The following is a 72,089-nucleotide window of genomic DNA, read 5'->3' as shown; positions in this document are numbered from 1 at the left end:
GCCTCCCTGGTTCCTCCTCCTGTTCTTTCCCCAATGCCTCTGTCTCCAGTCTCTCCTCAAGGCTCTCCCAGCAAGTCTGCACTCAGCTCCGCAGCTCACAGGCATAGAAGCTGTGTGTGGAGCACAAAAAAGGCATGTTAATTGATTCCCTTATGCCTGAGCGAGATGGTAGCTGCAGAATGGGAGGTGCGTTATCACCCGGCCTCCACCGGCCTCCGTGTCAGTTCTCTTCACAAAGTTTTCCTCACCAGTCTTTTCCCAGGCACCAGCCCACCCTGCTACCACCTCTACCCAGAGGTCACGGAGGGTGGCTGCCACTGCAACTTTTGTGTTGGCCCTTTAAATGTCTCTTTGCATCCCCAGCCACCTGTCTCTGGCAGAGATTGCCTCTAAGCTTTTTAGGGTTGCGTTTTGTCTGTATTTTCTTGGCTTTAGCTGCTGTAGTTTAGGGGTTCCTTTTTATGATTCAGACCCCGTTCTTCTCGGGGGGTGCTAACTGGCCATTTCAATGTCCCTCTGGTTCCAGTGCCCGTGGGCACCCAGCCCACCCTCTTGAGCCTCCACCGCACTTCTCACCCGTTGGGATATGTGAGAGTCGAATCCACTGTCCTCAGCACCAAGGCTCCTCTCCCACTATCGCTCCACTGCTTTCGTGGTGATTACTCCATTATTTAGTTGTAATTCCAGTTTGGTTTTGGGAGGAGGTCAGCATGACTCCCATTCACTCCTCCGCCATCTTCTCTCTCCTATTTTTTTATTGTATTATACTTGGCTCCATTTACTCACCACCACTGCCCCCTGCCCTACCCACCCCCACCTCCTCCTATCAATACCTCACCACCTTGGCTTTGTCTATGCGTCTTTCACACCTGGTCCTTGATCTTACTCTTCCCCTTCCCCTCCATGCTACCCCCTCCCTCCCTTCCTCCTTCCCTCCCTCCCTCCCTCCCTTCTGCATTGGTTTCTTCTTTCTTTTAATGTTGCTGGTCACACTTTTCTTGCCTGCTTGCTTTGCTGATTAGGTTCCACTTATAGGTGAGATCATATGATATTTGTCTGTCACTGCCTGGCTTATTTCATTTAGCATAATGCTCCCCACTTCCACCCATGCTGTAGGGAAGGGTACTAACTGTTTCTTTCATTCTTACTGCTGCATAGTATTCCATGGTGTAAATGTACCATAGTTTTTTGATCCACTCATTTACTGATAGGCACTAGGTTGCTTCCAGCAATTGGCTTTTGTAAATTGTGCTGTTGTATACATTGGGGTGTATAGGTTCTTTGAATTGGTGTTTTGGGATTCTTAGGGTATAATCCCAGAATTGGAACCCCTGGGTCAAAATGCAGTTCCATTTTTAGCTTTCTGAGGAAATTCCAAAATGTTTTCCACAGTGCCTGCACCAGCCTGCAATCTCACCAACAGTGTACTAGGGTTCCATTTCTCCACCACTTCACCAGAACCTGTTGTATGTTGATTTATTTATGATGGCCATTCTGACTGGTGTGAAGTGGTATCTCATTGTGGTTATAATTTGCATCTCTCTGATGGCTCGTGTTGATGAGCATTCTTTCATAGGACTCTGGACCCTGTGTATGTCCTTCTTAGAGAAGTGTCTGTTCATGTCTTTTGCCTATTTTTTCATTGGGTTATTTGTCTTCCTAGAGGGGAATCATATGAGTTCTCTATATATTTTGGAGATCAAACCCATGGCTGAGGTATCATTGACAAATACATTTTCCCATGCAGTTGGCTCCCTTTTCATTTTGTTGATGTTTCTTTTAGCTATGCAGAAACTTCTTATTTTGATCAAATCCCATTTGTTTATTTTTTACTTTAAGTCCCTTGCTCTAGTGGACATATTGGTGAAAATATTGCTGTGTGGGATATCCAAGAGTTTCCTGCCTATGTTCTTCTCTACGACTGTTATGGTGTTGCAAATTATATTTAAGTCTTATCCATCTTAAGTTTGTTTTCACGTATGGTGTAAGTTGGTGGTTGAATTTCAATTGTAGCTGTCTAGCTCTCTCAACACCATTTGTGGAAGAAACTATTGTTGCTCCATTTTATGCTTCTGCCTCCTTTGTTGAATATTAATTGACCCTAGAGACATTGGTTTATTTCTGGGCCCTTTATTCTGTTCCATTGATCTATGTGTCTGTTCTTATGCTAATACCAGACTATTTTTATTACAGTGGCCTTGTAATATAATTTGATGTCAAGTATTGTGATCCCTCCTACATTGTTCTTCTTTCTCAAAATTGCTGTGGCTATTCCAGGTCTTTTATGGTTTCCATATAAATTTTGAAATGTTTGTTTAATGTCTGTGAAATAGGTCATTGGCATTTTAATAAGGATTGTGTTGAATTGATAAATTGCTTTGGGTTGTATGGGCATTTTGATGATGTTAATTCTTCCAGTCTATGAACAGAGTATATACTTCCATTTATTTGTGTATTCCTTAATTTCTTTCTTCAGTGTTGTATAGTTTTATGCATACAGGTCTTTGATCTCCTTGGTTCAGTTTATTCCTAGGCACTTTTTTTTTTGTTGTTGTTGTTGTTGTTGTTGTTGCTAGAGCAAAGAGGATTTTTTCCTGATTGCTTCTTCGGCTATTTCATTGTTAGTGTACAAAAATGTCTTCATTTCTGAATAGTGAGTTTGTATCCTGCTGTTTTGCCACATTCACTTATTAGGTTGAGTAGTTCTTTAGTAGAGTCTACAAGGTTTTCTATGTACACTATCATGTCATCTGCAAAAAATGATAGTTTTACTTCCTCCTTTTGAATTTGGCTGTCTTTTAAATGTTTTTTCTTGTCTGATCACTGTGGCTAGGACTTCCAATACGATGGTGAATAGAAGTCGCAAAAGCGGACACCTTTGTCTTGTTCCTCATCTTAGTGGGAAAGCTTTTAGGTATTGGCCATTGAGGATGAGGTTGGGTGTAAGTTTTTATATATCGCCTTTATTATTTTGAGGTATGCCCCCTTTATTTCCACTCTGCTGACTGTTTTTATCATAAATACCTACTGTACTTTATCAAAAGTTTTTTCTGCATCTATTGATATTATCATGCGGTTTTTGTCTTTCCTTTTGTTTATGTGATGTATCATGTTTATTGATTTGTGAATATTGAGATATCCTTTAATCCCTGGGGTGAATTCCACTTGATCCTGGTGGATGATATGTTTATTGTATTGCTGGATGTGGTTTGCCAATATTTTTCTGAGGATTTTAGCATCTATGGTCAACAGCAATATTGGCCTGTAGTTTTGTTTCTTGGTTGTGTCTTTATCTGGTTTTGGGATTAGCATGATTCTGGTGTTTGGACTAGTCTGAGAAGGAGAGGCATTAGCTCTTCCTTAAATGTTTTGTAAAATTCTCCTGTGAAACGATCCTGTACAGGGCTTTCTTGTGCCAGGAGTTTTTTTATTACTGCTTCTCACCAGCTGCTATCAGTCTGTTCAGGCTTTCTGCTGCTTCTTCATTTAGTGTTGGAAGGTTTTATTTCCTCAAAATTTGTCCATTTCATTGAAGTTTTCAAATTTCTTGGCATATAATTGTTTCTAGTAATTTCTTATAATCCTTTGTATTTCTTTGGCATCAGTTGTAATTTCTCCACTTTCATATCTGATATTATTAATTTGGGTCCTCTCCCTTTTTTTCTTGATGAGTTTGCTTAAAGGCTTGTTGATTTTGTTTATCTTTTCAAAGAACCAACACCTGGGTTGCTTGAACCTTTGAATTGTTCTTTTAGTCTCTATCTCATTCAATTCTGCTCTGATCTTGATTATTACCCTTTCTTCTACTTGCTCTGGGCTTTGTTTGTTGTAGTTCCTCCGCATCTCGAAGCTGGAAGTTTAGGTTGTTTACTTGAAATGTTTCTATATTTTTGAGATAGGCCTGCATTGCTATGAATTTCCCTCTCAGGACAACCTTCGCTGTGTCTCATAGGTTTTGGACTGTTGCGTGTTCATTTTCTATTGTTTCCAAAAACTATTTGATTTCTTCTTTGATCTCATTTTTGACCCATTCATTGTTTTATAGTGTACTATTCAGTCTCCATGAGTTTGAATGTTTTTGACTTATTTTCCTTGAGGTTGGTTTCTAGTTTCAAGTCCTTGAGGTCTGAGAAAATGCTTGTTATGATTTCAATTTTCCTGAATTTGTTGAGACTTGTTTTGTGGCCTATCTTTGAAAATCTTCCATGTCTATTTGAAAAGAATGTGTATTTTTCTTCTTTGGGATGAAATATTCTATATATGTCAGTTAAGACCATTTGATCTAATATGTCATTCAGTTCCACAATATCCTGGTTGATGTTTTGTTTGAAACATCTATCCATTGTTGACAGTGGGGTGTTAAAATCCCCTACTATTAGTGTGTTGCTGTTGGTATCATTCTTGAAGACCTCCAAGATTTTTCTGATATATTTGAGTGCTCCAATATTGAGTGCATGTTTACAATGTTTATGTCTTCTAGATGGATTCTTCCTTTGGGTATTATAAAGGGTCCTTCTGGTCTCTTTTTATGGCCTTTGTTTTGAAATTGATTTTGTCTGATATAAATATTATTATCCCTGCTTATTTTCTCTAACCATTTTCTTGGAATATTTTTTCCATCCTTTTCCTTTCATTTTGTTTAGGTCTTTTTTTTTTTTTTTTTGAGGTGGGTCTCTTGTAGGCAGCATATGTGTGGGTCATGTTTTCTTATCCATTCAGCTATCTTATGTCTGTGGTTGGGGCATTTAATCCATTTACATTTAAAGTTATTATTGATAGGTACTTATTCATTTTTTCATTTTGTATTTTTGTTTCTCTCTTTCTAACCCTTTTCCTTCATCTTCTTAAACCAGTCTCTTTAGCATATCTTGTATTGTTGGGCTGGTAGAGGTGCATTCTTTGAGCCTTTTTTTGTCCCAGAAACTCCTTATTTCACCTTCCATTTTCATTGAGAGCCTTGCTGAGCTGAGCGGTCTTGGTTGCATGCCTTTGCTTATCATGACTTGGCATATTTCTTGCCATTACATTCTGGCTTGTATTGTTTCTGTTGAGAATTCAGTGCTAGTTGTATTGGGGCTCCCTTGTATGTTACTTCCTCTTTCTCCCTTGCTGTCTTTATCATTCTCTCATTGTCTTTGATATTTGCCAATTTAATTATGATGTGTCTTTGAGTGGCCCTCATTGGGTTCATCTTGAATGGGACCCTCTGTTCTTCCAGGACTTGCATCACTTTTTCTCTCCTCAAATTGGAGAAATTTTCCATCACTGTTTTTTCAAACAGGTTTTTTATCCCTTGTTCCTCTTCTCCTTCGGGTATCCCTATTATATGGATATTATTATGTTTTAGGTTGTCTTGCATTTCCTGAATGCCTTTTCATCTTTTTTGAGTCTTTTTTTCATTTTCTTGTTCTTTCTGGGAGCTTTTGTCTACCTTGTCCTACAGCTCACTGAATCGATCCTCTCATAATCGAGCCTGCTTTTGATTCCTTCTACTGTCTTCTTCAATTAAGAAATTGTATTTTTCATTTCCTCTTGCCTCTTACTGATATTTTTCTATGACATTTTTATGCTGATATAGTTTGCAATAAGTTCCTCATAGTTTCCCTCTAGTTTTTGATAATTCTCATTCTAGTTTTTGGTAATTCTCTTTGAGCACACTAAGCTCATTGATATTCCTTAGTACCGTTGTTTTGTACTCAGTATGTGATGGTTTACTTACCTCTATTTCATTCAGTTCTCTTTGTGGAGATTCCTCCTTTCCCTTAGATTGGGGTGTGTTTCTTTTTTTCCCCATTATTTGTGAGACTCTTCTTTTTTGCTTCTGCCTCTTAAACTGATCTGTCTTGACTTCTTGACTGTGTGGTGTTAACTTTTACAGTAAGAGAACAATTTTTTGTTTTCTTTTTATCTGGATCTCTCTCTGATCATGTCAGCTGTTGACCCCATCTGACCTTAGGCAGTCTTTAAGAGACTTCAAGGAATCTAGTGTCTGTATCTGTCTCCTCCAGTTGTTAATGTAGTCACTTTTCCCTCAGCAGTCAGGGCCGGACAGAGTCCCTCGTGTGCATGGAGCTATTAGCCCCTTCATGCTGTTGTCACTAAGAGGAGTGGTCTGCCTACGTAATATGGCTGCTGCTTTGTTGGGGAGGAGTGAGGACCAGGGTCCCCTGGGTACTCCCTCAGTTCTCTCTCCTACACCTCAATCTCCAGACTTTCCAAGCCTCTCTAATCCACTCTGCATCTCCTTTAGCCAGGGATCCACTATCTGTGACTTCTGCTATGTACTCAGCACCCAGGCATGTGCAACATCTGGCCAGGGCAGAGCCTCCTAGGGGTATGGCTATTGTGACCTTTCATGCTGCTGCCACGCAGGGGAGTGGTCTGCCTGAGCAAAATGTCAGCTACAGAATGCGGGGTGGTGAGTTAGCACTGGGACCTTCCCAGCTACTCTCTCTGTCCTCTCCCCAAAACCTCCCTCCCCAGTCTCTCCTCAGGCGGCTCCAGCCATTCTGCTCCCGCCTCCACCAGAGCCCAGGGTAAGTGGCTGTCAGTACAAATTTTTGCTTTGGCTCTTTAAAAGGCTCCTTGCATCTTCAGCCACCTGTCTCTGGCAGAGTGCACCCCTACACTTTTCACAGCTGGCTGTTTGTGTGCTTTTTGGGCTCTGGTGCTGTAGGCTGAAGATCCTGCCTATGATTTAGACCCTGCTCTTCTCAGGGGGGTCCAAGAGGTCATTTCAATATCCCTCTGGTGCTGCCAGCCATGGGCACCTAGCCCAGCTTCTCTAACCTCTACTGTACTCCTTACCAGTTAGGTTGTGCTAAAGCTAATTCTTCTGTCTGACCAAGGTTAAGACTCTTCTCTCACTATTGTTCAGTTGTTTTCCAGGTGATTTCTCCACAATTTAGTTGCAATTCCCAATTGGTCCTGGGAGGAGGTATGTGTGACTTCCACTCACTCCTTCACCATCTTGAATTTCCCCCGTGATGTTTCTAAAAGTATGGGCAACAAGTGTTCTTGAATAAATAAATAAATAAATAAATAAATAAATAAATAAAAGTATGAGTGACAAAATATGGTTGAGTAATCAGCTTACTTTTAAAGGCTCTCCTTTCCCACCCTCATCACTCTCTCCTAAGTCTGCTTTATTTTTAATAACATATTACAACATGTGAACTTACAGTAATAATTTGATTATTGGTTTATTTTTGTCTCCCATTCAAATGTCAATTTGTTGAGGGCAGGGACTTTGTCTGCTTTGTTTACTGTTGTATCCCTAGTACCTAGAACAATGTCTGGGCAGCATAAGAATCCAATAGATATTGAATTAATGTGTGTGTGTGTGTGTGTGTGTGTGTGTGTGTGTGTATATATATATATATATATATATATATATAAAATGTGTGTGTGTGTGTGTATCTCCTAGGTAGCCAAAGATATAAAAAAAATCTAAGTATTCCTCTTGTCATTTGGACTGCCATCCTTTATTTTAAGTGATCATCATTTGATTTTGTGATTTTGTCAGTAACTTCCTTATTGATTCCCTTGTTTCTTTCTTTGCCCCATTCAGTTTAAATGGTTCAGTTAAATTGTAAGTCAAATCATGTTACTCTTCTATTCCAAAATGTCAGTAGCTTCCAATTTTAACCTGATTAAACACTAATCACCTTGAAATGACCTATTAGGTCTTATATAGTTTGTGCTCTCATAAATCCAATTCCTCCCACCCTTTTCTATGCTCATTTTGCTCCAGTTAGTTACACTGGCTTTTTTACTTTTTATTAAATACTCATAGCTCCTCTCTTTTTCAGAGCTTTTCATCTTTTTGATCTTGCTGTTCCATATTTATGAAACCCAGATCCTTGCATGACTTACCTTCTCACTTACCTCAGGTCCTTACTCACAAGGCATCTTTTCAGTGAGTCTTACTTTGGCCACCCTGCCTAAAAGTTCATACTTAGTTTCTGACACTGTGTAACCTCCTTTCACACATTATTTTTCTCTTTATAATTATTGCTTCTAGCACATCGTATATTTTTATCTCTTAATTATGTTTACTGATTATTTCTCTCAACTAAAATATACCCTCAATGAAGTCAGGGAGTTTTGTCTCTTTGACTCACTGATGTATGTCTAAAACCTAAAATAGTGCCTGGGACATGAAAGGCACTTAAGAATTATTTGTGGAATAAATATGTGAATGGAGCCCTAGTGTTCCATAGTAAATGGAGCCCTAGTATTCCATAGTGAAGAACAACCTGTCTTTTTCCCACATGCCTCTTCCCCTTGACATTACTGTTTATATGTCCCACACCCCTTAATGTAGAGTTGCTCCTTCATGAGACTAACTTTCTTTTCTTTTTCTAATCACTTCCTTAAAGCTTCTTCTACTCACTGGCTATGTCTCTGGATAAGTTTCTTTCCCTCACTGGCCTAAATTTACATTTGATATTTGGTTAAACTAAGTGATCTCTATGATCCCCCTTAGCTATAACATGGCAGGAGCCTTATTTCTCTTAACAACAAAAACCAAATAAGCAACAACAACACAACCTAAACAAACCTTAACACTCTTCAGAGTATGAGGAATCTATTACATTTTCCTCCACTGTTGGAAAAGGTACAGAAGGGGTTTGCCAAGGGATGAAGTTTCTTTAACCATCTCTGATATGAGACTCACTTGTCCTTAAAAGTTTTTAGCAAAGAAGATTCTATAACACACCCACTTCCCTATACAAGTAACCTATTCCTGTATCTCCTTCCTTACTTTGTTCAGCATCTCAGGCTAAGTACATAAGAATGGTAAATCCATAGATGTGAAAGCATATGCTGCTTATAAAGTGACAAACACATATAAGAGATGAAGAGGATGGTCACCTGCCTTCATAGGAGTGTCATCAGAACTTGACAGACCTAATGCTAGTTCTACCTTCATTTATTCTGAGGTTCTGAGAAAGAGGGTTTCCTTGGATTACCTCCACCTTGTAAAAATTGAGGTAATTTTCTCCACAGAGAGAAAATGCAAGAAGATGAGAGACACATGGTTATATGAAGCAATGCCTTGCATATAGGTTATAACAAAACCTATATAACAAGTTTGTTATATTTTAAGTTAGTACATTGATACCTTACATTTCTTTAAATTGTCTATATATAATTCCCAATTATTTATACATGGGTCATTCACAATTAACATCTAGAAAGATGACAGGCAGGCTGCAGCCAGGAGAATAAGCTGGTTTTGCATAGTAATCAGATAATTATTATGCCATTTAAAGGTCTCTGTTGTTCCTAGAACTCTATAAAACAAACTGATTTTACTATTAAATATTAAACATCGATAAACAGACATTTTCCTCTTTATATTAATCTATTATTTCTAATGAGCTGAAGGATGTGTTTTCTTTCTCTAATATTGAGGGAATATTAATAATAAAAATATAGTCTATTCTTCAGTCTCTCATGAGCCCAGTAGAATAAATTGATGAACAATTTGAATAAAAATTGATCACTCTATGGCTGTGGGAACACTTATTTTTAAATAGTGTTAAGATTATTGATAGAGATTGATATCACACTCATGACCTTGCCTCCATTAGTACTGTGTTTGGACCTATGGAACTAAAATTGATGACAATTTTCCTCTCACACTTAAAGCCTACTCAGAATCTAAATTAAGTTGTCTGTTTTTCATTTAGTCTGGGCCCTGACCTCAAATGGCGGTGCTGACTGTCACATCCTAGAACAATCATTAAAAGATTCTTGGCAAAGTGAGTCTAGCATGTTTCCCTTCTTAGTCTTGTCAGCTACAATAATTTATACAGCCTAACTTTGCTTTTAATTAATGACTGTCCCTTACCTTCCTGGAGGTTTACCATGTCTGAATAATGGTTAGAAGTAAAATAGAAAGGGGGCAGGAGGAAAGCAGTTGGAGACTTTTTTTGTTACCTATCCACCATTGCAAGTCCCTCTCCAGTACTGGTAGATGGAGCAAAATGAGAATACACAAAAGAGCAACTTTCCAATAGTTGTCAGGTTTGAAATAGTGATGATATCCTTGCAAACTCTTCCGGCTAGATTTCAAATATCTTCCTAGCATCTCAAAATAAAAAAAAAAAAAAACAAGATTCTTTTGGATTAGATCAAATCACATTTGCCAAACCTTTTGATGGGCAGCCTTTGGTGATGGTATCTAATTCAATTATTTAATTTCTTAGACAGCTATTTCATTCACTGACATTTGACCCACATATATCCTTGTTCACTCTGTCCTAGAAAACTTATAAGAAGGATTGAGGAGATTTGAGAGCTTTGCATCAAGACCCTTAGATTATTTCAATTTTCAACCTACTAGATTAGACATATTTTGCCTCTTGGCAATATTTATCTATCTATTATTTTATCTTGATGCAGTTGAACACAATTCAACCAAATTTTCACTTTCTTTAAAAATAAGAAAATGATAACAAAACAAGCTACACCAAGGGCTTTAAAAAACTAAATTGGATGACTTCTGGGAGATGTCCTGGATTCTGTACATAACCTACCCAGTTTCTTGCTTTTTTTCCACCACCTATTTTCAGTGCCAGAGAGTAAAAAAATATATCTTAAAGACTCCAAGGCCTTGTGCATCCCTCTGTCAACAAAAAGATTTAATAAAAGTTACTCTACCCATTAAGACTGGAAAACTGACCCAGGCACTTAAACAGCATATATTGGAGTTGAGGCCCAAAAATCTTTAGGTTACCCCTCACTTACCTAGAAAATATAATGAACAAAACCTGCCTTTCATCGAGCATTTTGGTCTATAGAAATTGTGCCATTTCTCCTTATCTCTCCATCTAAGTTCAAAATCTATCGATCTGTATGTTTATCTGAAAGCTGTCACCAGAGCTGTATCTCTGGCAGTATACTTTGCTCTGAATAAATCTATAAATCCTATATCCTTAGCCTACTCATGATGTCTGGGGTCCAATTCCCTTCCAGATTCAATTCCAAGTGCAGGGAATAAGTTGGTGAGCTGCTTGGTAACTTCACTAAGATGAAGTTCCAAAGTGTCACCAAACCATTTATCTCATGAATAAAGCTCCATGTTTCTGATCTTCACCAGAAAGAAATAATTAACTTTTGAGAGCTTCAGGCACCTCACCCCAAACATGCAATTAAACTTCCAAACCAGAGCTATTGGGGAAAAAAAGAAAAAAAAGTAGAATTTTGTGTAGGGAAAACAAATAAATAATAGAGAAAGAAGACTTTTCAGATCATGGGACATTTGTATAACACTGTTGGGCTTTCTAGAGAACTAAGACATAATTCATTTTTAAAATTTTGTTCCATACTCTCTTCACATTCTTTTTGATTAAGATGGTATCATGAAAGAGTCTGCAGCTGGTAGAGAAATGTCTACAAGGGGACAGCTGAGAGAGAGAGCATGCACAACAGAGAGTACATATGTTGTTGATCTCCACATTGAAATAGCCCTTATGTTTGCATTTCCATTCCCACTTCCACCACCCCAGCTTACACAAACAGCCTCGACGGGCTCTTTTTTCAACTGTATCAAGGCTGTATTTCTTCATCTGACATGTAAGGTCATCTACAGCAGTCTCTCATCTATCATTTACACATTATACATTTATTCAACAAATGTTTAATGAGCACCCACCATGTGTCAATGTGCTTGGCATTGAGGATACAAGGGCACAAACATACACACTTTCACACGCGTGCACATGCACACACAAACACACACACAAACACAAATCCAGAAACAGTTCCCACTTTCATAGAGCTTACTATCTAGTCGGGGAAAACTGACTTTAACCAAACAATCAAGAATGTAAATACGCACTTGTGGTAAGTGTTATGCAGGCAAAATACACAGTGATATATGTTATCTATTCCCATATCCACCTCTGTCTCCCATGACTCCTCAGTAGGTTTACTCCACTTGATTCAGGTTAGTTTTTTCATTATTTCATGAATGCCTCATGCTTACTCACTCCCATGCCTGCACACATGGTCTTTATATACCTAAACAGTTATAATACCCTTGATTCTAGATAATCCATTCCTATCCAAAGCATTATTTTTTATAGTGACTCAAAAATATCTTTCTTTTATATATAAGACAAATAAAGAATTTATCTGAAGGCCTATTTGTGAATTCTGTAGCTTAGCATAGGGATGTATCTTAACAGTCAAATGAAGGCCTTATAACACTAAATAGAAAAAGTTACTTGAGCAAGTGGAAAAAGGCAGAGATTAGAGACTAATCTAGTAATAATATATTCCTCTGCTTTAGAAAGATTGTGACTAATAGAATACCTCTTCAGTAACTATGCTTCTGGTGCATTCTTGAAAAATTCATAATCAGAAGATAAGCAAAAGAGAATGTGTAGTGTATTCCAAAGAGCTAATTGTAGTATAGGCAATTCCTAGTCACAGTTTTTGGGTGCCTGTCTGGATTTATGCATAAATCCATAGTGCTAATTTACAAGTGATAACTTTACCTTCTCTCTTCTTCTAATATTATGAAGCAGACCATTGCCATGAATCAGGAACCACAGATTAGCATAAAAAAAGGGGAGATGGTGTTCTTGAGAGGACTGACCAGCCAAACATCTCATAATAGTCTTTAAGTATTAGATTTCTAAGGAAATTTCTCTCAACATTGAAAAATTATGTGCCCATCTTAAATTCTAAAAATGTTATTTTCACCTGTGATGCTTTGGATTAAACCCAGACAAATAGAACACTTCCAATAACTTGAATGTCAAGTTCTAGGGGCATTATTAGCCTCAAGGCACTGCTCAAAGTTGAATTATTAAAAATCATTTCTTACAAACCCCCCAAAATGCCATACTGTGCATTGTTAAGCTGACAGATGTGGCAGTTAACTTCACCCAAAACTCAGCCTCATAATAACATACTAATTGTGCACAATGAGGAAAATGTAGAACACTTACACAAGATACGAATGAAGAAACTTTGAACACTTCAAGACAATGAAAAATAAAGTTCTGTGTAAACAGAAGGAAAGTAGTAGGATTTAATTTCAAAAAGTTTTTATGAGTTTGCCATGAGAGTTGTAACAAATGCACTCATCTAAATGAGATCTAATTTAGAAAATGAGACTTTATCATAAATTACCCCTGTATAAAATACAAGTAATCTATGGGGAGGCCTGGGTTTTAGTTTTGGCTCTGTCACAATCTTGTCCTATTATGTAGTAAGTCTATTAACCTCTTCCCATTTGTGAAATGTTGGAAAACAACCTTTACCATAGGTACTTCTTATTGGTGTTATGAGGACCAAATTAAATGCTTAGTTAAAAAGACAGTTGAAGATAAGTAATTATGCATGTTCATGGAATTATTTTTAACCATGGGTTTGAATGGAATCAAAGCAGGCTTACTGATCTCAGGATTAGATATAAACTTCAAGTAGAACACTGTGCTTTGTTTGTTTTTTGGGGAGAGGAGAAGGAAGATACATATCCATAGATATATAGATTAGATTACTTGATCTCACAATAGACCTACAAAATACATAATAGCACCTATTTTTATAGATTAAAAATCAGGTTCAAAGAAATGAAATAACTTATATGGAAAACAGTAAGCAATGTGCCTAGAACATAACCACTCAGTAAATGAAAATTGGTATTATAGACATTATTTATCATGCAGTCATTTGATGTATTCAGGTTGGAAACATTATAGTCTCCTGATGATGAACATGAAAATGAAACTCCACGGACTCAACATAGCTGGTAGATGGGTAGGGCAATAAACTCTATACAGAAGTCATGTTTCCAGAGAATTCAGAGTACTTGATCTATTGATTGATTATTTGATTGACTCAGTCATGAAAGTTTAAATTACTTGATCTAATGATTGATTGATTCATCCATTCATTCATGCAGAAAATATTAAAGGTGTTTTGGCAAGAATAAAACCTGTAATGGGAAGAAGAGGGGCTGGTCAATTCTACTGAGAATGAAGGTTGTCAGGAAAGGTTAATTAACAAGCCAAAGCTTGAGTTGAATCTTTAAGATAAGTAGCTACTACTCAGGAGTCATGTTGGAAGGCATAAAGGAAAACAATATAAAAGAAGAAGCTTGTGCCAAGGCCCAGGGATGTGAAATCTCCTTCCTAGTTTGGAAAAAAAAGCAGTTTGGCATGGCTGGAATAGACCTTGTAAGATAAAATGGGGCAAGTAATTAGATTGCAGAGTTGGGTCAGGTAATGAATAGTATTTTTCACCATGCTAAGAACTTGGACATTGTTCAAAAAGTAATGGAAAGCCACTGAAGAGTTCAAAAAGTATGTTTGGTTTTGGCTTTAGAAAAATCACTCTGGGGGGACTAAGATGGCGGAGGAGTGAATGGGAGTCATGCTGACCTCCTCCTCCCAAGATCAAACTGGAAATGTGACTAAATAGTGGAGTAATCACCTAGAAAACAATGGAACGATAGTGGGAGAGGAGCCTTAGAATGGTGGACAGACAGTGGATTCGACTCTCACACATCCCAATGGGTGAGAAGTGCGGTTGAGGCTCAAGAGGGTGGGATGGGAGCCCATGGGCACTAGCACCAGACGGACATTGAAACGGACAGTTAGATCCCCCTGAGAAGAATGGGGTCTGAATCATAAACAGAGACATCTAAACTACAGCAGCTAAAACCAAGAAAATACAGACAAAACGCAACCCTGAAAAGGATAGTGGCGCTCTCTGCCAGAGACAGGTGGCTGGGGATGCAAAGAGACATTTAAAGGGCAAACAAAAAAGTTGCAGTGGCAGTCACCCTCCTTGATCTCTGGGTAGAGGTGGCAGCAGGGTGGGCTGGTGCCTGGGAAAAGATTGGTGAGGAAAATTTTGTGAAGAGTACTGACACGGTGACCGGTGGAGCCTGGGTGATAACGCACCTCTCACTCTGCAGCTCCCATCTGACTCAGGCATAAGGGAATCAATTAAGCTGCCTTTTGTGCGCTCTGCACACAGCTTCTGCACATGTGAGCTTGGGGGCTGAGGGCAGACTGGCTTGGGGGAGCCTTGAGGAGAGACTGGAGATGGAAGCATTAGGGAAAGAATGGGAGGAGGAACTGGGGAGGCCTGACTCCCTCCCCGTTCTGTAGTCTCCATTGTGGACTGGAAAGGCGCGCCCCCAAAGAGACAGAAGAGGGGCACGCACGAACCAGTCTGCCCGAGATTGAAACGCAGTCCGCACAGGAGGTGGATCCTTGGCCGAAGGGGTCACAAGACTGCCCAGAGACCCCTGAGGAGAGAATAGAAACGGAGGCGTTGGGGAAAGAATGGGAGGAGGAACCGGGGAGTCCTGACTCCTTCTCCTTTGTCTAGTCTCCATTGTGTGGAAAGAGGACACACACCTAAAGAGCCAAAAGCCGAAAAGCACACATAGACACTCCAAAACCACCCAGTACAGGCATGCACACTTGTGCCGAGAGCCTGGAGAGGGTTGGCGAGCGTGTGTGTGGACCCACACGGGCTGTTGAGGGCTCACATGAGCTGGCAAGACCTCCCACAGATTGGCACCGATATGGCCTGCAAGGGAGTGCACAGAGCAGCAAGGGCAGGTGTAAATTGACCCACGTGGCCCACAGAATTAGTAGATCCCGGGCCTAACGGGTCACAGAGCTGCCCAGAGTCCCTGGAGGAGAGACCGGAGACAGGATTAACCAGAGTGTCCTGGAGCTGACTTCCTCCCATTTCTGTAGTCTCCATTTGGTGAGGGCAAGCAATGCACCCAAAGAGCCAAAAGCAGGAAAAACACACAATAGAACCCTAAACTTACCTGTGCCATGGTGCCCGCCAGCCAGGGGGACCAGACAAGTATGCGAGGTTGCGAATGAGCCCCCTGGTCTGGAGCAAGCATGCGAGAGCCCAGGCGGGCAGAGGATCCAGCCGGGCTGGGGAACGCGCTAAAGGAGCCAGCGTGAGAGTGCAGAGCAATCCAAAGAAATAGTCCATCCCTGATAGAAAGGGTCAAAGAACTGCCCCAAGAAGGAGTCAGACACAGACAGTAGACTCCTGAAAGGCTAAAAGAAATGACCCAAGGTAATATAGGGTCAACAACTGATATCTTCAGAGGCAAGCCCAGAAAGAAAAGTAAAGTAAAAATTAATTAAATAAATAAATTAATTAAAAGAACAACCTACTGCCATAAAAGTTTCATCCACAAAGTCAGGAAATCAAGACAGTCCAACTGAAGCAGAAGCAAAAATAAATAAATAAATAAGTAAATTCCCTTAACAGACTCTCACGAAAATGGGAAGGAAAAGAAGTTTCCCCCAAATGAGTGGAAAAGGGGATTCCGCACAAAGAGAGCTAAATGAATAGAGTCAAGGGAACCATCGGATACTGAATTCAAAACAATGCTTCTAAGGAAGCTCAATGAGCTCAGCCAGCTAAAAGATAAGTATGAGAAACAGCAGAGAAACAATCAGTATCTTACAACAAACTATATCAGCCTGGAAAAGGACATAGAAATTATCAAGAAGACACAGGAGGATATGAAGAATACCATTTCTGAATTGAAGAACACAGTAGAAGAAATCCAAAGCAGGCTGGATGAAGCCGAGGACCGAATCAGTAAGATGGAGGATAAGGCAGAAAAAAGCTCCCAGAAAGAACAAAAAATGGAAAGAGACTCAATAAGAATGAAGAGGCATTTAGGGAAATGCAGGACAACATGAAACGTAATAATATCTGTATAATAGGGATACAGAAGGAGAAGAAGAGGAGCAACGGATAGAGAACCGTCTTGAAAAAGTAATGATGGAAAGTTTTCCTAATTTTAGGGGAGAAAGGCTCTCATGGATCCAGGAGGAACAGAGGACCCCACACAAGAGGGCCTCAAGGTGGTCTACTCCAAGACACATCATCATAAAATGACAACTATCAAAGACAAAGAGAGAATCCTCAAGGCAGCAAGGTAGAAGGAGAAAGTAACATACAACGTGGCCCAGATATGGCTAGGAGCTGAATTCTCAACAGAACCACTACAAGCCAGAAGGGAATGGCAACAAATATTCCAAGTCATGAAAAGCAAGGGCCTATAGCCAAGGGTGCTAGAACCAGCAAGGCTCTCAACTAAATAGAAGGGGAAATACAGAGTTTCCCAGACAAGAGAAGGCTAAAAGAATACATCTCTACTAAACAAGCACTCCAAGGTATGCTAAGGGGACTGGTTTAAGATAAAGGAAAAGAATGAGAGAGAGAGGAACACAGGTACAAACAGAAAAGATAAGTAAGTTTCTATCAGTAATATCTCTCAACGTGAATGGATTAAATGTCCCAATCAGAAGACACAGCATAGCTATATGGATAAGAAAACAAGACCCACACATATGCTGCCTACAAGACCCACCTCAGAGCAAGAGACCTACACAGATTGAAAGTAAAGGGATGGAAAAAAATATTCCAAGCAAATGGGCAAGAGAAAAAGGCTGGGGTTGCCATAATTGTATCAGAAAAAGTAGATTTTAAAACAAAGGCCATAAAGAGAGACCCAGAGGGGCACTTAATAATACTTAAAGGAAGAATCTATCAAGAAGACATCAACATTGTAAATTTATATGCTCCCAATATAGGAGCCCCAAGTATATAAGGAAATTGTTGGATGACTTCAAAAAAGATAAAGACAGCAACACACTGATGCTAGGGGACTTCAACAACCCACTGTCAAAAATGGACAGATCTTCCAAACAAAACATTAATAAATATATTGTGGTGCTGAATGACACACTGAATAAAAGAGACTTAACCGACATATATAGAAACTTACATCCCAAAGAAGAAAAATACACAATCTTTTCAAATACTCAAGTCAGTTTTTCAAATATAGACCACTTGATAGGACACAAAGCAAACCTCAGCAAATTCTGGAATATGCATATAATACCAAAACTTTTCTCAGACCACAAGTGCTTGAAACTGGAAATCAACCTCAACAGAAAATTCAAATACTTGCAAACTCATGGAGACCGAACTGTACACTATTAAAAATTGAATGGGTCAATAATGAGATAAGAGAAGAAATAAAAAAAAAATTCTGGAAACCAATGAAAATGAACCGACAGCAGTCCAAAACCTATGGGACACAGCAAAGGCTTTCCTGAGAGGGAAGTTCATAGCAATACAGGCTTACCTAAAAAAGATAGAAACATTTCAAATGAAAGTTCTAACACTACAACTTCAAGAATTGGAGAAAAAACAACAAATAAATCCCAGAGCAGGTAGAAAGAAGGAAATAGTCAAGATGAGAGCAGAACTGAATGACATAGAGACAAAAAGAAGAATGCAAAGGATCAATCAATCCAGAAGCTGATTCTTTGAAAAGATAAATAAAATGGACAAGCCTTTAAGCAGACTCATCAAGAAAAAAAGGGAAAGGACCCAAATAAATAATACCAGAAATGAAAGAGGAGAAATAACAACTGATACCACAGAAATACAAAGGATTATCAGAAACTACTATGAACTATTATATGCCAAGAAATTTGAAAACCTGGATGAAAAGGACAAATTTCTATAAAAATATAATCTTCCAACACTGAAGGAGGAAGAAACAGAAAGCTTGAACAGACCGATAACCATTGGGGAAATTGAAGCAGTAATCAAGAAACTCCCGGAACACAAAAGCACAGGGCCGGGCAGTTTCACAGGAGGATGTTCCAAAACTTTTAAGGAAGAGCTAACCCCTGTCCTTCTCAGACTATTCCAAAAAATTCAAGAGGAGGGAAGACTCCCAAACTCTTTCTATTAAGCCAGCATCACACTAATCCTCAAACCAGATAAAGACCCTACAAAGAAAGAAAACTACAGGCCAATTTCGTTGATGAACATAGATGCTGAAATCCTCATCAAAATATTGGCAAAGCGAATACATCCAGCAATACATTCAAAAGATTATGCACCATGATCAACTGGGATTGATCCCACGGATGCAGGGATTGTTCAATATACGCAAGTCAATAGAGGTGATAGATCACATAAATAAAGGACAAAAACCTCATGATCATCACGGTAGACTCAGAAAAAGCATTCGATAAGGTACAGCACCCATTTATGATCAAAACACTCAGCAAAATGGGAATAAATGGGGCATTCCTCAACTTAATAAAATCCATATATGAAAAACCTACAGTCAACATCATACTCAATGGGCAAAAACTGAAAGCTTTCCCACTAAGAGAGGAAACACGACAAGGATGACTGCTTTCACCGCTTCTTTTCACATTATGTTGGAAGTCCTAGCCTCAGCGGTCAGACAGGAAAAGGAAATAAAAGGCATCCAAATACAAAAGTAGGAAGTAAGGCTACCATTGTTTGCAGATGACATGATAGTGTACATAGAGAACCCTGCACACTCTACCAAAAAAACTGCTCAACCTTATAAGTGAATTTGGCAACACAGCAGGATACAAAGTCAACATTCAGAAATCAAAGTCATTTTTGTACACTAGCAATGAAATGGAAGAAGAAATCAGAAAAGAAGTACCATTTGATATAGCAAGAAGAAAAATATAGTACCTAGGAATAAATTTAACCAAAGAGGTAAAAGACCTGTATGCAGAAATCTATATAACATTGAAGAAAGAAATTAAGGTAGACAGGAATAAATGGAAGCATATACCACGCTCATGGATTGGAAGAATTAATATTATCAAAACGTCCATACTACCCAAAGCAATTTATAGATTCAACGCAATCCCTAGTAAGATACCAATCACATATTTCACAGAAATAGAACAGACATTTCAAAAATTTATATAGAACCGTAAATGACCCTGAATAGCTGCAGCAATTTTGAGAAAGAAAAACAAAGTAGGAGGGATCACAATAACGGACATCAAACTCTACTACAAAGCCACTATACTCAATACAATCTGGTACTGGCATAAGAACAGACCCATAGACCAGTGGAACAGAATAGAAAGCCTAGAAATAAGCCCAGGTCTCTATTGGCATCTAATATTTGACAAAGCTGGCAGAAGCATAAAATGGAGCAATAATAGCTTCTTCAACAAATTGTGTTTGGGAGAGCTGGAAGGCTAACTGTAAAAAATTGAAATTGGATCATCAGCTGACACCATACACAAAAATAAACTCAAGATTGATAAAAGACTTAAATAGAGGTTGCAACACCATCAAAGTCCTAGAGGAGAACATTGGCAGGAAACTCTCAGATATCACATGCAGCAATTTTTTGACTGATATGTCTCCTAAAACAAGGGAGAAAAAGGAAAAAATAAACAAGTGGGACCTCATCAAAATAAGAAGCTTCTGCACGGCAAAAGAAAACATCATCAAAATGAAAAGGGAGCCAACCGTATTGGAAAATATTTTCGCTAATGATACATCAGATAGACGTTTGATCTCCAAGATATATAAAGAACTCACCAACTCCACTCCAAGATGACAAATGATCCAATCAAAAAATGAGCAAAGGTCCTGGGCTGACACTTTTCCAAGGAAGAGATACAGAGGGCCTAGAGGCATTTGAAAGGATGCTCAGCATCTCTAGCCATCAGAGAAATGCAGGTCAAAACCACCATGAGGTACCACCTCACACCGGTCAGAATGGCCATCATAAACAGATCAACAAACAACTGGTGCTGGCGAGGCTGTGGAGAAAAGGGAACCCTAGTCCACTCTTGGTGCGAATGCAGACTGGTGCAGCCATTGTGGAGAGCAGTGTGGAATTTCCTCAAAAAGCTGAAAATGGAACTGCTTTTTGATCCAGGGATTCCCCTGCTGGGACTATACCCTAAAAATACCAAAATGCCAATACAAAAGGACCTATGCACCCCAATGTTCATAGCAGCACAATTGAGAATAGCCAGGTGTTGTAAGCAACTTAAATGCCCATCTGTAGATGAGTGGATTAAAAAGCAATGGTACATATACACAATGGAATACTATGCAGCAGAAAGAAAAAAATAACTACTAAACTTCGCGACAGCATGGTTGGTACTGGAGAGCATTATGCTAAGCGAAATAAGCCAGGGAGCAAAAGCAAATACCATATGATCTCACCTATAAGTGGAACCTAGCCAACAATACAAAGATGCAAGGAAAATAATACCAGCAACACTGAAAAGAAAAGAAATCAACAGAGACAAGAGGGAAGGGGGAGTGGGGGAAAGGAAGGGAAGGGGAAAGTCAAGGAACATATAGCAAGGACTCATGGACAAAACGAAAGGGAAATAGCTGAGAGAGGGATGGAGGGATGGCCCCAGGGAAAGTGGTGGGGGTTAGGCAGAGTCAAATGTATTTGAAAAAAAAATAAAGAAAGAAAGAAAGAAAGAAAGGAAGAAGAAAGAAAGAAAGAGAGAAAGAAGTAAAACATTAAAAAAAATAAAAAAGAAAAATCACTCTGGCAGTATTGTGGAAGATGTAATAGGAAGGCAAATAAAAAGGCAGTAAAATTCATTGGGAGTTTCCTACCATACTCCAGGTGAAGCTTGAATCAAGGCTTCAGCTGTATCTTCATGTTTGAAATGGGAATAGTAATAATTCATAGAGTTTGGTGAAGATTAAAGGAGTTAACGTTTTCTCTTACAATAGTGCCTGACACTTAGGAAGCAGTATATAAGTTTTTGATAAACAAAAAATGAGTATAATAAATGAATAAATGTTAATTTGTTACTTCTCTTTAACTTTTATTTTACTCCAAAGAAAGGGCAATTATTGAAGAGTTTGGTATAATTTTTCCCTTTCATTAAAGTTTTAAGACAGAATTTTCTTTTTTTATTTTCTAAATATCTTTATTGAGATACAATTCACTGTTATACAGTTCACCCATTTAAAATGTACAATTCAATGTTTTTAGTATATTCATAAATGTGTTAAACCAGCACCAGATTCAATTTTAGAATTTTGCATCACCTCAAAAAGAAACCCCACTCTGTTCACCTATTCCTTCACCTACTCCCTAGCTTTGCTGTATGCAGCCACTAATCTACTTACTGTCTATACATTTACTCATTTTGGATTTTCATATGTATGTATTCATATACTTTGTAAACTTTTTTGACTGTGTTCTTTTACAAAGCACAAGGTTTTGGAGCTTTATCCAAGTTTCAGCACATACCAGTACTTGACTCTTTTATGGCCAAAAATATATACACTCAACACACTTTGTTTATCTATTTGTTCACTGGTGGACACTTGGGTTGTTTCCACCTTTCGATTTTTATAAATAATTTATAAAAAAATTGTGTACAGGGTTTTGTGTGATGAATATTTTGATTTCTCTTGAATACATACCTAGAAGCAGAATTTCTGGGTCACATGTTAACTATATATAATTGTTTGAGGTACTACCAGATGTTTTCCAAAGTGGCTGCATTATTTTATATTCCCACCAGTAGTGTATGAGGGCTCTGATTTCTCCACATCCTCATTGACAGTTGTTATTTTCTGACTTTTTTTATTGTTGTTCAAGTACAATTGTCTCCATATTCCCTTCACCACTCTCCCCCACCACACTCACCCCTACCCCCATCCTCAATCCCACCCACTTTTGGCTTTGTCCATGGGCCCTTCATACATGTTCCTTAATGACCCTTCCTCTTTCCTTTCAATATCCCCCTCTCCCTCCCCTCTGGTTACTGTCAGTTTGTCCTTCATTTCAATAGCTCTGGTTATATTTTGCTCACGTGTTTGTTTTGTTGATTAGGTTCGCCTTATAGGTGAGATCATATGGCATTTGTCTTTCACCGCCCGATTTATATCACTTAGCATAATGCTCTCCAGATCCATCCATGCTGTCGTGAAGGGTAGGAGCTCCTTTTTTCTTTCTGTGGCTTAGTATTGCATTATGTAAATATACCATAGTTTTTTGATCCACTCATTTACTGATGGGCACTTAGGTTGTGACTTTTTGATTCCAGCTATCCTAGTGAGCATGAAGCAGTGGTATCTCATTGTTATTTTGATTTGTATTTTCCTGAGGAATAATGATGTAGAGAATCTTTTTATGTGCTTTTTTTAGCTGTTTGTATATCTTAGAGAAATGTCTATTCACATCCTTTCCCCATTTTTAAATTGGCAAATTTGTTCTTTTATTATTTAATTGTATGAGTTTTTATATTCTAGAGAATCAAGATGGCAGAGGAGTGAGTGGAAGTCACACTGACCTCCTCCCAGGACCAATTACAACTAAATTGTGGAGAAATCACCTGGAACAAATGACTGAACAATGGCGAGGGAGGAGCCTTGTAACCTTGGAGACAGAAGAATGGGCTTTAACTCAATCTAAGTGGTAAGGAGTGCAGTACAGACCTGAGAAGGTGGGCGGGGTGCTCACCGGTGGTAGCACCAGAAGGATGTTGAAACAGCCAGTTGGATACCCCCTGAGAAGAGCAGGGTCTAAACCAAAAGTGGGGATCTCTAGCCCACAGCACCAGAGCCCAAAAGGTACAGAGAAAACAGCAGGCTGCAAAAAGCAGCAGGGTTGCTCTCTGCCAGAGACAGGTGGCTCGAGGTGCAAAGAACTGTTTAAAGGGCCAACACATAAATTTTTATTTGCAGCCACTTACCCTGGTCTCCGGCAAAGGTGGAGGAGAGTGGGCTAGAGATGCCTGAGGAAAGACTGGGGAAGGAGGCTTTGAGAAGATAACTGAGAGAGTAGATGGTGGGATCCCAGTGCTGACTCCTCCCCCATGCAGCAGTGGCCATCTTGCTCAGATGGAGACCATTCCCACTGAGCAGCATAAGCATCAAATGACCCAATAGCCCCACCCCCAGGTGGGATTCCACCCTGCCCTGTGCTGTCTAAGCTGCCTGCTGAGTGCAGAGTGGCAGCCACAGACAGTAGATCCCTGGCTAAAGGCACAGAGATGCCTGGCAACACTTGAGCACAGAGACTTCGGGGAGAGAACAGAAAGAGTAACTGGCGGGATCCTAGTGCAGACTCCTCCCCCACATGGCAACAGAGTGAGTGGACCCAATAACCCCACCCCCAGGAGGGACTCTGCCCCACCCTGAGCTGTCTAAGGCAGCCTGCTGAGTGCAGAGTGAATAGATTAACAGCTGAAGGAGACAGTCACAAACAGTAGAATACTGGAAATCTCGAACAGACTGCCTAAGGTCAGAGAGTGTCAACATCTGACATCATCAGAGGCAGATCCAGAAAATAAAAACAGTGGTCTCCAACCATAGAAATTCACACAAGAAAGTCAGGAGATCAAGACAGATCAACTTAAGGATCAGAAGCAAAAGAGAATTCTCACAAATAATGGGAAGACAAAGAAATATGCCCCACTCAAAGGGAAAGGAGCAATCCCCACAAAGAGAATGAAATGAAATAGAAGCAAGTAAACTATCAGATATTGAATTCCAAACAATAGTTCTAAGGAAGTTCAATGAGCTCAGTTAACTCAGAGAGAATTACAAAAAACTACAAGGAAACTATGAGGAACTAACTGCAAACTATATCAACATGGAAAAGAACATAGAAACTATCAATAAGAGACAAGAGTTTTTATATTCTAGATACAAAGCCTTTACCAGATATGTGATTTTCAAGTATTTTCTCCCATTCCATGGGTGTGTTTGCACTTCCTTGGTAGTCTTTGCTTTGAAGTAAAAAAGTTTTAAATTTTGATAAAGTACAATTTATCTATTTTGTTGTTGTTGTTCATGCTTTTGGTATTATATCGAAGAATTCTGTGCCAAATCCTAGATCATGAAAGTGTACTCATATGTTTCCTTCTGAGAGTATATAATTTTAGAATGGCTTTAATCCATTCAGGCTACTTTAACAAAATACCAGAGTGGGTAGTTTATAAACAACAAATTTATTTCTCAGCGTTTTAGATGTTGGAACACCCAGGATCAAGGTGTCAGCATAGTTGAGTGAAAGTATTCTTCCTGGTTCTTAGCTTGTGTTTTCTCTCTGTCTCCTCACATAGTGAAAGCAGCTGAAGACCTCTCTGGGGTCTATTTTACAACAGCACTAATACCACACATGAAGTCTCCACCCTCATGCCCTAAGCACCTCTCAAGTCTTCACCTCCTAACACTTTAGGGAATAGGATTTCAACATATGACTTTTTAGGGAACACATTCATAACATAGAAAGTCCTTACATTTAAATCTTTAATACATTTTGAGTTACTTTTTGTGTACAGTATGGGGTGAGGACTCAACTACGTTCTTTTTTATTAAATTTATTGAGGTGACATTGGTTAGTAAGGTTATATAGGTTTCAAGTGTACATTTCTATGATACATGATCTGTATGTTGAATTTTTTTGGCCACCACCTGAAGTCTAACCATCTTCCATCACCACATATTGGGCCCTCCTTTCCCTTTACTACACCTCCAAACCCCCTTTCCTCTGGTAACTACCATACTGTTGTCTGTGTCTATGAGTTTTTATTTGCTTGTCTGCCTTGTTTGTTCATTGTCAAAATTTTGTTTATTTGTTTTCTCTTTAGCTACTAGGATCAGCTTTTATTACCTCTTAGACAAGTTCTATTTTCTCTTAATAGAAATATCCTTCAAATTATGGCAAAAACCAATGGGAGTCATTCATTGCAGACATTTATTTCACATATACATTTTCAAGAAGGCATATAAGTCAACATCAATACAAAAACAATGAGTAGAGGGACACTTATACTTGGAATACATTCAGGCAGAGGTAAAAGCTTGTAACTACACCAGTCGCTCAGGCATTACTTACACTGGGGCTTCCCCAGCTCCCTCACAGTTGAACCTTGTCTATCCCTGAGGTTACTTTCAATTTTATATCTTACATGTGAGTGAAATCCATCCCCTCTGCGCTCAGATGCATTCTTTTCATAAGGGTATCTAGGTTTTCCAGCACTGTTAGTTGAAGAGACTATCCTTTCCCCATTCAGTAGTCTTGGTATCCTTGTTAAAAATCAGTTAACCATAGTTGCATAGGGTTATTTTTGTGCTCTCAGTTCTTTTCATTATATATAATGTTTATCTTTATGTCAGTAAAGATAATTACTGTCTTAATTACCACAGCTTTGTAGTAAATCTTAATTACCACAGCTTTGTAGTAAGTCTTGAAATAAAGAAGTGTGAGTCTTACTATTTTGTTCTTCTTTTTAGAATTGTTTTGGCTATTCTGTGTCCCTTGATATTCTATGTGAATTTTAGGATCAACTTGTAAATTTTTACAAAGAAGTAAGCTGGGATTCTGATAAGAATTGTATTGAATCTGTAGATAATTTTGGCGAATATCACCATCTTAACAATTTTAAGTCTTCTGATCTATGAACAATGGGTGTCTTTTTTGCTTATTTAAATGTTCTTTAATTTATTTTAACAATGTTTTCTAGTTTTCAGAGTATAAGGTTTGTGCATTTTGTTGTTGTATATTCCTAAGTGTCTTATACTTTTTGATGCTATTGTTAATAGAGTTGTTTTCTTAATTTCATGTACAGATTGCTTACTGCAAGTTCATTTTATTTATTTTTTTTCTTTTATTAATTCCAGAGAGAGGGGGAGAGAGGGAGAAAGCAAGGGAAACACCAGTGTGAGAGAGAAATGTTGATATGTTGCCTCCTGCATGTGCCCCAGCTGGTGACTGAACCTGCAACCCAGACATGTGCTCTTACTGGGAATCGAACTCATGACCTTTTGGTGTGCAGGACAATACCCAGCCATCTGAGCCACACCAGCCAAAGCTGCAAGTTAATTTTCTATATTGATCTTGTAACCTTCAGTTTTGCTGAATTTGTTTATTTATAGTGTTTTTTTCTTAGTAGATTTCTTAGGATTTTCTATATATAAGATCCAAGAATACAGATAAATTTACTTATTTTTTCCAGTATATATGCCTTTTATTTATTTTAATTGCCTGATTGCCTTGTCTAGAATCTCCAGTAAAATGTTATAGAAGTGGCTCCTGATTTAGGGGGAAAGAATCCACTCTTTTCCCATTAATTATGATTCTATCTTTGAATTTTTCATAGATTCCTTTTATGAGACAGAGAAAGCTCCTATCCCTAGTTTGTTGGATATTTTTTTGAAATCATGGAATTAAATGTTAAGCTTTCAATGAAGAAATATTACGGGCTTTTATTCATATTCCTGTCATTGTTGTTTGCACATAAACTGGATAAGTACATTTTAAGATTTTTTTCTTTGTGTGGGATATTAGATAGCATGATTATTTAGTCATAATAATGAACTTTAAGGGACTATGCCAAGTCAAAGTTTTGTTAAGAATATTGTGTCAGGCATTACTAAAATAATTTGGCTTCCAGTTGGACACTGACAAACACTTTGATGTGTAAAACATTTGACTACACTATTTTCTCCAGGGATTTGGGTCATGCTACATGCCAAAAAAAATCTACTATACCATGGTTAAACATATGTGTGAATGTTCTCACTAATTCCTATCCTCCATGTCTACTGGAGGGAATGGAATCCCTCCATTCCAGGAATGTGAGAGACATTTTCTTATACTGTCCTTCTTGACAGGATTACTGGAAAGAAATCAGGGGTCAATATTATTATTCCTAAGTTGCAAACAGAGATGGGTCAAAGAACTTTGCCATCCTGTTCAACATTTCAGTACTGAGTTCTTATCACTTCAGTTGTAAAGAAAGGAAGCACTTAAGATAAAGCTTCCAAAAAATTGTTTAAACTGTGTCTTAGTTTAGCTTTCCATAACACATACCACAGAGTGGGTAGTTTAAACAACAGATACATATTTTTTTATAGTTCCAGATGCAGGGAAATCCACGGTTAAGGTGCTAACTGACTGTGTTCATGGTGATAAACATCTTTCATGTTTGTATACAGAAGCCTTATTGCTGCTATCTTCACATGGTGGAGAGATGTCTTTTATAAGGGTAGTAAACTCATTCATGAGGGCTTCACTCTGATGACCTAATTACTTTTGAAAGCCTCTGCTTCCACATACTATAGTTATTAGGGCTTCAACCTATGAATTTTGGAAAAACACAAACAAGCTAAAAGTTTAAAAGGAAAGAGATCTGTAATTAATAAATTATTTCCCTCAAAGATGTATGTTATGGCTAAGAGTTAAGTGTTGAGGCAAAGAGATTTTAATTCTCCTTCAAATGACTTTAATTATACTCTTGACATCTGAGCATAAGAACACTAACAATGAGGACAACTAATATTTGCATAACTTTGTGCAATTTACAGAGCATGTTTTATAGTTACCCAAGTGACCTCCATGTCAAAGCCATGAAGCATCCATTTCATAATGCAGTTGGAGGGGCATCATGAGGTTTGCTTACAGAAAACCATGGGAGTTCCCTATATGAGGGATTGAGATGAAAGATTTTGATGTTTTCTCACAGCATCCTTAAATTTCCATAATAGTCCATAAGGATCTTATAGTCAGTGTACTTATGTATATTTAATGTCCAAACACGTTATTTTTGTTATTTTAATATCTATATAAAGTTTTTACTAATTCACAGAAAAATAATCAAATTATGTCACTTAAGGAAGCCGTAGATTTGCCTTATGTCTGAGGATAAAGATCTTGACTTCTTCCAGACATCTCAGTAAAAGGTGAAAGAACTAGTTTACCTTTCTATTTAGGTCTCCATCAAGTCCACCTGGGGTTTATGCCTTTTAATGGGAAGAGACAAAATCGAATGCAGCTAAAACTTCCTTAAATGACTGCAATACTGAATAAAAGCCAACAGGTCTTGGGCTTCACATTTGAACCAAATGAATTCAAGGGCTCAGGCAGAAGGCATAAACAAGCTACTAGTTTGTACTTTTTCAGACAATAACTTTAAGGTTTTGTCTGGAAAAACTATTTTTATGAACACAAGTCCACTAGATTAGACAATACATTATGTAGTCTCTGAAGACACAAATTAGTATTTTCAAATTGAGATGAAATAGTTCTTTCATGAAAGGTAACTTTCTGGTTATAGATTTAGACTCTAAGGTTTGTAGTCTTTTTTTTCACCCTCTTGCATATTCATTTATTTCACTTATCCATTTATAAAGGCATTTATCAAGGACCTGCTGTTTTCTCAGTTTGCCTCCAATTATTTGTTTGAAAGGTGACCCATTTGGAAGACTCCTAAAAATACTGGTGAGTTGATTCACATTCCTAAGTACAGAGTGAGTGTGTAAAATCTGAAGGCTATTGGAAAGGGCTTTGGAAATAGACTCATCGCCTGCCATTTTTTCTGTTAAGAATTCACAGGGAGCATCCTAAAAATCAGGAACCTTGAGAAATGACACCTGTGATGTTCTGCACTACTTATCACAAATTCACAATATATGCCTGGGATGGTGTTCACACTTTCCAAGCTTACTTATCCGCATGGACCCTCTTCTTGCCCTTTGGTTTTAGATTTTGTGACACATGATCCTTGGCAGTTAACATTGCTGCTTCCCAGGTGACCCAGTATGGGAGGTTTTACACCTACAAAAGTCAGCATGGAATTTCAGAGACCAATGAAGGAGACATTTCCACAGCAGATATTTTGGCTGTTCTGATGTTCTTTCTTTTGGATATCAGAGATGACAACTTTTTGTCTAAGAGAAAATCCCTGATTTCTGTAAGAAGTTGTGCACATTCAAGCATTCATGTTATATGACTACCTTCTCTGCCCATTAAGTAGGATCTATCTCCATCTCTGCATATAAATCAAGATAACCACATTTTAAAAGAAAATATTTAAAGCAATTGGAAAATGTTTTAATTAAGTGTGGACAATTGTATCCCTGATGTTACTTCACCATATATTCCAAATACCATAAAAATATCAGAATAACTGTAAAGGTGAGAATATACCTGCAGTAGCAATGGGGAATAGAGAATAAAATCATTTAAGTGAAAACTATTAGAGGACCAAATGAATTGATGATAATTTCAGAAAATAAAAAGTACATGGGTGTTTATGATGAAGGTAGATAAAAGCAGGGATCTTGCAGCCTAACTTAGAGAAAGAACATTGATCCCTATTAAAAGATGAGTAAGAATCAAAAAAGAATCAGCAATATATGTATGCTAAGATATTTTAATGGAGAAGAGGAAAAAACATAAAAAGAGAGGTAGCTGAATCATACATAACAAAAAATATGCCACAAAACAAGAAAATTTGAACAAACACTTCTCTCTAAAACCAAATAAATTAAAGAAAATATGGAGTTTCTGAAACAAGACCTCAAAGATATACAAATTTAAAAAAATAATAACTGGACAACAGGAAATGCCAAGTGGACTGGCAGAGCTCTGGAAAGATATGTAAGATGAAAGAATAAAATAATTAGAGTACTGAAAAACACAATAGCAGTTAACAGATAATTTATGCTGAACATAAAATCAGAACCATTGTATACACTTCCACATCAGTGGCTTGAAACAGGTCAAGTTGAAATGGAAAAGTAAATGTAACTGAGAATATCTGGGTTGAAAATTATAGGTATGAAAAATAGTAGAGATTTCACATGCATAATTATTATTTCTTGAAAAGAGAACAGAAAAATAAACAAAACAAAAAAGTAGTAATAAAATAAGATCATAACTTGCATACTTAAAATGAGTAGGCTGTCTCCCAAGAATTTGCAAGGAGGTTCCTGAAAACTAAGGGCCATGGGAAATGCCACCTGGAAGCTATGCATTTTCTCTCACAAATTTGCAGTGTGTATCTGGGATGGGTTTCACACTGCTCATGTTTGCTTTCCCACATAGAACCTCTTATTTCTTTTCAGATTTAACTTTTGTGTCATATATTAAAATATCAAAACCGAGGCATAGTCTGTGAAACTTACAATGCTTCAAGTGTAAAGAAATGATACCATGGGTACCTGAGCTACTCTCTACACCCAATCAAATTAACTATAAGGGCAAAAAGAATCAGGTTGGCATCAGACTTCTATGCAAAAGTTATCAATGCTAGAGGACCAAAAATTTCATACATAGCCAAACTGTCACTCAAATATCATGGTCATAGATTTTTTTAAACATGCAAGAATGTAAATGTGATAGTTTCCTAATGCAGCTGTAATAAATTACCACAAATTTCAAGGCTTAAACATTATAAATGTATTAACTTTTACATTCTGTTTTTCATAAGGCTATGTGCAGTGTACCTCAGCTGGTTTATATGCTTAGAGTCTCACACATTCATGTAATTATATTGGGCTCACCATGGTAATTTAGGATCACCTCTCTGTCTTATTGTCAGCTGATTAATAATCTTAATTCCATCAGCAATGTCTCTCTTGTAATTTAACATAATGTTTGCTCAGAATTGCAGAATTATAGCACAGAAAACTTGAGGAGGAAAATAATTATTCCAAAGTAGGTAATATAATCCCCATAAATATTTCTTTAAGGAAGACTAAATCAATTAAGATACATGTGAGGAAATTTTATAAAAAGAATTGGTGATGAACATGCAATACATTAAAAATATAATGTGAGATACATGGTTACAGACCAGAATATAAAAACAATTGTATTGTTTAGGAAAAGGTTTGGTAGTTATTATAAGCATTATCAAAATATTAGAGCTTTAACTCACTAAAGGGTTATTGCTTGTTCATATCACTGTCTGTTGTAGGTTAAGTGACTCTTTTAAGTGGCACTTCACCACATAGTGACTCATAAATTCAAAATGTTTCTCAATGTGTAGATCTGTTGTCTTGGAGTCACTCACTTTCAAGTGAATGCATGGAGGAGGTGTACATGTGATGAGGAGGGGGGGAGGGGGAGAGGCAGAGAGAGGGAGGGAGAAGGAGAGATTAGGAAATGACATTTTAGAAGCCAGACTAGGAAGTAGTAGAAATCATTTCTGCTCACATTCCTCTGATATAATCTGTCACATGGTCCAACCTAACCATAAGGGAGGCTAAGAAATGTAGATGATCTGTGTTTCTAGAAGGAAGAAATGAGATCAGTATATATTCACTTTCTGCCATAATAACACTTAATGATATAGAAATAATAATGTTAATATTTATTCTGATCTAAATCAGCAAGTATAAACTGGAAGAGGAGTTGGGAGAATATTTAGTATATCTATCCCTTTACCTTTCATAGTGGCTGCACAAAAATCTTATGAAATAAAATTATTTTTAATATATCATCTGTATATATAAACATAACCACTGAAGAACTAAAAATATGAACATAAAAAACTGAAATCAGGAGGTAGAGGTGGATTTGGAGTGGGAAGAAGTTTTATGTAAGTATTTTCTCATGTGCAATAACGTGTAGTCAATAGTGTATTGGCTACAGTTGATAATTAAATTATTATTCAGGTTTACTATATAAAACTGTAGTTATTAAAGTAACATTTGGAACTAAAAACTGCATAAACTTCAGAAGGTGCAACTGAATTAAAACAAAAAAAAAGTAAATAATGTAAGAAAGGACAAAACATAAAAGAAGGATTCTAAACAAGTCATAACATAAGCAGAAATAAAGCAAAAAACTAGTATACTGATAAGTAGAAATTAGAATTTGCCCAAAGAAATAAATTTAGCTGAATATGAATATATACCTCATATATTAATATATTAATACATACTAATATGATATAGTATCAACCTCATATATTAATATATTAATACATACTAATATTACATAGTCTCACTATATAATATTTGTTAATAAAGAAACATATATTAATAAACATCTTAATAAATTGTTAATGCATTGATATATTAATAAAGTAGTAATATTTAATAAGAATATATTAATTAACAGATTGATATATTTATATGTAGTCTGTTCAGAAGTTATGTTATATGAGAAACAAAGACATTTAATGAAGAAGATACAATTTAATGGTGAAGTGGCATATAATGAAGAAGATATACAAGAAACATTGTACATAGGACAATGATGTCTCAGTCCCCTTCAAAGTAGACACCTTGGGGCCTCACACAGTTCTCCCAGTTGCCATCAGCTGCCCCATTGTATTTTCCTGAATCTCATTGACAGTCTGAAATGTCTTCTCTTTCAAAGGTGATTTTAGTTTTGGGAAAATTCAGAAGTCACAGGACCAAATCTGGTCTGTAAGGGGACTCAGCCACCTGGGTGATTTGATGTTTCACCAAAAAACTCTGTATGAGACATGATGCATGAGCAGAGGAGCTGTCATGATGAACCTGCCAATCACCAGTTGTCCGTAGCTGTGGCCTTCTGAATCATATGAATAGTTTCCGCAGAGGAATGTTCAAACTTAACGCAAAATCTGATGCAGACTGGATGCTCTATTCACTCAGTCATTTTGAATGTAACAGCCACACAGTACACATGCTCACTCAATGGCATCTACTGTCCCTACGGACTAGTACAATGAAGTTGTCCTTGTTCACACCTGTGCATTCCAGCCCACTGTCATTGGCTTCCTGGTTACATTGATGTCATGGAAACCGTTCTCATTATATTAACAATGGCTGGACTTTTTCCAGACTGACTATATATAATCACCAGAGATATACTCAAGATAGAGTACCAAAGATGGGATATCTACTCGTCCATCTATCTATCTAAGATAGTGGACCTTAGAAAACAAGGATAGTCTGAAAGATCAGAAACAGATGGGTTAAATTCTATGACTGCCCAGCTTACTTACTTGAGGGGGAAACTCAAGCAGAACATTGTGACATCTGGGCATCCAGTAAGACAAAAACAAGTAGAGCTATCAGGAGAGAATATCGGGGAAGAGAGTTGCACAGAGAGGACTCTAGAGGACTGCAGAGGTCCTTTTCAGTATTCAGGAAAGAACTCATCAGCACATGCATATAAAGAAACTAGCCAAGGCTGGATGGAAGACCCATCTGGAAAAATCAGAGGGATAATCATCTCTGAAGTTCACACAGAGTTAAGAATAGATCTTGTCCCCATCAGCCAAACTGGAAAATCTCACAATTAATGGGACATTGGGCATAGTACTCAGAATGCACTTGTCTTATTCTTGGGGCAAAAAATATCTCCAGAATAAATACTACCCTAGTCTTGCCTAAAAGCTTATAAGCAAGACCAAAAAAGATTAAACTTCTCCAAGTAATTTAACTGTGTCCCAGAACAAAGGTTAAGAATTTTTTAATTAATAAAAAAGTATTTGGCACACAAACAATGTAAAATCCACAGCTGGTGGGACTGTAAAGTGGTATAACAATGTTGGAAAACAGTTTGGGAGTCTTTTTTAAAAGGTAACCATATGATCCATCCATTACACACTAGATATTCACCTAAAAGAGATAATAATATGTCCATATGGTATTAGAAATGATGACTTCAAGATGGCAGAGGAATGAGTAGAAGTCACACTGAGCTCCTCCCAGGATCAACCTGGAATTACAACTAAATTGTTGAGAAATTACATGGAAAACAACTGAATAATAGTGAGAGAGGAGCCTTAAAACCTTGGAAAGACAGCAAAACAGGCTTTGGCACAACCTAACTGGTAAGGAGTGTGGTAGAGGCTTTAAAAGGTGGAATAGTCACCCACGGGCAGCAGCACCAGAGGGATATTGAAATGGCCAGTCGAATCCCCCTGAGAAGAGCAGGGTCTAAACCATAAGCAGGGATCTACAGCCCACAGCACCAGAACCCAAAAATCAGACAGATAGCAGCCAGCTGTGAAATGCAGAAGGGTGCTCTCTGGTAGAGACAGGCCGCTGGAGATGCAAAGAGCCATTAAAAAGGCCAACACAAAAATTCATAGTGGCAGCCACTTACCAAGGGCTCTGGCAGAGGTGGGGCAGAGTGGTCTGGAGCCACCTGAGGAGAGACTGGAGAGTGAGGCATTGGGGAAAGAACTAAGAAAGTGGACAGTGGGGACACAGTGGTGAATCACCCCCCATTCTGCAGCTGCCATCTTGCTTAGGCAGACCACTCCTCTGAGCAGCAGCAGCATGAAAGGACAAAATAGCCATGCCACCAGTAGGAACACACCAGCCTGCTGTTGTGCAGGCCAAGGTGCTGAGTACAGACCAGCAGTCATAGATAGTAGATCCCTGGCTAAGGGGGATACAGAGTGGTTTAGAGATGCTTGAGTAGAGTCTGGAGATGGAGCCATTGGGGCAGAACTAAAGGAGTACCAGGGGGTATCCCGGTGCTGACTCCTCCCCATACAGCAACAGCCTTCTTGCACAGGCAGAGACCACTCCCCTGAGTGACAGCAGCATGAAAGGACACAATAGTCCAGCCCACAGGAGGGACTCTGCCCCGTGAAGCCCACAGGAGGGCAGAGTGACTAGACTAAATGGAAGAGAGAGACACAAACAGTAGGTTCCTGGAAGTCTTAAACAGACTGCTTAAAGTCAGATGGGGTCAAGAGCTGTCATCATCAGAGGCAGATATGCAAAGAAAGAAAACAAAAATGGTCTCCCAAAATAGAAGTTCACATTACAAAGTTAGGAGGTCAAGACAGATCAATTTAAGAAAAAGAAGCAAAAGAAAAAAAAGAGTCTCACAAATAATGGGAAGAAAAAGAAACACCCCCTCAGTTGAAGGGAAAGGAGGAAGCCCCACAAAGAGAACTAAATGAAATAGAGGCAACTAAACTATCAGATATTGATTTCAAAACAACAGTTCTATGGAAGCTCCGTGAACTCAGTAACCTCAAAGAGAATTAACAAAAAACTAAAGGGAAACTACGAGGAACTTATTGCAACCTATATCAACATGAAAAAAGACATAGAAACTATCAATAAGAGGCAAGAGGAAATGAAGAATACAATTTCTGGATTGAAGAATGCAATAGAAGGAACCAAAAGCAGGCTCAATGGAGGAGATGAATGAATCAGTGAGCTGGAGGATAAGGTAGAAAAGGACCCTGGAAAGAGAAAGAAAATTAAAAAAAAAAAAAAACACTCACAAAGAATGAATAGGCATTGAGGGAAATGCAGGACAACTTAAAACATAATAATATCCATATAATAGGGATACCAGAAGTAGGAGAGGAACAAGGGATAGAGAACCAGTTTGAAAAAATAATGATGGAAAACCTCCCTCATTGGAGGAGAGAAAAAGTCACACAAGTCCAGGTAGCACAGAGGGTCCCATTCAAGAGGAGCCCAATGAAGCCCACTCTAAGACACATCATCATTAAAATGGCAAATATCAAAGAGAGAGAATCCTAATGGTAGCAAGGTAGAAACAGGTAGTAACATACAAGGTAGCCCTGATACAGCTAGCAGCTGACTTCTCAACAAAAACAATACAAGCCAGAAGGTAATGGCAAGAAATACTCTACGTAATGAAAAGTAAGGGTCTTCAGACAAGACTGCGCTACCCAGCAAGGCTCTCAATTAAAATGGAAGGCGAAGTAGAGTTTCCCAGACAAAAGAAAGCTAAAGGAATATACCTCGACCAACCAGTACTACAAGATATGGTAAAGGGACTGCATTGAGAAAATGAAGAAAAAGAGTGAGAGAGGATCACAGATATAAAATGAAAATAAAAATGAATACGTACCTATCAATAATAACTTTAAATGTAAGTGGATTAAATGCCCCAATCAAAAGACATAGGATAGGTAAATGGATAAGAATTATGCTAAGCGAAATAAGCCAGGGGGCGAAAGACAAATACCATATGATCTCACCTATAAGCGGAACCTAACCAACAATACAAAGATGCAAGGAAAATAAGACCAGCAACACTGAAAGGAAAAGAAATGAACAGAGACAAGAGGGAAGGAGGGAGGGGGGGTGGGGAAAAAGAAGGGAAGGGGAATGTCAAGGAACATATAGCGAGGACTCATGGACAAAACCAAAGGGGAAGAGCTGAGGGAGGGAAGGAGGGAGGGGGCAAGGGAAAGTGGTGGGGGCTAGGCAGAGACAAATGTATTTGAAGAAATAAATTTTAAAAAAATAAAACATGACCCACACATATGCTGCCTACAACAGACCCACCTCAAAACAAAGGACTTACACAGACTGTATATAAAGGGATGGAAAAAAAATATTCGGAGCAAATAGTTAAGGATAAAAAGAAGGGGTAGCAATACTTATAATAGGACAAAATTGATTTCAAAACAAAGGCCATAAAAAGAGACCCAGAAGAACATGTAATATCCTTCTGGAAGAATACATGAAGACATAAATATTATAAACATAAATTCACCCAACATAGGAGCAACCCAATATGTAAGGAAAATCTTAGAGCCTTTCTTAGAGGCCAAGAAAGACATAGACATTAACACACTTATAGTTGGGGATTTTAAAACTCCACTGTCAAAAATGGATAGATATTCCAAACAAAGCACCAACAAGGATATTGTTGAACTGAATGGCGCATTAGATCAATGGACTTAACTGACACATATAGAATATTTCATCCCAAGGAACAAAAATACAGATTCTTTAAAAATGCACATGGAACATATTCAAACATAGCCCACATGAAAGAACCCAAAACAAGCCTCAAAAAATTCAGGAAAATTAAAATCTTAACAGGCATTTCCTAGACCTCAAGGGTTTGAAACTAGAAGCCAACATCAAAGAAAAAATTTCAAAACATTCAAACTCATGGAGAATGAATAGTACACTATTAAACAATGAATGGGTCAATAATGAGATCAAAGAAGAAATCAGGAATTTTCTGGAAAGAAAAGAAAATGATCACACAACAGTCCAAAACCCATGGGACACAGCAAAGACAATCCTGAGAGGGAAGTTCATAGCAAAGTAGGCCTACCTCAAAAAGATAGAAACTTTTCAAATAGATGACCGGAGTAAGTAGAACAAAGGAAATAATCAAGATCAGAGCAGAATTGAATGACATAGAGAATAAAAGAAGAATTCAAAGGAAGAGAAAGATGGCAGAGTAGGGAATGGAAGTCAAGCTGACCTCCTCCTCCCAAGACCAAAAGTGAACTGCGACTAAAAAATGGAGTAATCACCAGGAAAACAATGGAATGATAGTGGGAGAGGAGCCTTCGAGCCGTGGACAGACAGTAGATTCGACTCTCACACATCCCAATGGGTGAGAAGTCTGATGGAGGCTTGAGAGGGTAGGCTGGGTGCCCACGGGCACTACCACCAGAGGGACATTGAAACGGCCAGTTAGCTCCCCCTGAGAAGAACGGGGTCTGAATCATAAGCAGGGACCTCTAAACTAAAGAAGCTAAAACCAGGAAAATACAGACAATACGCAACCCTGGAAAGCTTAGGGGCGCTCTCAGCCAGAGACAGGTGGCTGGGGATGCAAAGAGACATTTAAAGGGCCAATGCAAAAATTGCAGTGGCAGCCACCCTCCTTGATCTCTGGGTTTAGGTGGCAGCAGGGTGGGCTTGTGCCTGGGAAAAGATAGGTGAGGAAACTTTGTGAAGAGAACTGAGATGGCAGCCGGTGGAGCCCTGGTGATAACCCACCTCCAACTCTGCAGTTACCATCTCGCTCAAGCATAAGGGAGTCAATTAACCTGCCTTTAGTGCACTCCGCACACAGCTTGTGCACATGTGAGCAGGGGGCATAAGTGCAGACTGCCTGGAAGAAATAGAGGATCCCTGGCCAAAAGGGTCATATAGCTGCATTGAGAGCCTTGAGGAGAGACTGGAGACGGAGGCATTGGGGAAAGAAGAGGAGGAGGAACCGGGGAGTCCCGACTCACTCCCCATTCCATAGTCTCCATTTTGGGTAGACAAAGCGCGCCCTCAAAGAAGCATTAGCAGGGCACGCCCGAACCAGACGGTGCATGATTGAAATGCAGTCCGCACAGGCGATGGATCTTTGGCCAAAGGGGTCACAGAACTGCCCAGAGATGGCTGAGGAGAGACCGGAAATGGAGGTGTTGGGGAAAGAACAGGAGGAGGAACAAGGGAGTCCCGACTCCTTCTCCTTTCCCTTGTCTCCATTGTGTTGGAAGAGGACACACCCCCAAAGAACCAAAAGCCGAAAAGCACTTGATAGACAGCCCAAAACCACTCAGCGCAGGCGCGCAAACTTGCGCCTAGTGGCGGGCGAGGGTTGGCGAGCATGTGTGTAGACCTGCGTGGGCTGGCGAGGGCTCCCACAGGCTGGCACCTATGGGATCTGCGAGGGAGTGGTCAGATCGGCGAGGGCAGGTGTAAATCGACCCGCGTGGGCCCACGAGTGCAGACCGGTCCACAGGAATAGTGGATCCCAGACCGAAGGGGTCACAGAGCTGCCCAGAGTCCCTGGAGGAGAGACTGGAGACAGGATTAACTGGAGAGTCCTGGAGCTGACTTCCTCCCATTTCTGTAGTCTCCATTTGGTGAGGGCAGGCAACGCATCCAAAAATCCAAAACCAGGGAAAGCACACAATAGAAGAGCCTAAACAGACCAGGGCTGCGGTGACCGCCAGTCTGGGGCAGGGGCAGATGAGTATGCGAGTTGGTGAAGAAGCCCCGTAGGCTGGGGAAAACACGCAAGAGCCCAGAAGGGTGGGGGATCCTGCTGGGCTAGGAAGCATGATCAAGGAGCCCGAGTAAGAGTGCAGAAAGATCCACATAAAGAGTGGATCCCTGGCTGAAGGGGTCACAGAGCTGCACAAGGGAGGAGTCAGACACAGACAGTAGACCCTGGAAGGCCCAAACAAATGACACAAGGCCATAGAGGGTCAACAACTGACATCGTGAGAGGCAGGCCCAGAAAGAAAAGTAAAGGAAATAAACAAAATAAATAAATAAAGAAGTAAGTAAGTAAGTAAGTAAATAAATAAAAAAAAAAGACCTGCCTACTACCATAGAAGTTTAATCCACAGAGTCAGGAAATCTAGACAGCCCAATTGAAGCAGAAGCAAAAATAAATAAATAAATTCCTTAACAGAGTCTCACAAACATGGGAAGAAACAGAAGTTCCCCCCAAAAGAGTGGAAAAGGGGACTCCCCAAAGACAGAGCTAAATGAAATAGAGGCAATGGAACTATCTAATATGGAATTTAAAACAATGGCTCTAAGGAAGCTCAATGAGCTCAGTCAGCTCAAAGGTAACTGTGAGGAACTGCAGAGAAACTATCAGGATCTTACAACAAACTATAGCAACCTGGAAAAGGATATAGAAACTATCAAGAAGACACAAGAGGATATGAAGAATACCATTTCTGAATTGAAGAACACAGTAGAGGGAATCAAAAGCAGGTTGGATGAAGCCGAGGATCGAATCAGTGAGATGGAGGACAAGGTAGACAAAAGCTCCCAGAAAGAAAAAGAAATGGAAAAATGACTCAAAAAGAATGAAGAGGCATTTAGAGAAATGCAGGACAATCTGAAACTCAGTAATATCCGTATAATAGGGATACCAGAAAGAGGAGAAGAGGAGCAAGGGATAGAGAACCTCCTCGAAAAAGTAATGATGGAAAATTACCAAAATTTGAGGAGGGAAAGGCTCTCATGGATCCAGGAGGAACAGAGGACCCCACTCAAAAGGGACTCAAAGAGGTCCACTCCACACATCATCATTAACATGGCAATTATCAAAGACAAAGAGAGAATCCTCAAGGCAGCAAGGGAGAAGGAGAAAGTAACATACAAGGGGGCCCCAATACGCCTAGGAGCTGACTACTCAACAGAAACACTAGAGGCCGGAAGGGAATGGCAACAAATATTCCAAGTCATGAAAAGCAAGGGCCTACAACCAAGGCCGCTTTACCCACCAATCTCTCCATTAAAATAGAAGAAGAAATAAGGAGTTTCCCAGACAAAAAAAGGATAAAAGAATACATCTCAACTAAACCAGCACTCCGAGATATGCTAAGGGGACTGGTTTAAGCAGATGAAGGAAAAGAATGAGAAAGAGAGGAACACAGGTACATGGAGAAAAGATGAGTAAGTTTCTATCAGTAATATATCTCAATGTGAATGGACTCAGTGCCCCAATCAAAAGACACAGGGCAGCGGAATGGATAAGAAAGCATGACCCACACATACGCTGCCTACAAGAGACCCACCTCAGAGCAAGAGACCTACACAGACTGAAAGTAAAGGGATGGAAACAAATATTCAAAGCAAATGGGCAAGAGAAAATGGCCAGGGTTTCAATACTTGTGTCAGACAAAGTAGATTTCAAAAGAAAGGCCATAAAAAGAGACCCAGAGGGGCACTTTATAACAGTTAAAGGAAGTATCCATCAAGACATAAACATTGTAAACATATATGTCCCCAATATAGGAACCCCCAAGCACATAAGGAAATTGTTGGATGACTTCAAAAAAGATATAGACAGCAACACACTGATAGTAGAGGATTTCAAAACACCACTGTCAAAAATGGACAGATCATCCAAACAAAACATTAATATATTGTGCAGCTGAATGACATCCTGAATCAAAAAGACTTAACTGACATACATAGAACCTTACATCCCAAAGAAGAAAAATACACATTCTTTATAAATGCTCATGGAAGTTTTTCAAAGATAGACCACAGGATAGGACACAAAGCAAGCCTCAGCAAATTGAGGAAAATTGAAATAATACCAAACTTTTTCTCAGACCACATGTGCTTGAAACTGGAAATCAACTACAAAAAGAAAATTCAAAAACTTGCAAACTCATGGAGACTGAACAGTACACTATTAAACAATGAATGGGTCAATAATAAGATAAGAGAAGAAATTTAAAAAAATTCTGGAAACAAATGAAAATAAACAGACAACAGTCCAAAAATGATAGGACACAGTAAAACGCAGTCCTGAGAGGGAAGTTCATAGCAATACAGGCTTACCTAAAAAGGATAGAATAATTTCAAATAAAAGATCTAACACTACAACTTCAAGAATTTGAGAAACAACAACAAATAAATCCCACAGCAAGTAGCAGGAAGAAATACTCAAGATGAGATCATAACTGAATAACATAAAGACAAAAAATAATCAAAGGATCAACCAATCCAGAAGCTGGTTCTTTGAAAAGATAAATAAAGTTGACAAGTCCCTAAGCAGCCTCATCAAGAAAAAAGGGAGAGGACCCAAATAATTAATATCAGAGATGAAAGAGGAGAAATAACAACTGATACCACAGAAATACAAAGGATTGTCAGAAACTACTATGAACAATTATACGCCAGGAAATTTGAAAACCTGGATGAAATGGACAAATTTTTAGAAAAGTATAATCTTCCAACACTGAAGGAGGAAGAAACCAGAGCTTGAACAGACCAATAACAGCTGGGGAAATTGAAACAGTAATCTAGAAACTCCCAGTACACAAAAGCCCAGGACCGGACAGATTCACATGAGAATTTTACAAAACATTTAAGGAAGAGCTAACCCCTGCCCTTCTCAGACTTTCCAAAAACTCCAAGAGGAGGGAAGAAACCCACCCTTTTTTATGAGGCCACCATCACCCTAATCCCAAAACCAGATAAAGACCCTACAAAGAAAGGAAACGACAGTCCAATTTTGCTGATGAACATAGATACTGGAATCCTCAACAAAATATTGGCAAACCGCATCCAGCAATACATTCAAAAGATTATGCACCATGATCAAGTGGGATTCATCCCAGGGATGCAGGGATGGTTCAATATACGCAAGTCAATAGACGTTTTACATCACATAAATAAATGACAAAAACCACATGATCATCTCGACAGATGCAGAAAAAACATTAGATAAGGTATAGCACCCCGTTATGGTCAAAACACTCAGCAAAATGGGAATAAATGGGGCATTCCTTAACATAATAAAGGCGATATATGAAAAACCTACAGCTAATATCATATTCAATGGGCAAAAACTGTAAGCTATCCCTCTAAGAGCAGGAAGACAACAAGGATGTCCGCTTTCATGCTTCTTTTCAACATCATATTGGAAGACCTAGCCACGGCGGTCAGACAAGAAAAAGATATAGAAGGCATCCAATAGGAAAGGAGGAAGTAAAGCTACCATTGTTTGCAGATGACATGATAGTGTACATAGAGAACCGTGTACACTCTACCAAAAACCTCCTCAACCTAATAAGTGAATTTGGCAAAACAGCAGGATAGAAAGTCAATATTCAGATATCAAAGGCATTTTTGTACACCAGCAATGAAATGGAAGAAGAAGAAATTAGAAAAAAAATATCATTCGATATAGCAAGAAGTAAAATGAAGTATCTAGGAATAAATTTAACCAAAGAGGTAAAAGACCTGTTCACAGAAACCTATACAACATTGAAGAAAGAAATTAAGGATGACACAAATAAATGGAAGTATATACCGTGCTCATGGATTGGAAGAATTAATATCATCAAAATGTCCCTACTACCCAGCAATTTATAAATTCAACGCAATCCTTATTAAGATACCAATGACATATTTCACAGAAATAGGACAGAAATTTCAAAAATTTATATGGAACTATAAACGACCCCGCATAGCCACAGCAATTTTGAGAAAAAAAAAAGTAGGAGGGATCACAATATCAGACATTAAACTGTAGTATAAAGCTACTATACTCAAAACAATCTGGTACTGGCACAAGAACAGACCCATAGACCTGTGGAATAGAATAGAAAGCCCAGAAACAAGCCCAGGTCTCTATTGGCATCTAATATTTGACAAAGGGGGCAGAAGCATAAAATGGAGCAATAATAGCTTCTTCAACAAATTGTGTTGGGAGAGGTGGAGGGCTACCTGTAAAAAATTGAAATTGGATCATCAGCTGACACCATACACAAAAATAAACTCAAGATGGATAAAAGACTTAAATAGAAGTCGCAACACCATAAAAGTCCTAATGGAGAAGTGAGGCAGAACACTCTCAGATATCCTATGCAGGAATTTTTTCACTGATATGTCCCCTAAAGCAAAGGACATAAAGGAAAGAATAAACAAGTGGGATCTCATCAAAATAAGAAGCTTCTGCACGGCAAAAGAAAACGTCAGCAAAATGAAAAGGGAGCCAACCATATGGGAAATATATTCGCTAATGATACATCAGATGGAGGTTTGATCTCCAAGATATATAAAGAACTCACTCGACCCCACTCCAAGAAGACATGATCTAATCAAAATATGTGCAAAGGACCTACACAGACGCTTTCCAAGGAAAAGTTACAGAGGTCCCATACACATTTGAATGGATGCTCAGCATCACTAGCCATCAGAGAAATGCAGATCAAAACCACCATGAGGTACCACCTCACACCGGTCAGAATGGCCATCATAAACAGATCCACAAACAACTGGTGCTGGCGAGGCTGTGGAGAAAAGGGAACCCTAGTACACTGTTGGTGGGAATGCAGACTGGTGCATCCACTGTGGAGAGCAGTGTGGAATTTCCTCAAAAATCTGAAAATGGAACTGCCTTTTGATCCAGGGATTCCCCTGCTGGGACTATACCCTAAAAATACCAAAATGCCAATACAAAAGAACCTATGCACCCCAATGTTCATAGCAGCACAATTGACAATAGCCAAGTATTGGAAGCAACCTAAATGCACATCAATAGATGATCGGATCAAAAAACAATGGTACATATACACAATGGAATACTATGCAGCAGAAAGAATAAAAGAACTACTACACTTCACGATAGCATGGATGGAACTCGAGAGCATTATGCTAAGCGAAATAAGCCAGGGGGCAAAAGACAAATACCTATGATCTCACCTATAAGTCGTACCTAACCTACAATACAAAGATGCAAGGAAAATAAGACCAGCAACACTGAAAGGAAAAGAAACCAACAGGGACAAGAGGGAAAGAGGGAGGGGGGTAGGGAAAAAGAATGGAAGGGGAAAGTCAAGAAAGATAGCAAGGACTCATGAACAAAACCAACGGTGAAGATTTGAGGGATGGAGGGACAGAAAGTGCAAGGGAAAGTGGTGGGGTGTAGGCAGGGACAAATGTATTTGAAAAAATAAATTAATTATTTTTTTTAAGAAAAGATGAATCAAAGGATGAACCAATCCAGGAGCTGGTTCTTTGAAAAGATAAATAACATCGACAAGCCTTTAATCAGACTCATAAAGAAAACCAGGGAAAGGACACAAATAAATAGTATCAGAAATGAAAATTGAGAAATAACAACTGATACCACAGAAATACAAAGGAATGTAAGATATCACTATGAACAATTTTATGGTGAGAAATTTGAAAACCTTGATGGAGTGCATAGATTGCTAGAAAAATATAACCTTCCAACACTGAATGAAGAAGCAGAAAGCCCGGATACACTGATAACAGCTGGTGGAAACTAAACAGTAATCAAAAGTCCAGGTACACAAATGCCTTGGACCAGAGTGTTTCATAGGAGAATGTTACAAAACATTTCAGGAAGAGCTGAACCCTGTCCTATTCCATCTATTCCAAAAAATCAAAGAAGCAGGAAGACACTCAAACCCTTTTTATGAGGCTAGTATCATCCTAATCCCAATACCAGATAAGGATACAGCCAGGAAAGAGAGTACAGGCCAATATCACTGATTAACATAGATGCAAATGTCTTCAACAAAATATTGGCACAGTGCATCCAGCAATACATTAAGATCATTCACCATGATCAGTGGGATTTATCCCATGGATGCAAGGATGGTTCAATATTCATAAATCAATAAACTTAGTACAACACAAACAAAAGGAAAGACAAAAACCACATGATCATATCAATAGATGCAGAAGAAGCATTTGATAAGGTACAGCATCCATTTATGATAAAAACACTCAGCAAAGTGGAAGTAATGGGGGCATAACACAACATAAAAGATGCCATATATAAAAAACCTACACTCAACCTCAAACTCAATGGGCAAGATCTAAAAGCTTTCCCACTAAGATTGGGAACAAGACAAGGATGTCCACATTCACCACTTCTATTCAACATAGTATTGGAAGTCCTAGCTGCATCAGTCAGACAGGAAAAAGAAATAAAAGACATCCAAACTGTAAAGGAGGAAGTAAATCTATCATTGTTTGCATATGACATGATAGTGTACATGGAAAACCCCATAGCTTTCACCAAAAACTACTTGACCTAATAAGTGAATTTGGCAAAACTGCAGGATACAAACTCAATATTCAGAAACTGAAGGAATTTCTGTATACCAAAAATGAAACATCAGAATCAGAAATCAGGATAAGATTCTCCTATGGTACAGCAACAAGAAAAATAAAGTACCTAGGAAAAAAATTAACCAAGGATGTAAAAGACCTGTATGCAGAAAACTATACAACACTGATGAGAGAAATTAAAGAAGACACAAATACATGGAAGCATATACCATGTTCATGGATTGGAAGAATTAACATCATCGAAATGTCTATAATACCCAAAGCAACTTATGGATTCAACACAAGCCCTATGAAAATACCAATGACGTATTTCACAGCCATAAAACAAACATTTAAAAAAAAATTATTGGAGCCATAAATGACCCTGAATAGCCACAACAGTTTTGAGAAAGAAAAACATAGTAGGAAGGATCACAATAACTGACAAGAAACTATATTAGAAGGCCACTGTAACCAAAACAGTCTGTTACTAGCATAAGAACAGAGATAATGTATTTAAAAAGTAAATTAAAAAAATTAAAAAAAATAAATAAAGTATTTTAAAGAAAAAAAAAAAAGAACAGAGATCAATGGAATAGAATAGTGATCCCAGAAATAAACTCATGTCTCTATGGTCAATTAATATTCAACAAAGGGGCAGAAGCATAAAGTGGAGTAAAAATAGCATCTTCCACAGATGGTGTTGGAAGAGCTGGACAGCTACGGGCAAAAAATTGAAATACAACCACCAACTTACACCATACACAAAAATAAACTCAAGGTGGATAAAAGGCTTAAATACAAGTTGTGACACCATAAAAGTCCTAGAGGAGAACATAGACAGGAAACTCTCAGATATGCCATGCAACAATATTTTCACCGATATATCCCCTACAGCAAGGGACATAAAAGAAAATATTTAAAAATGGGACTTCATGAAAATAAGCTTCTGCATGGCTAAAGGAAACATCAGCAAAGTGAAAAGGGAGCCAAACATATGGGAAAATATACTTGCCAATGATATCTCAGACAGGGGTTTGATCTCCAAAGGAACTCACATGGCTCCACTCTAGAAAGAGAAACAATCCAATTAAAAAATGGGCAAAGGACCTGAACAGATGCTTATTCAAAGAGAATATACGCAGGGCCCAGAGACACATGAAAGGATACCAGTTCACACCAGTACTCATCATCATCATCACTAGACATCAGAGAAATGCAAATTAAAAACACAATGGGATACCAGTTCACACCAGTCAGAATGACCATCATAAATAAATCAACATACAATGGATGCTGGCGAGGTTGTAGAGAAAAGGGAACCCTAGTACCCTGTTGATGGGAATGTAGACTGGTGAGCAACTGTGGAAAACAGTTTGGAATTTCCTCAGAAAGCTAACAATGGAACTGCCTTTTGACCCAGTGATTCCACTCCTGGGATTATACCCTAAGAATGCCAAAACACCAATTCTATAGAACCTATGCACCCCAATGTTCTTAGCAGCACAATTTATAATTGCCAAGTGCTGGAATCAACCTAGGTGACCATCAGTAAATGAGTGGATCAAAAAACTATGGTACATTTACACAATGGAATACTATGCGGCAGAAAGAAAGAAGGAGCTACTATCTTTCGCTACAGTATGAGTGGAACTGGAAAGCATTATTCTAAGTGAAGTAAGCCAGTCAGTGATGGAGAAATACCATATGATCTCACTTATAAATACTACCTAATCATCAAAGCAAGCAGGCAAGGAAAATATGACCAGTAACAATGAAAGAAGGAAGAAACTGATGGCAATGGCAGGGAGGGAGGGAGGGGGATGCGTAGCGGGGAAGGGGAGGGGAAGGGTCAGTGTAAGGAACAGGTGTAAAGGACACATGGAGGAAGCCAAGGTGGGGAAGGATTGAGGGCAGGAGGTGGGGGTGGGTGGGATGGGGGAAAGACGTGGTGGATAAATGGAGATAAATGTATTTGGAAAATTAAAAGAAGATATAAATAATTTTTTAACAAAGAAATGATAACATGTCAATATAACAATTTGCATAATAATATTTATGGCAGCTTTACTTGTAATAGATAAAAGGTGAAAACAATCTAAATGTCCATCAGCCAGTGAATACATAAATGAAATATGCTATATCTATAGAATAGAGTGATACTCAATACTCAATAAAGTGAATGAACTATTGATGCATGCAACAACATGGGTGAATCTCAAAATAATTATGCTGAATAAAAGAAACCAAACAGGTTTCATATTGTACAATTACATTTGTATAATATTCTATAAAATTCCAATTAGGCTTTAGTGAAATATAATAGGACAGTGATTACTTCTGCTGAGATAGGAAAATTGAAACAGGAAGATTATCAGGGAGAGTGAGAAAACTTTTCGGAGTATAGATATCGACAATATGTTGATTGTAGTTATGACTTCACAAGTGTATAAATATTTCAAAATTGTCAAATTATGTATTTCCAATATGTTCAGTTTATTTTATATCATTTATACCTCGGTAAAGCTCATTAAAATGACAAAGATTGAAACTAAAAAAAGATGTTCAATAACATGGTCGTCATACATATTAAAAAGGAGGGGCCATGATTTTAACACCAATAGAAATTTGAATTCAAGGCACGAAGCTGTAAATACAGCTAATTAATTTTATGATTTTTTATGTACAAAAAACACTGTCATTAGAGTGTATAAAGTAAAAGTTATAGGGCACGTAGGGTAGAATAGAAATGCAGTAAGCACTAGGAATTGTCAACACATCTCTCACAGCCCGTGACTGATCACACAGAAAAAGAGGTACATTTAAAAAATAAATATTGAATTAATCTGTAAACAGAGAATATAGCTTTGTTTTCAGGTAGCTATGGTAAATTACAATAACAACTTCAAAGAAAACTCCAATAAATAGAAAAATGCTAGAAGTGATACAGGTCATAAACTTTGATTAGAGAATGATGAAAATAAAAATTAACAAAAGAGTCTATTTAAGACCTTTGCTGTTTTTAAGATCAAATTATTATTAATTATTATTATTTCACTATTCAGTTTTAGGAGTTCGTTATATATTTTAACCTCTTATCAGGTGTAGGATTTGCTAATATTTTCTCTAATTCTGCAGATTGCCTCTTCATTTTTTTGATAACTTCCTTTACTGTGCAATAGATTTTTACTCTGATGTGGCCCCATTTGTCCATTTTCACTTTTGTTGCCTCTGCTTTCACTGTCATATCCAAGAAAGCATTGCCAAAAGCAATGTAAAGAGTTCCCTCAGTTCCCTCAGTATCTTACTCTGGAAGTTTCACAGTTTCAGTTCTTCTTCTTCTTCTTTTTTTTAATTTATTTACTTTTTAAATATATTTGTCTCTGTCTCCCCCCCACCATTTTCCCTTGCCCCCTCCCTCCTTCCCACCCTCAGCTCTTCCCCTTTGGTTTTGTCCATGAGTCCTTGCTATATGTTCCTTGACTTTCCCCTTTCCTTCCCTTCCCCGTCCCACCCTCCCTCCTTCCCTCTTGTCTCTGTTGATTTCTTTTCCTTTCAGTGTTGCTGGTCATATTTTCCTTGCTTCTTTGCATTGTTGGTTAAGTTCCGCTTATAGGTGAGATCATATGGTATTTGTCTTTCGCCCCCTGGCTTATTTCGCTTAGCATGATGCTCTCCAGTTCCATCCATGCTGTCGCAAAGTTTAGTACTTCTTTATTACTTTCTGCTGCATAGTATTCCATTGTGTATATGTACGATAATTTTTTGATCGAATCATCTACTAATGGGCATTTAGGTTGCTTCCAAGACTTGGCTATTGTAAATTGTGCTGCTATAAACATTGGGGTGCATAGCTTCTTTTGTATTGGCGTTTTGGTCTTCTCAGGGTATAGTCCCAGCAGGGGAATCGCTGGATCAAAAGGCAGTTCCATTTTCAGCTTTCTGAGGAAATTCCACACTGCTTTCCATAGTGGATGCACCAGTCTGCATTCCCACCAACAGTGGACTAGGGTTCCCTTTTCTCCACAGCCTCGCCAGCACCTGTTGTTTGTGGATCTGTTTATGATGGCCATTCTGACCGGTGTGAGGTGGTACCTCATGGTGGTTTTGATCTGCATTTCTCTGATGGCTCGTGATGCTGAGCATCCTTTCAAATGCCTCTGGGCCCTCTGTATCTCCTCCTTAGAAAAGCATCTGCCCAGGGCCTTTTCCCATTTTTTGATTCGATCGTTTGTCTTCTTGGAGTAGAGTCGAGTGAGTTCTTTATATATCTTGGAGATCAAACCTCTATCTGATGTATCATTAGCAAATATATTTCCCATATGGTTGGCTCCCTTTTCATTTTGCTGATGTTTTCTTTAGCCATGCAGAAGCTGCTTATTTTTATGAGGTCCCACTTGTTTATTCTTTCCTTATGTCCCTTGCTTTAGGAGACATATCAGTGAAAAAATTGCTGCGTGGGATATCTGAGAGTTTCCTGCCACAGTTCTCCTGTAGTACTTTGATGGTGTTGCGACTTCTATTTCAGTCTTTTATCCATCTTGAGTTTATTTTTGTGTATGGTGTCAGCTGATGATCCAATTTCAATTTTTGGCATGTAGCTGTCCAGCTCTCCCAACACCATTTGTTGAAGAGGCTGTTATTGCTCCATTTTAGGCTTCTGCCCCCTTTGTCAAATATTAGATGTCCATAGAGACCTGGGCTTCTTTCTGGGCTTTCTATTCTGTTCCACTGGTCTATGGGTCTGTGCTTGTGCCAGTACCAGATTCTTTTGAGTATGGTGGTTTTGTAGTAGAGTTTGATGTCCGGTATTGTGATCCTTCCTACTTTGTGTTTCTTTCTCAAAATTGCTGCGGCTTTTGGGGTCGCGTATGGTTCCATATAAATTTTTGAAATATCTGTTTTATTTCTGTGAAATACGTTATTGGTATCTTAATAGGGATTACATTGAATCTATAAATTGCTTTGGGTAGTATGGACATTTTGGGGATATTAATTCTTCCAATCCATGAGCACGGTATATGCTTCCATTTATTTGTGTCTTCCTTAATTTCTTTTTTCAATGTTGTATAGTTTTCTGCATACAGGTCTTTTGTGACTTTGGTTAAATTTATGCCTAGGTACTTTATTTTTTTTTCTTGCTATAACGAATGGTATTTTTTTTTTCTGATTTCTTCTTCTTCTATTGCATTGCTGGTGTACAAAAACGCCTTTGATTTCTGAATGTTGTCTTTGTATCCTGCTGTTTTGCCAAATTCACTTATTAGGTTGAGGAGTTTTTTGGTAGAGTCTACAGGGTTCTCTATGAACACTATCATGTCATCTGCAAACAATGATAGTTTTACTTCCTCCTTTCCTATTTGGATGCCTTTTATCTCTTTCTCTTGTCTGACCGCTGTGGCTAGGACTTCCAATATGATGTTGAAAAGAAGCGGTGAGAGAGAGCATCCTTGTCGTGTTCACGATCTTAGAGGGATAGCTTTCAGTTTTTGCCCGTTGAGTATGATATTGGCTGTAGGTTTTTCATATATGGCCTTTATTACGTTGAGGAATGCCCCATTTATTCCCATTTTGCTGAGTGTTTTGATCATAAATGGGTGCTATACCTTATCAAATGCTTTTTCTGGATCTATTGAGATGATCATGTGGTTTTTGTCTTGTCTTTTATTTATGTGAAGTATCACGTTTACTGATTTGCGTATATTGAACCATCCCTTCATTCCTGGGATGAATCCCACTTTTCGTGGTGCATAATCTTTCGAATGTATTGCTGGATGCGGTTTGCCAATATTTTGTTGAGGATTTTAGCATCTATGTTCATCAGCGAAATTGGCCTGTAGTTTTCTTTCTTTGTTTTGCCTTTATCTGGTTTTGGGATCAGGGTGATGCTGGTCTCATAGAAGGAGTCTGGGAGTCTCCCCTCCTCTTGGATTTCTTGGAATAGTCTGAGAAGGACAGGGGTTAGCTCTTCCTTAAATGTTTTGTAAAATTCTCCTGGGAAACCCTCTGGCCCTGGGCTTTTGTGTGCTGGGAGTTTCTTGATTACTGCTTCAATTTCCCCAGCTGTTATCGGTCTGTTCAAGCTTCTGTTTCATCCTCCTCCAGTGTTGGAAGATTATACTTTTCTAAAAATTTGTTCTAATCATCAAGATTTTCCAATTTCATGGCATATAATTGTTTATAATAGTTTCTGATGATCATTTGTATTTCTGTGGTGTCAGTTCTTATTTCTCCTCTTTCAGTTCTGATATTATTAATTTGGGTCCTCTCCCTTTTTTTTTAATGAGTCTGCTTAAAGGCTTGACAATTTTATTTATCTTTTCAAAGGAGTAACTTCTGGATTTGTTGATCCTCTTAAATGTTCCTTTTGTCTCTATGTCATTCAGTTCTCCTCTAATCTTGACTATTTCCTTCCTTCTACTTGCTCTGGGATTTATTTGTTGTTGTTTCTCCAGTTCTTGAAGTTGTAGTGTTAGGTATTTTATTTGAAATGTTTCTATCTTTTTTACTAAGGCTGTATTGCTATGAACTTCCCTCTCAGGACCGCATTTGCTGTGTCCCATAGGTTTTGGACAGTTGTCTGTTCCTTTTCATTTGTTTCTAGAAATTTTTTGATATCTTCTCTTATCTCATTATTGACCCATTCACTGTTTAATAGTGTACTCTTCAATCTCCATGAGTTTGCAAGTTTTTGAGGTTCTCTTTGAGGTTGATTTCGAGTTTCAAGGCCTTGTGGTTGAGAAAAAGTTTGGTATTTTTTCAATTTTCCTCAATTTGTTGAGGCTTGCTTTGTGTCCAATTATGTGGTCTATCTTTGAAAAACTGCCATGAGCATTTGAAAAGAATGTGTATTTTTCTCCTTTAGGATGTAAGGTTCTATATATGTCAGTTAAGTCTCTTTGATTCAGTGTGTCATTCAGCACCACAATAGGTTTATTAATGTTTTGTTTGGAAGATCTGTCCATTTTTGACTGTGGGGTGTTCAAATCTCCTACTATCAGTGTGTTGCTGTCTATATCTTTTTTGAAGTCATCCAACAATTTTCTTATAATCTTGGGGTCTCCTATATTGGGAGAATATAAATTTACAATGTTGATGTCTTCTTGATGGATTCTTCCTTTAAGTATTATAAAGTGCCCCTCTGGGTCTCTCTTTATGGCCTTTGTTTTGAAATCTACTTTGTCTGATACAAGTATGGCAACGCCAGCCTTTTTTTCATGCCCATTTGCTTGGAATATTATTTTCCATCCGTTTACTTTCAATCTGTGTAGGTCTCTTGCTCTGAGGTGGGTCTCTTGTAGACAGCATATGTGTGGGTCATGTTTTCTTATCCATTCAGCTACCCTGTGTCTATTGATTGGGGCATTTAGTCCATTCACATTGAGAGATAATACTGATAGAAACTTACTCATCTTTTTTCTTTGTACCTGTGTTCCTCTCTGTCTCATTCTTTTCCTTCATCTGCTTAAACCAGTCCCCTTAGCATATGTTGGAGTGCTGGTTTGGTAGAGATGTATTCTTTTAGCTTTCTTTTGTCTCAGAAACTGCGTATTTCTCCTTCTATTTTAATGGAGAGCCCAACTGGGTAGAGCAGCCTTGTCTGTAGGCCCTTGCTTTTCATGGCTTGGAGTATTTGTTGTCATTCCCTTCTGGCTTGTAGTGTTTCTGTTGAGAAGTCAGCTCCTAGGCCTATTGGGGGCCCCTTGTATGTTACTTTCTCCTTCTCCCTTGCTGCCTTGAGGATTCTCTCTTTGTCTTTGACATTTGCCATTTTAAGGATGTTGTGTCTTGGAGTGGACCTCCTTGAGTCCCTCTTGAGTGGGGTCCTCTGTGCCTCCTGGATCCATGAGAGCCTTTCTCTCCTCACATTAGGGAAATTTTCCATCATTACTTTTTCGAGGAGGTTCTCTATTCCTTGCTCCTCTTCTTCTCCTTCTGGGATCCCTATTATACGGATATTACTGCGTTTCAGGTTGTCCTGCATTTCCCTAAATGCCTCTTCATTCTTTTTGAGCTGTTTTTCTATTTCTTGTTCTTTCTGGGAGCTTTTGTCTACCTTGTCCTCCATCTCACTGATTCGATCCTCGGCTTCATCCAGCCTGCTTTGGATTGTTTCTACTGTGTTCTTCAATTCAGAAATGGTATTCTTCATATCCTCTTCTGTCTTCTTGATTGTTTCTATGTCCTTTTCCAGGCTGATATAGTTTGCTGTAAGATCCTGATAGTTTCTCTGCAGTTTCTCATAGTTCTCTTTGAGCTGGTTGAGCTCGTTGAGCTTCCTTAGAACCATTGTTTTGAATTCCATATCTGATAATTCCCTTGCCTCTATTTCATTTAGCTCTGTCTTTGGGGAGTCCCCTTTTCCACTCATTTGAGGGGAACTTCTTTTTCTTCCCAATTTTGTGAGAGTCTGTTAAGTATTTTTGTCCTTTACTTTTCTTTCTGGGCTTGCCTCTGATGATGTCAGTTGTTGACCTTATAGGGCCTTGGGTTGTTTGTTTGAGCCTTTCAGGAGTCTAATGCCTGTGTCTGACTCCTGCTTTGCATAGCTCTGTGACCCCTTCTGTCAGGGCTGGGCTTTTTTGGGATCTCTCTGAGCTCTCAAGCGGGCTCCTTGAGCGCGTTCCCTGCAGGGGAGGATCCCCCACCTGCCTGGACTTGCATGTGCTTGCCCCAGACCAGGGGGCTTATTCGTGACCTCGTGTACTCATCTGTCCCCCCTGGCACGCGAGCTTCTCAGCACTGGTCAGTTTCAGGACTTCTATTGTGTATTTTCCCCGCTTTTGGCTCTTTGGGTGCATTGCTTTCCCTCGCCAAATGGAGACTACGGAAATGGGAGGAAATCAGGTCTAGGACTCTCCGGTTATTCCTGTTTCTGGTCTCTCCCCCGGGGACTCTGGGCAGCTCTACTAATTTTGTGGGCCACTCCGCAATCGCGGCGGGCAAGTCGATTTATGCCTGCCCTTGCTACTCTGCGCACTCCCTCACAGGCCATATGGGTGCCAGTCTGTTTGAGGCCTTGCCAGCCAGTGCAAGCGTTGGCCAGCCCGCATGGGTCAAACACACTCTCGCCAACCCTCTCCGGTCACTCGGCGCAAATGTGCGCGCCTGGTCTGGGTGTTTTGGGGGTGTCTATGTGTGCTTTTCAGCTTTTGGCTCTTTGGGGGTGTGGCCTCTTCCCGCGCAATGGAGACTACAGCAAGGATAAGGAGTCGGGACTCCCCGATTCCTCCTCCCGTTCCTTCCCCAATGCCTCTGTTTCTAGTCTCCCCTCAGGGGCCTCTGGGCAGTTCTGTGTCCCCTTCGACCAAGGATCCACCCCCTGTGCGGACTGCGTTTCAATTGCAGGCTGTCTGGTTCATGCGCGCCCCACTTCTGCCTCTTTGGGTTCGTGCCTTTCCAGCCCACAATGGAAACTACGGAATGGGGTAGGAGTAGGGACTCCCCGGTTCCTCCTCCCAATCTTTCCCCAACACCTCTGTCTCCAGTCTCACCTCAAGGCTCTCCCAGCCAGTCTGCACTCAGCCCCACAGCTGACAGGGGTACAAGCTGTGTGGGGAGCGCACAAAATGCATGTTAATAGATTCCCTTATGCCTGAGCTAGATGGTAGCTGCAGAGTAGGACGTGCGTTATCACCTGGGCTCCACCGGCCGCCGTGTCAGTTCTCTTCATAAAGTTTTCCTCACCATTCTTTTCCCAGGCACCAGCCCACCCTGCTACTGCCTCTACCCAGAGATCAAGGAGGGTGGCTGCCGCTGCAACTTTTGCGTTTGCCCTTTAAATGTCTTTTTGCCTCCCCAGCCACCTGTCTCTGGCAGAGAGTGCCCCTAAGCTTTTTGGGGTTGCGTTTTGTCTGTATTTTCTTGGCTTTATCTGCTGTAGTTTAGGGGTTCCTGTTTATGATTCCGACCCCGTTCTTCTCGGGGGGACCTAACTGGCTGTTTCAGTGTCCCTCTGGTGCCAGTGCCCGTGGGCACCCAGCCCACCCTCTCGAGCCTCCACTGCAATTCTCACCCATTGGGATGTGTGAGAGTAGAATCCACTGTCTGCGGCACCAAGGCTCCTCTCCCACTATCGTTCCACTGCTTTCCAGGTGATTACCTCAGTTCTTCTTTTAAAATTTAAATTTATTGTGGTGACATTGGTTAATAAGATTTTATATAGGTTTCAAGTGTACACTTCTATGATACATCATCTGACTATTGCTTAAGTCATTAGTTAATTTTGAGTCAATTTTTGTGTATAGCATAAGGGTCCAACTTCATTCTTTTGCATGTAGATACCCAGTTTTCCCAAATGTTTACTTAAATAAGCATGTTTCAAAAGAAGACATACAAATAGCCAACATATATACAAATAGGTATTCAACATTACTTATCATTATGGAAATGCTCATCAAAACCTCACCAGATTTTTTTCAGAAATTGTGGCTTTGCTAGGAGGTATCTTCTTCAGGTAGCCACATGGACCCCCACCACCACCACTGGAACTCCCAGGCCAGGCTTTTCCTCTTCAAGCCACACCAGGTACTCCAAGATCTTTCCCGAGTACTTTGGTGGATGAGTTGGAGTCATCTTTTGGTGCTTGTTTTGCTTCTCTGGTGAGTCAGGACTATTACAATGCCACAAATAAGGAAGAAATTCGAACTGGCGTGGATCAGTGTATCCACAAATTTCTGGGTGCTGTACGACATAACTTTTATTCTATAAAAAAAAAAAAGATTGTAGTTATCTGGCCAGAAACCATAGCAGGTTATAAAATAGGATGTCTTGGAGCTGAGGAACGAATTACAGCAGAAAGATGCTCTGGTCCACGAGCACTTGACAAAACTGCAGCATGGGCATCAGGTGCTGGAGAACATCAACAGGCAGCACAAGAAGCCATCTGACATACCTCAGGGCTCCTTGGCCTACCTGGAGCAGGCATCTGCTAATATTCCTGCACCCACGAAGCAAACCTGAGGAAAAGCCAGGATGAGAGTGAGCTGGTGTGTGTCAGCACAGACACAATTCTTCTTGCTGCACTTTGTTTCTGGGTGTCATGGCATTTTGAAAGAACTCAGGCACAGGGTGAGATGAGATGACTAGTTGCATGCTCCCACTAAAATTTTCCCTGTATTTTTATAAGCTCCTATTTTTTATTACTTTATAAAATGCTCATAGCTTTGGTAAACCAAGTAAATATTTTCATTTTTTAGCAAAATTTAGACAGTATGATGCCACTAATACTTTTTTTTGTTTCTTTTTTTCTGAATGTTTTTATTTTTTACATTTTTTGTAACTTTTAATCTCTTCGTGTTTCCAGTTTTAGATTAGTTTGTGTCATCTGAGGGAAAAACGATTTGTATGATCTGATCTGTGAATCAGAGGGTGAGGATTTGGGTTGTACATCTTTTATGTTAATTATCCCCACAGTGGTAGTTTGTAAAAATATGTAAACTTGCCCTGTTTCAAGACTTTGAACTACTTCAAGAAGAGAAATCTAATGCAACAATGTTTGTAATGCTTCCAGAGCTTTAAGAATGAGGATATTTTGTAAATAGGTCAGAAGAAGGTTGTAATATCCTAGGTTAGTGTAGTAATATGATATTACAGTAGAATCCTTAAGTAGATGTTGACTTCTATTTAGAGTAAACTTATATTTTGTGTGATGCTTGTTTACTTTTTTGGGTTCAGGAACGTAGTAAGAGCAGTGATATGCTAAATTTTTTTACATTCTGCAGTAATGAATCAGTTTAAGTAACAGACCCACCCCACTCTCAGTAACATGACTTGGGCAGAGGTGAAGTGTGAGGGTCAAAGCTCACTTTGATAGTCTCTTGTTTTGAGTTTTGTTTGCTTGTGTCATTTGTGTTTTACTTTTTTGGAGCAGAAAATTTCCATTAAGGAAGGTTCTTGCTATTTCACAGTATTGATTTCAAGGGACAGGACCTTGGGATCTGCTGAGTGACCTTTGGTGACTTACTGTCCACAAAAAGCATGTTTGGGAAGGTGTTTTAGCCTTTTATTGGTCACAAGCCAACACAATTCTTTATTGATCTGCTGCTGAGAAACAGACTGGTGCTGTGTCTGCCTCTCCCTGAACAAGGTTTTCCTTTCTTGGTTGCTTAGTGTCTAACTAGATTACATCCCTTTTTCCCCAAACAAATGCTCCACTGTCTTCTGAACAGGCAGTACCTCTGGGGCTTGGTTTCTTAAATCATTTTTTTCCAGCCTTCAAGGCTCCTTCTCACACACATTGACATCCACTGATGGTGCCATCTGGCTTAGATGCCACGTTGTCCCTGAATCCCCCAATTTCTCTCCCTGCTGCACCCCCAGGACACAGAACTTCTTGTCTCCTACCAACATTTCTTGGTTCTCCCTTGAGAGTTAGTAATTTGTATCTTTCTCTGTGCCCCTCATGAGAGTTAGGCATTATTTTCTTTATTTTCCTCTGACTTTATAGAGATTATACATTATTGATCTTTTACACATAGTACTTATTACCCATTTTTGTTTGTGCATGTATGGTATACAGCCTGAGGCTACGGAATTCCTTCAGTGAAGATGTTAAACACAGCTTTTAAAAATTGTTTTTTCTCACATTATGTGACTTCAAGGTTGTTAACATTGTTATCTCATGCTAATTAGAAGCTCTAATTGACAGTTTTAGATTCCTTCACTAAAAACCTAAATAAACTGATTAAGTTTTAGGCATCTTTCAGTAATTAAGAGGTCCTTGCTAAAAAGTTAACATGGTACTTAATGAAAATATTTTAAATTAATGTACGTATCAGTTATTGCCAGTTTTATAAAACTCAAAAATTTCTGGAGAATAAATAAATTTTTAAGAGAAAAAGAAGTACTCTACTTCGTGACAGCATGGATGGAACTAGAGAGCATTATGCTAAATGAAATAAGTCAGGGGGCAAAGGACAAATACCATATGATCTCACCTATATGCAGAACCTAACCAACAAAACAAAGATGCAAGGAAAATAAGACCAGCAACACTGAAAGGAAAAGAAACCAACAGAGACAAGAGGGAAGGAGGGAGGGGTGGGCCGGGGAAAGGAAAGGGAAGGGGCAAGTCAAGAAACATATAGCAAGGACTCATGGATAAAGCCAAGGTGAGGGTATTGAGGGAGGGAGAGGGGGGAAGGGGCAGGGGAGGGTGGTGGGGCGAAGGCAGAGACCAGTGTATTTGGAAAAATAAATACATAAATTTAAAAAAATAAATAAGTCTCACAAGATATCACCTCACATCTGCTAGGATAGCTATTATTTTAAAATTGGCAAGCAGATCCATGAAAATATGCTCAACTTCACTAGCTATTAGGGAAATGCAAATCAATACTACAATGAGATACCACCTCATACCTGTTAGAATGGTAATTAACAACAAGACATGTAAAAACAAGTGTTGGAAAGATTTTGGAGAAAAAGGAACACTCATTCACTGCTGGAGGGAATGTAAACTGGTACAGCCACTATGGAGCATAGTATAGAAGGATTTCAAAAATTTAAGAAGAGTTACCATATGTCCCAAAAATCTCTCTTCTGGGTATCTGCCTGAAAAATTTGAAAACATATATTCAAAAAGCTATACATACCCCTGTGCTCATTACATTATTCATGGTGGCCAAGTCAGGAAACAATCAAAGTGTGTTTTGATAAAGGATTGGATAAAGATGTAGTACACATACACAATAGAATACAACTAAGTTATAAGAAAACATGAAATGCTGCCATTTGCAACAACATGGATGGACCCTGGACATATCATGCTAAGCAAAATAAGTTAGAAAAAGTCAAGAACAGTATTTTACTCATGTGGGATATAAAGCTAAAAGCAACAAATGAATAAGCAAGCCAAACAAAAATTCACAGATGGAGACTACAGTATGGTGGTTACAAGGGGGAAGGGGGCATGAGGACATAGTAAAGGGTAAAGGGAGTCAAATATATGGGGAGGGAAGAATATTTTTATTTGGGTGATAGGTACACAATGTGATATACAGTTGATGTATCATAGAATTGCACACTTGAAACCTATATAATTTTATTAACCAGTGTCAACGCAATAAATTTAACAAAAAATAAGATACACAAATGGCAAAAGTCTGGAGCATAGATGATTTTAGGGAAAAGAAAATATTCTGTATGATACCACAACAATGAATATATGTCATTATACATTTGTCCAAACCCATAGAATGTATAATACCAAAAGTAATCACAAATGTAGACAATGGACTTTAGTTAATAATGTTATACCAATGTAGGTAGATCGATTTTAACAAATGTATCATTCTGGTTGGAGGTGTTGATAATAAGAGGCTATGTATGTTTGGGGCAAGAAGGGAAATCTCTGTACCTGCCTCTCCGTTTTCTGCAATTCTATATCTGCTGAAAGAAAATAAAATATTCAAAAATAATTAAAAATAACTTTTTTTATTGTTCAAATACATTTGTCTCCATTTACCCATCACTTTCCCCTGCCCTTCTAAAAATAATTAAAAATAACTTTTAAATGAGAAAAATATCTGCAAAAGATAACAAGTGTTAGTGAGGATGTAGACAAAGGGAACTGTTATACACCACTGATGAGAAAGTAAATTGGTATACCTGTTATGAAAAGAAGAGAGGTTTTTAAAAAAGTAAAAATGGAACTATGATAGGATAAAGTATTCTAACTTCAATATATATATTGTTTACAGTAATATCTACAATAGCCAAAATATAGAAACAACCTAAACATCCTTGATATATGAATGGATAAAAAAAATATGTTTGTAGGAGGAATCAATTTGGAGGAGGAGTAAGTGGAAGTCACATTGACCTACTCCCAGGACCAACCTGGAATTACAAGTAAATTGTGCAGAAATCACCTGGAATGAACAACTGAACGTCAGTGAGAGAGGAGCCTTATAACCTCCAACAGACAGAAGAATCAGCTTTATCACAACCTAACTGGTAAGGAGTGCGGTAAAGACTTGAGAAGGCAGGCAGGGCACCAATGGGCTTAGCACCAGAAGGATATTGAAATGGCCAGTTAGATCCCCCTGAGAGGAGTGAGATCTAAGCCAAAAGCAGGGATCTACAGACTACAGCACCAGAGCCCAAAAGTACACAGATTAAGAGCCAGCTGCGAAAAGTGGCAGGGTTGCTGTCTGCAAGAGACAGGCAGCTGGAGACACAAAGAGCTGTTTAAAGGGCCAATGCATAAATTTTTATTTTCTGCCACTTACCCTGGGCTTCGGCAAAGACAGGGGCAGAGTGGGCTAGAGACGTCTGAGGAGAGACTGGGAAAGGAGGCCTTGGGGATAGAACTGAGAGGGTAGCCGGGGGGATTGCGGTGCTGACTCATTTCCCATGGGGCAGCAGCCATCTTGCTCAGGCAGATACCACTCGAGGTAAGAGGACCCAATAGCCCTACCGTCAGGAGGAACTCTACCCTGCCTGTGGTGTCTCTAAGCCAGTTGGCTGACTGAAGAATGAATAGATGAATAGCTGAAAGAGACAGCCACAGACAGTAGATTTCTGGAAGTCTCGAACAGACTGCCTAAGATGAGACAGGGTCAATAGCTGACATCATCAAGGCAGACTCAGAAAGAAAGAAAAACAAAACAAAACAAAACAGTGATCTCCTACCATAGAACTTCATACCACAAAGTCAAGAAGTCAAGACAGATCAATTTAAGAAGCAGAAACCAACAAGAAGAGTCTCACAAATAATGAGAAGAGAAATAAACACTCCCCAGTCAAAGGGAAAGGAGGAATCCCCAGAAGGAGAACTAAATGAAATAGAGGCAAGTAAACTATCAAATATTGAGTTCAAAACAACAGATCTAAGGACATTCAATGAGCTCAGCAAGCTCAGTGAGCTCAGAGAGAACTACAAAAATCTACAGGGAAACTATGAGGAACTTACTGAAAACTATATCAGCATGAAAAAGGATAGAGAAAATATCAATAAGGGACAAGAGGAAGTGAAGAATACAATTTCTGAATTGAAGAACAGAGTAGAAGAAATCAAAAGCAGACTAGATGAAACTGAAGACTGAATCAGTGAGCTGGAGGACAAGGTAGAAAAAAACTACCAGAAAGAGCAAGAAAATGAAAAAAAAAGATTCAAAAAGAATGAAGAGGCATTTAGGGAAATGCAGGATAACCTGAAACATAATAATATCTGTATAATAGGGATGCCAGAAGGAGAAGAGGATGAGAAAGGGAGGGAGAAACTGTTTGAAAAAGTCATGGTGGAAAACTTCCCTAATTGGAGGCTACTCCAAGTCACATCATATTTAAAAAGGCAAATATCAAAGCAAAGAGAGAATACTAAAGCAAGCAAGGGAGAAACAGGAATTAATACATAAGGGTGCCCCAGTATGGCTAGAAGCTGACTTCTCAACAGAAACACTACAAGCTAGAAGGGAATGGCAAGAAATATTCCAAGGAATGAAAAACAAAGGCCTGCAACCAAGACTGCTATACCCAGCAAGGTTCTCAATTAAAATGGAAGATGAAATAAGGAGTTTCCTAGACAAAGGAAGGCTAAAAGAATACACCTCCACCAAACCAGCATTGCAAGATATACTAAAGGGACTGCTTAAAGAAGATGAAGAAAAAGAATCTATGAATACCCAGTTCCTTTCACAGTAACCAATACTTGATATTACCAATATCTTTAATACTTAATCTGATTGTAACAATGATGTGTTATTTTAATTGTTCCCTCATTATCAGTTGAATCTAAACCCGTTTTAGTAAATTTCTTGCCTATTTCTATTATTTAAAAAAAAGCTTTAAATGACATTTTGGTATTCTTTATCCATTTTTTAATTAATTGTAGAATTTTTCCTTAAAAAACTATTAACCCTGTTTTAGATATGTTGCAAATACTTTTCAATTCTATTACTTGTCCTTTAACTTTTTTATACGTATATGACTATATAGTCTTAAATGTTTAATATGGTCATATTGTCAATGTCTTACTTTATAGCTTTTAGATGTGAATATATTATCAGGGTAAGGAAAATATGATTTTTTTTATTTTCTCTGAAAACCTCTTTGACTTTACATATTGATTTTTAAGTCACATGAATATTTTTTCATATAATATGTGAAATAGGGCTCTATATTTGTTTTATTTCAAGTAATAGTGGCCCATGGACCTTATTTATGGAATAAACATTATTTTCCCCATTGATATGAAATATCACTTTAATCATATATTACATTGTCAGATATATACATTTGTCTCTAGAATGCTCATTATATTTCATTGATCTATTTGATTATTTCTCTGCTGATGTCACGTTGTTTTAATTGATGAGGCTTTATAATAGATTTAAATTTTTAATATTTTATAATGGATCTTGGAATTTAAAAAATAAATAAATAAAATCAATCTGCATTTTTTTTAAAAGAAAAGAAAGTAAGAAGGAACCCCTACCTTTTGTGACAACAAGGATGGAACTGGAGAATATTAAGCTAAGTGAAAGAAGGCCGTCAATGAAAGACAAATACTATATGATCTCACCTATAAGTGGACTCTATTCAACAAAATAAACTGATGAACAAAATAAGCCACAGGCATGGAAGCACGAAGCAGACTGAAAGTTACCAGAGGGGAAGGAGGACAATGGTGGAAAGAAGGGGGAGGAACTAAAAAATAGCATGTATCAATGACACATGAACATGGACAACAGAATCAGAATTGACTGTGGGAGAAGGGGATGGGGTGGGATGGGTGGGGAGGTCAAAGGGGGAAAAGGTGAGACAACTATAATATAATAAACATGACTTAAAAAATAAATAGAAGAAAATACTTCAATAAATAAAGTATACAAAATATTTTTATAAAAAACAATGAAATCTTACCTTTTGCTACACCATGGATGGACCTAGATGCTAAGGGAAATAAGTCAGACGGTGAAAGATAAGCACCATATGACTTCACTTACTAATATATGTGCTGTCTAATAAACAAAGTAAACACAATAACAAAACTAGAAACAGACTTGTAGATACAGAAAACAGATTGACAGTTGCCAGAAGGAAGAGGATTGAGGGGCTGAGTGAAGGAATTAAGCAGTACTAATTGATAATAACAATAGTCACAGATATGTAGATTAAAACATAGGGAATATAGTAAAAAATATTGTGATAACTATGCATGGTGCTAGGTGGTTATTTGAGGTAGCAGGGGACCACTCTGTAAAGTACGAGCTTTTCTTATCACCTTCCTGTACATCAGAATCTAACACAGAATAATATTGAATGCAAACTATAATTGAAAATAAAAATAAATTAAAAATCAAATAAAAAATAATGTGTTATACAAATTATAATTATGTGACATAATGGAAGTGTTTGCTAATGCTAGTGGTAATCATACTGCAGTATATGTGTATAAAATGAACATATTGTATATGTTGAACTTTTACAATATTACATGTCAATTATATCTCAATAAAAAGAAAAATATTATATGATTTGTTTAATGTATTGCTAGATCTGGTTTGCTAATATTTTGTTGAGGATTTTAGCATCTATCTTGGTCTATAATTTTCTTTCTTTGTAGTGCTTTTATCTGGTTTTGGAAATAGGATAATGCTGGCTTCCTAAAATAAGCTTGGGAGTCTCCCTACTCTTGAATTTTTTGGTATAGTTTGAGGAGAGGTGTTAGTTCTTCTTTGAGTGTTTGGAAAAATTCACCTGTTAAGCCATCCAGTCCAGTGATTTTGTTTGCTGGGAGTTCTTTTGAATATTGCTTCAGTTTCACTAGTTGTAATGAGTCTATTCAGGTTTTCTGATTCTTCCTGATCCAGTATTGAAATACTGTATCTTTCTAGCAATTTATCTATTTCCTCCAGGTTGTCCAATTTGTTGGCATATAGTTACTCACAATTTTTTGTTACAATCCTTTTTATTTCTGTGATGACAATTGTCACTTCTCTTCTTTCATTTCAGAATTTATTTTGGTCCTCTCTTTTTTCTTGATGAGTCTGGTTAAAGGCTTGTCAATCTTATTTATGTTCTCAAAGAACCAGCTTTTCATTTCATTGATGTTTTTATTGTTTTTTAAGTCTTTATATCATTTACTTCTGCTCTGATCTTTTTTATTTCCTTCCTTCTACTTACTTATGTCTCTTGTTCTTTTTCTAATTCTTTTATGAGTAAGGTTAGATTGTTTATTTGCAATTCTTCTTGCTTCTTGAGATAGACCTGTATTACTATAAATTTCTTTGTTCATTTTTATTTGTCTTGAGGTAATATTTAATTTCTTCATTGATCTTACTGTTGATTCATCCATTGTTTAGTAACATGTTATTTAGCCTCTATGTGTATTTGTGTCTTTCAATTTTTTCCTTATAATTGATTTCTTGTTTCATACCATTATGATCAGAGAAGATGCTTGATATGATTTCAATCTTCTTAAATTTTCTTTGTGTGTGTGTGTGTGTGTGTGTGTTGTTATGTGGTCTGTCCTAAGTAATGTTCAATATGCAGTTGAAAATAATATATATTCTGATACTTTGGGATGAAACTGTTACCGATTGGAACTTGGGATCTTGCTGCCCACCACCACCCTTTAGGCAAAATTCCAGAGGCAAAGTTTTGGTGATAAAGGAAAGGAGTCTTTACTCAAAAGCTTCACAATTTTGGACTAACAGCTTTCTACCTACATTAATCACTTAAGCCTATCAATTAAAGCTAACTGTTTACCACCTAAATTCTATCATTCCACTGGTTAGTTTTTATCCTATTTCTATAGGGTTAGTTTACAAACTAAAACAAAAGACACAAAAGCTGTACAATTTTGGAGGAATGGTAGGCTTCTGCCCCAGAGCCTGTCTCCTCTAGAACACCCAAGGAAGAATAACTCTGCCACTTTCTGCCAGGCCAGCCTGATTCCTGTTGGGAAATGCTGCCTGTTGGGAAATACAGGCAACTACAGCATGATCATGCAGGCATCCTTGAGGAAGAAGAGAGAGAGAGCCAGTGAGCCCCAGAGCCAGCAAGCCAAAGAGCCAACCCTCTTTATTTCCATGTCTTCTGAAAGCATTCAGCTTTTCAGCCAATCCTGTCCTAGACTGTTTACCATTGCCTTGGAAAACTCCACCTACAAACCCTCCCTACTTCTCCCCAGTGATCTGATCAGGTCTCTCAGGTCTCTCTGTATCAAAATGATCTGTTAAAAAATGTCAATTAAATCCATCTGATCTAGTATGTCATTTAAGTCATCTCATTCCTTGTTGATTTTTGTCTGTAAGATCTATCTACTGTCGTCTATGGGGTGTTAAAATTCCCTGCTATGTTTTACTGTTGATCTCTCCCATCGTGTCCACCCAGATTTTCTTTATATATTAGTGTGCTTCTATGTTGGGTTCATATATGTTTGCAAGGATTATATCCTATTGTTGAATTGATCCCCTTAGTATTATATAATGTTCTTCCTTGCCTCTTGTTATGGCCTTAGTTTAGAAGTATATTTTGTATGATATGTGTTGCTTCCCCAGCTTTTATTTCATTTTGATTTGCATGGAATATCTTCTTTTATCCTTTTTCTTTTAGTCTGTGTGTACATCTTTGGTTATGGGGTGGGTGTCTTGGAGAATACACACACACACACACACACACACACACACACACACACACATACATACACAATCTTGTTTTCTTATCCATTCCATGACCATATGATTTTTTTCTTAAATGAAGATTAATTTTATTTATTTTTTAGAGGTCAAAGTTAATTATAAAATATTTAAAATGTAAAACCATTATAAAGTCTCAGCAGTTGAACCAACATGACACCAGCACAGAAAAAATCGAATAGATCAATGAAATATAATGAACATTCTAGAGACACATGTATATATCTGTCTAACAATGTAATATATGATTAAATTGATATTTCAAATCAATGGGAAAATGAGGCTTATTCAACAAATAAGGTGCATGGACCACTATTACTTGAAATAAAACAAATATAGAGCCCTATTTCACATATTATACAATATGTGAATGCTCCCTGAGTATACAAGAAATACTCAGGTGAGTTAAAAATCAATATGTAGAATCTAAGGAGTTTTAAAAGAAAATAGAACTAATATTTTTCATGACCTAAAGTACAATATTCAAACCCAGAAGCTAATATGCCAATATGACTATATTAAACATTTAACTATATAATAATATACATATAAAAAAGTTAAAAGACAAGGCATATAATAGGAAAGTATTTTCAACACATCTAAAACATGGTTAATAGGTTTTTGGGTTTTTTTATTTAGGGAAAAAGTTCTACAAACCTTTAATAAATAAAAGGATAAAGAATACCAAAAAGTCATTTAAAGCTTTTTTAAAAAATATATAATATAAATAGGCAAGAAATATACACAAAAAAAGGTTAATTTCAACAAATAGTAAAGGAACTATTAAAATAACATCATTGTCACAGTCAAATTAATAAGTATTAAAAATATTGGTAATATTAAGTATTGGCCACTCTGAAAGGAACTGGGTATTCATAGAAATTTATTCTTCATCTTAAAGCAGTCCTTTTAGAATATTTTGCAGTGCTGGTTTGGTGGAGGTGTATTTTTTTAGCCTTCTTTTTTTATTTTTTTATTTTTTATTTTTTTGTCTAGGAGGCTCTTTATTTCGCTTTCCATTTTAATTGAGAGCCTTGCTGGGTAGAGCTGCCTTTATTGCAGGCCTTTGCTTTTCATGACTTGGAATATTTCTTGCCATTCCCTTCTGGCTTGCAGTGTTTCTGTTGAGAAGTCACCTGTTAGCTGTATTGGGTCTCCCTTATATGTTACTACCTCTTTCTCCCTTGCTTGTTTTAGGATTCTCAGTTTGTCTTTGATATTTGCCATTTTAATGATGATGTGTCTTGGAGTGAGCCTCATTGGATTCTTCTTGAATGGGACCCTCTGTGCTTCCTGGACTTGTGGGAATTTTTCTCTCCTCCAATTAGGGAAGTTTTCCACCATGACTTTTTCAAAGTTTCTCCGTCCCTTTCTCATCCTCTTCTCCTTCTGGCATCCCTATTATATAGATATTATTATGTTTCAGGTTGTCCCGTATTTCCCTAAATGCCTCTTCATTCTTTTTGAGTCTTTTTTCATTTTCTTGCTCTTTCTGGGAGTTTTTTTCTACCTTGTCCTCCAGCTCGCTGATTCTGTCTTCAGCTTCATCGAGCCTGCTTTTGAGTCCTTCTACTGTTTTCTTCAATTCAGAGATTGTATTCTTCATTTCCTCTTGTCTCTTCTTGATAGTTTCTATGTCCTTTTTATGTTGATACAGTTTTCAGTAAGTTCCTCATAGTTTCCCTGTAGATTTTTGTAGTTCTCTCTGAGCTCACTGACCTCATCGAGATTCCTTAGAACCATTGTTTGGAACTCAATATCTGATTGTTTACTTGCCTCTATTTCATTTAGTTCTCCTTCTGGGGATTCTTCCTTTCCCTTTGACTGGGGGGGGGGTGTTTCTTTGTCTTCTCATTATTTGTGAGCCTCTTATTGTTTGTTTCTGCTTCTTAAATTGATCTGTCTTGACTTCCTGCCTTTGTGGTGTGAACTTCTATGGTAAGAGCCCACTGTTTTTCTCTTTCTTGATCTGCCTTTGATGATGTTAGCTGTTGTTTTTGTCTGACCTTAGGCAGTCTGTTGTACACTTTTAGTAATCTACTGTTTGTGGCTCCTTCAGCTGTTAATCTATTCACTCTGCACTCAGCAGGCTGCCTTAGACGGCTCAGGGTAGGGCAGAGTCCCTCTTGGAGTCGGGGTTATTAGGTCCACTCAGGCTACTGCTATATGGGGGAGGAGTCTGCACAAGGACCCCAGAGGCTACTCTCTCTGTTCTCTCCCCAAAGCCTCCATCCCCAGTCTCTACTCAAGTGTCACCAGACCTCTCTGAGCCCCCTTTAGCCAGGGATCTACTGTTTGTGGCTGCTACTCTGCACTCAGCAGGCAGCTTAGACAGTGCAGGGCGGGGTTGAATCCCACCTGGAGGTGGGGCTATTGGGTCCTTTGATGCTGGTACTCATCGGGGGAATGGTTTCTGCCTGAGCAAGATGGCTGCTGTTGCGTGGGGGATGTCAGCACTGAGATCCCAATGGCTACTCTCTCAGTTCTCTCCCAAAAACCTCCTTCCCCAGTCTCTCCTCAGGCATTTCTAGGCCACTCTTCCCCTGCCTTAACTGGAGGCCATGGTAAGTGGCTGCAAATAAAAATTTATGTGTTGGCCCTTTAAACAGTTCTTTGCGTCTCCAGCTACCTGTCTCTGGAAGAGAGCAACCCTGCTGCTTTTCAAAGTTGGCTGTTTTCCTTGTACCTTTTGGGCTTTGGTGCTGTGGGCAAGAGATCCCCACCTTTGGTTTAGACCCTGCTCTTCTCAGGGGGATCCAACTGGCTGTTTCAATATCCTTGTGGTCCTGCTGCCTGTGGGCTCCCCACCCACCTTCTCAGGTCTGTACCGCACTCCTTACCAGTTAGCTTGCACTAAAGCCGATTCTTCTGTCTCTGAGGTTATAAGGCTCCTCTCTCACTCTTGTTCAGTTGTTTGTTCCAGGTGATTTCTCCACAATTTAGTTGTAATTCCAGATTGGTCCTGGGAGGAGGTCAGTGTAACTTTCACTCACTTCTCTGCCATCTTGAATCTCTCTACCAAATGATTTTTGATTGATGCATTTAACCTATTTACATATAAAGGATTATTGATAGCACTGGCTGGGTACCTCAGTTGGTAGATTGCCATAGCAATGCTTAAATGTTGTGAGTTTGATCCTCAGTCAGTGTGCATACACGAATCAATCAGTGAATTCATCAATAAGTGGAACAACAAATCTCTTTCTTTTTGTCTCCTTTCTTTGTCACACTGAGTGTGGCTGTCGGAGTGCACCATGCAGGGGAGCGCCACATAGAGTGCAGCGCTTCCTGAAACCTGAGGGAAACCGGCTGGGGCCAGCTGAGGTGGGAGCAGGGCTCTGAAACCCGCTGAGCCTGTCTTGGGGTTGTTGCGGATAAGGGGGATAAAACAAAATATCATAAATACTTCTCTGTTTGCCTGGAGTTCCAACGAGGGCACCTCCCTCTCACTGGATAAGGCCGTGGTACATCCCTCCAGTGCAGAAGGCCATGGAACATCATGCTAATGTGGAAGGCCGTCTAGTGAGGAAGGCTGTGGCACATCCCTCTAATGGGAAGGCCATCTAGTGGGGAAGGCCCCATTGCCCTTTGTTCCAAGGCATTTATTGAAAATCTTATCAGTGGGGTATGTAACAAGAATGCATACTTTATCTCATTGCATTAGCATATTAAGGTTCACAGAGAATAGATACCCTTAAGAAAACAAGTGACAGGAATTCACTGATATTCATGGGTCTGAGAGGAGATTAGAATCAACAATAGAGATTATAGGTAAGGGGGAAATAGACTTAAAGGTGCCTTAAAGATGTAAAAAGTGTAAATAAAGTAAATATCTTAACAATAAAAGGTAAGGGGTATAAACAAAGGTCCTGCACAGCATGAGCTGATTAGAGATTTGAGGGAGGAACAGGGCGTACTCCAATGAATTTACTTTTAGGCCTGATTACCCCGGGACCCCCAGATCTAATTTAGGACAGTTTTTCCTGCATTGTTTCAAGCCTGAGCCAGGTTGGGGGAGGAAACCACCAAGAGATAAGGAGACTGCTTCTGGCTGCAATGAGGACTCCAGCTAAGCCAAGCTGAGAGATGTGGGGGACTTTTTGCCCCTTCTCTGTGTCCTCCAGATTGTGGTCTGCTGCCTATATTGTCCAATACCTGTCTTAGGTCAAATACCTCAGTGCGAGGTAACTTACCCGTAATTGACCATTGACCATCCATGGCAAAGCAAAGAGGCAGGGGCATAGCCTCTGCCTGGGGAGGGGGCAGGACACGTCTCCTCGGGAGCCTGTTTCTTCAAGACCTCCTGATTATTTCCAGCCTTGGGGCCCTCCAGCCTGTTGGCAGGGTTATAGCTTCTGAATCCAGGCTGGGCGTTTCCCAACATTTCTTCTCCTTAAAAAAGACCCTGTAACATTGGTTTGATGGCAATGAACTCTTTTATTTCTTGATTGATTGTCTGGAAAACTCTTTAGCTAACCTTCTATTTTAAAGGATAGCCTTGCTGGGTAGAGTAGTCTTGGATTTAGGCCCTTGCCTTTTATAACTTTGATATTTCATGCCAATCCCTTCTGGTCTGAAGCTTTTCTGTTAATAATCAGTGTACAGCCTTATGGGAGCTCCCTTGTAGATAACAAACTGTCTTTCTCTTGCTTCTCTTGAGATTCTTTATTTTTAACATTTGTCACTTTAATTGTGATGTATCCTGGTATGGACTTTCTTGGGTTCATTTTGTTTGGGATTCTGTGGTTCCCAAACTTGTGTGTCTATTTATTTCAGCAGTTTAGAGAAGTTTTCAGCTATTGGTTCTTCAAACATGTTCTCGATCCCTTGGTGTCTCTCTTCTCCTTCTGGTACCCATATGATGAAGATGTTGTTATGTCTGATGTTGTCCCAGAGGTTCCTTACTTTCCTTATTTTTTTTTTTATATTTGCTGCTCTAATTTGGTGTTTTCTATTATTTTGTCCTCTAAATTGCTGACTTGATCTTCTGCTTCATCTAACCTGCTCTTGATTCCTTTTAGTGTATTCTTCATTTCAAATATTGTGTTCTTTATTCCTGACTTTTTTATGGTTTCTATATCTTTTTTCTATGTTTAAAATCTCTTTGTTTAAGTTCTCATTGAATCTCCCATTCTTCCTTTAAGGTCCTCAGCCATCCTTAGAACTATTGTTTTGAACTCTGCATCTCATATGTTGGTTGCTTCTATTTCATTTAATTCTTATTCTTGGGATTTCTCTTTTCTTTCATTGGGGCATGTTTCTTTGTCTCCCCTTGTTGTCTGTTTGTGTGTGTGTGTGTGTGTGTGTGTGTGTGTGTGTGTGTGTTTGTCTCTGTGTATTAGATACATCTGCTGTGATTCCCAAACTTGTAATGGTGTTTTTATGTTCTAGGTATCTTGTGGGGCTCATTGGAACATTCTTTTAAGTCACCTGAGCTAGGTGCTCCAGAAATGTCTCTTGTGTGGGTTATGTGCACCCTCCTATTTCAATTGAGTCTTGAATGTCATTTGGCTATTTGTG

At 38.7% G+C, this 72,089-nt stretch overlaps 1 pseudogene; it reads left to right on the top strand.

Moving 5' to 3' along the window:
* The first annotated feature begins 15,896 nt into the window (after positions 1–15,896).
* LOC129073339 (mediator of RNA polymerase II transcription subunit 28-like) lies at positions 15,897–56,883 on the top strand (annotated as a pseudogene).
* The last annotated feature ends 15,206 nt before the right edge of the window (positions 56,884–72,089 follow it).

The sequence above is a fragment of the Pteronotus mesoamericanus genome, unplaced genomic scaffold, assembly GCF_021234165.1.
Source record: "Pteronotus mesoamericanus isolate MK-2021 breed Mesoamerican mustached bat unplaced genomic scaffold, CSHL_Meso_final contig_40, whole genome shotgun sequence".
Lineage (NCBI taxonomy): Eukaryota > Metazoa > Chordata > Mammalia > Chiroptera > Mormoopidae > Pteronotus > Pteronotus mesoamericanus.
The sequence above is the reverse complement of the archived record's forward strand: the minus strand, read 5'-3'. Positions and strand labels throughout refer to the sequence as shown.